The sequence below is a fragment of the Helianthus annuus genome, chromosome 9 (assembly GCF_002127325.2).
Source record: "Helianthus annuus cultivar XRQ/B chromosome 9, HanXRQr2.0-SUNRISE, whole genome shotgun sequence".
NCBI lineage: Eukaryota > Viridiplantae > Streptophyta > Magnoliopsida > Asterales > Asteraceae > Helianthus > Helianthus annuus.
Window position 1 is genome coordinate 176,353,230 of NC_035441.2, and position 72,089 is coordinate 176,425,318.

At 37.5% G+C, this 72,089-nt stretch overlaps 6 protein-coding genes, 1 long non-coding RNA gene and 1 other non-coding gene across 12 annotated transcripts; 5 read left to right on the forward strand and 3 right to left on the reverse strand.

Annotated features, from left to right (window-relative positions):
* Positions 1–10,830: 10,830 nt before the first annotated feature.
* LOC110879687 lies at positions 10,831–13,623 on the reverse strand. The gene is made up of 2 exons (XM_022128199.2): positions 13,408–13,623; positions 10,831–13,075 (listed from the first exon to the last, which is right to left on the reverse strand). Exon 2 carries the CDS (start codon positions 13,070–13,072, stop codon positions 11,363–11,365), a length of 1,710 nt encoding a protein of 569 aa, XP_021983891.1. The 5' UTR covers positions 13,073–13,075; positions 13,408–13,623; the 3' UTR covers positions 10,831–11,362.
* Positions 13,624–14,339: 716 nt separating this feature from the next.
* Positions 14,340–14,819, reverse strand: LOC110876800. The gene has a single exon (XM_022124962.1). The coding sequence runs from the start codon at positions 14,817–14,819 to the stop codon at positions 14,340–14,342; it is 480 nt and encodes a 159-aa protein (XP_021980654.1).
* A 4,423-nt stretch (positions 14,820–19,242) lies between these two features.
* On the forward strand, positions 19,243–19,348 carry LOC118482475. Its single transcript, XR_004868510.1, has one exon. It is a non-coding gene; the product is annotated as a small nucleolar RNA R71 (small nucleolar RNA).
* Positions 19,349–27,849: 8,501 nt separating this feature from the next.
* Positions 27,850–28,350, forward strand: LOC110876801 (protein NRT1/ PTR FAMILY 2.10). The gene has a single exon (XM_022124963.1). The coding sequence runs from the start codon at positions 27,850–27,852 to the stop codon at positions 28,348–28,350; it is 501 nt and encodes a 166-aa protein (XP_021980655.1).
* Positions 28,351–39,326: 10,976 nt separating this feature from the next.
* Positions 39,327–44,063, forward strand: LOC110879688 (protein NRT1/ PTR FAMILY 2.9). The gene is made up of 4 exons (XM_022128200.2): positions 39,327–39,643; positions 39,732–39,949; positions 40,026–40,585; positions 42,981–44,063. The coding sequence occupies exons 1-4, from the start codon at positions 39,553–39,555 to the stop codon at positions 43,882–43,884; spliced, it is 1,773 nt and encodes a 590-aa protein (XP_021983892.1). The 5' UTR covers positions 39,327–39,552; the 3' UTR covers positions 43,885–44,063.
* A 45-nt stretch (positions 44,064–44,108) lies between these two features.
* LOC110879689 (dnaJ homolog subfamily B member 1) lies at positions 44,109–47,620 on the reverse strand. Its single transcript, XM_022128201.2, has 2 exons — positions 46,978–47,620; positions 44,109–44,797 (listed from the first exon to the last, which is right to left on the reverse strand). Exons 1-2 carry the CDS (start codon positions 47,457–47,459, stop codon positions 44,356–44,358), a joined length of 924 nt encoding a protein of 307 aa, XP_021983893.1. The 5' UTR covers positions 47,460–47,620; the 3' UTR covers positions 44,109–44,355.
* Positions 47,621–49,074: 1,454 nt separating this feature from the next.
* Positions 49,075–52,891, forward strand: LOC110879691. Of its 4 annotated transcripts, none has more exons than XR_004867989.1 (5): positions 49,080–50,320; positions 50,440–50,518; positions 50,859–51,643; positions 51,723–51,914; positions 51,985–52,891. It is a non-coding gene; the product is annotated as an uncharacterized LOC110879691 (long non-coding RNA). The 4 variants fall into 4 exon arrangements; XR_004867991.1 differs by having other exon boundaries at positions 50,460–50,518; XR_002558886.2 differs by having other exon boundaries at positions 49,075–50,320; positions 50,440–51,643.
* A 798-nt stretch (positions 52,892–53,689) lies between these two features.
* On the forward strand, positions 53,690–55,178 carry LOC110874980. Of its 2 annotated transcripts, XM_022123277.2 has the most exons (3): positions 53,690–54,275; positions 54,422–54,507; positions 55,019–55,178. In XM_022123277.2, exons 1-3 carry the CDS (start codon positions 54,085–54,087, stop codon positions 55,099–55,101), a joined length of 360 nt encoding a protein of 119 aa, XP_021978969.1. In that variant the 5' UTR covers positions 53,690–54,084; the 3' UTR covers positions 55,102–55,178. The 2 variants fall into 2 exon arrangements, 1 of the variants encoding a protein (XP_021978969.1); XR_002556404.2 differs by lacking the exon at positions 55,019–55,178 and having other exon boundaries at positions 54,427–54,904.
* The last annotated feature ends 16,911 nt before the right edge of the window (positions 55,179–72,089 follow it).

The window sequence follows — 72,089 nt, forward strand, 5'->3', positions numbered from 1 at the left end:
GGTAATTTAAACCCGGTTGATATAAAGGAACGGGTAAAGTACCGTTAATGATAAAAGTTAACCCGTAAACAAAATTAACTAGGAATAATTAACCTAGTTGATTATTGTATCGTTAGTAATAAATATTGGATGATATCCATTTATAATTAAAATCTCAAAACATGAGGGACCAAAAAGGGAAAAACTGAAAGTTGAATTATTAAATGAAAACAAAACACAACACACACTAGGTGTGTGTGTGTGTGTGTGTTCTAGAACGATCAGGAGAAGCACAAGGGAGCCAAAACCCTGGTTCATCCAATATCATCAAACTGAAGGATGAATTGGGGCTCAAACCCATAAATGAACATGAATTAACGATCACCCAAGCTAGGGGATCATAAGTGTGACAACTCGAACTTTTGACTTTCATTTTGTATTTAATGCACGTTGACCTTGACCATTGACTTTGACTATTTAGTAGTTGACTTGTTTGAATTGCAACCATACATGTTATGTTATAATGAAACGTGATACGATTGTGCACTTATGTGATTTATTGTTGTTGTGTATATAACATGGATCAATATAAAACACTTAGACTTATGCACCAATCAAACCATCTCGACGAATCAAACTTGTGATTCGCCAAGGACCACTCAACGAAACAGAAGCACTGTTTCGTCAAACCATGCTTAACGAAACAGCCAGATTCGCCGAGCCCAGATTCGCCGAAGCCCAGTTAGGGCCCAACACGCTGTTTCGAGTATAATCACGTGAAACGGTTTCAGTTTCACATCTTTGGCAAACCTAAACCCTAGAACTCTCTCCCTGCTCTGTTGACGGCAATCTGGTGTTCCCGAAGCTTCGAACCAATTTAGTTGTTATCTTGTTCATCGCGGTAAGCGTTTAACTCTTGCGTGATTGTTAGTTCGTTTCATTGATTAACTATTTTGCTAGAAATCTATAGGGCTGATGCTAGATAATGATTATGTCATGATTGGTTGATATTTTTATAATACTAGAATCTATTGTATTTGTTACAAATCTGTGTATCGAAATTGGATTGGTGGTTATGGATAATCGGACTAGGGTATTGGCGATATTGTGATCTGATGATCTAGGGTTCATGCTAGAAGATGGTTGTTGTAACATGATTTGATTAACGAACTGATATGCATGGTAGGGGATGAATGATTACGGTAGTGTTTCGTAGTGATTAGACGATGATTCTATGATTACTGAATGATTGTTGTCTGATCGATGATGATGTGACGGCAGATTAGGGTTTTCTGTGATAACTCTGTAACTGCTGTGAATGATTGACGAATTAGAATGTTTGACGAAGGTGAATATTTGACGAAATAGGAGCTTGGCGAAACTGAGAGTTTGTTTCGCCAAAGAGGAGTTGACGAAATAGAACTCCTGATTCGCCAAGGGTTTCGACGAAATTGAATTTGTGTTTCGCCAAAGGTCTTCAACGAAACAGACACTTGTTTCGCCAAAGGATGATTGACGAAACAGAATTATGTTTCGTCAACCTGTGTTTCGCCAACAAATGTGTTTCGCCAACTTGTGAACTTTTCACAGTAACCTGAGTTAATTATGTTAAATGTTAACTGGACTATTTTAACTGCTGTTAAGTATTATACAATACTTGTATGATTATGATTACGTACAACGTGCTACTTGATGATCATTGTTGATGATTATACGTGAACTGTACGAATGCAAACTGATTGTGTACATGCATACTCTAGGACGTGATTGATTTACTTTGAGCACATACTTAGCATACCGAGCAAACCAAGGTGAGTTCACACAGCCAAGGCATGGGATTCCCGGGTTGGGAATTGGGTTGGATTATTTGAAAAGGGTGATTACTCGTACTTACGCTATTGCTAGACTATAGACCATCGTCCTCAGGATAGTCAGGACACTTACGTAAAACCTACGTAAACTAGTATCTACCATTGTCTCCCGGGTCGGGAGGACACTTACGTAAATCCTACGTAAACTAATACCTACTACTGTCTTCCGGGTCGGAAGGACACTTACGTAAATCCTACGTAAACCCCACGCGTACTATTGTCCTCGGGGAAGGGCACTCACGTAAATCCTACGTGACCTTGTACGTATTCCTGTTCTCGGTTTAAGAAGAACACATGGTTGCAAATAGTCTAGTAAGTACCATAATGGGAAACCCCCATTAGTAAAGATAAATGTGGGAATCCCCCACTAGTAATATTTACATACAAGGCATTGGGAAACCCCCACCATTAGTACATACATGCATGGGAAGCCCCCAACTAGATGAACATACTTATTACTATTACGAACTTATTTTCTGTGAACTCGCTCAACTAGTTGTTGACTCTCTGCTGCATGCCTTGCAGGACCTTAGGTACTTATGGAGCTTGCACTGGGGAAGCGGGTCGTTGTGGGCAATGGATCATGAACACTATGTTTAACGTTTTGGATATTTGAACTTATGAATTACTTTGGGTTACATACTTATGCTTCCGCTATTGATACTATGTTTGGTTTAGAACATCAATTGTATTGAATTGGGTTTTATGAACTATTTTACTTATAATATGCTACGTTCAATATGATTGATGGCTTGATCCTGGTCAGTCACGCTCCCAAGCGGTGGTACTCCGCGTGTGGGATTTTGGGGGTGTGACAATAAGGTATGTAGAATTTTGATGTTTGTTGAAGTTGTGAAATTTGATGAACATCACAAGTTGCGATTTATGTATGAATCGTAGAGGTTAAGGCTGGATTTGAGATGTATGCTTACTTAGGAACAAACCCTAAGTGAAAATTTTGAGTAAATTGCCATGATTTAGGTGTTTGGATGAATTACCACACCTAGTTATATGGGTTTTGATAATATGATGAAGTTAATGTTAAACTTGTGTTTAGAATCATCATATATGGTAGTAACATGAAGACACCTGAACAATTTAGGTGTTTGAACATATGATCATAATTGCCATGAAATGGGTTTTGTATGATATAATGAAATTGATGTTAAAATCATGTTATAGATGCTTGAAATTATCATGTGTATATGAATGGTTAAAATCTTTGTTCAAGTTTAATGTTTGGGTAATTTTCATACACATGATGCAATAGATTGTTTCATGGTGATGAAACAATCCCTATGTTCTTATATAATGAATGATAAACTAGCATACAATGAACGTAAATTATGTTAACTTGATGTTAACAATCATAGGAACTAGGTTGATGAACGTAGTTATAATGGTGGCCTAAGAATAGTGCCCACCTGGTAATTAATGAAATGCCTAAATGAGTTGTTGAACTTATTTGTGGGTTGTTTGTGTTAATAGTGTAACACCCCGTGTTTCGAAAGTCAAAGTACAAGTCAAAGTCAAAGTCAAAGGAAGAAAAGATTGCTATTTGCGATCTGTCACTCCTTGCTTAACTATTGATTGTACACTTTGACTTGTAATCGAATCTTTTATTTTATTGACTTTAGTTGTATTATGTGGAGTATGTATTAATAATCGAGGTTTAATCGCATGTTTAATCGCTAATCGACTTATCGCTATCGCATCGTAACTCGAATTACGCGTTCTGGATATTGTTTTACGTGTGTGTGCTATTAATGTGTTACTTATGCATGTTTATTTATGTTTTGTGGTGATTATCCGAAAAAGCAATCGCAACTCTATCGCGACGCAATTTAAATCGCAAACGCTAAACGCAAGTTATTTATGATGATTGTATGTTACATATAGGAAGTGTCGATTACGTTACTGTCTAATACTATCTCGTCACACTTGCTTAAACGCATCGCAACGCTCAACACGCAAAACGAAACGCTAAAATCCAACTCGCCGGAGCCACTCGTTCGAATGACCATTCGATCCAATGGTCATCCAAACGGATGACCATCCGATCGGATGGCCAACCGATCGAAGTGCCATCCGATCCGCACACCAGCTCCTCTTTCCTCTTTTGGCAACGTATAAACACCCCCTGTCACATCACAGCAGTGATGTGACAGCTCTCTCTCTCTCTCGTTCGACCAGTGTTCCAGACCTTCTTTCTCTCGATTCCTCGCGATTCTTGTAAGTTTTCAACTCAAATCTTGTACTTCTATGATCTACACGCACTTCTTCATCATTTTCACCTTCGAATCTTCACTTTTAACCGTGAAATCAGCGGATTTGAGGTGTTCTAGGATGATGTCATCATGGAGTTCGTATGAACTTCAAGTTTTGGCCTCATTCCACCAAGAACAACTCAGATCCTAAGGATTTCCACATGATTAAACACTATTTTCACATAGATCTAAATGTTTTCAAGGTTAAAAAGGATTGAAATATGGTTTGTAACTTTCTTTCAACTCTTTTACACTTAATGCACTCAAAACCGATAGAATCGGAGCGTATTAAGGCCTTCTACTCTTCTCTAGTGATGTGTCAGTTTGAGATCTGATTTCTATCAACGAGACAACCGATTTCAGGTTGAACATGAACAACCGTCACGAACAGTTAACTGATCGGATTTGGGTGATTCCTGTTCGATCGGATGACTTGGGCCTGATGGAGTCCCGTTTTTTAAACACGCTGTCATACCGTCTCGAGCAAACCGCAAAACTTTCAAAACTTAACAAATTTTCAAGTTTCAAAACGATCAGATTGTGGGACGGATTGCCTTCCGATCGGGTTGCACTTGGTCCTCAACACTTCAACTTTTTTTTTTAATTTTCAAAGATCATTGGTTACTAACGGATTGCCATCTGATCGGTAGACCATCCGATCGAATGACAATCCTGCTGTGAACTTGTTCTCTGAGAAGTATCTGATCGAACTACCGTTCGATCGAACGACCTGAAAGGTAGAGATACTTCTCTGATTTTAAAATACTACAACGAAAACTTCAAAGCCATCATACACAAACACATCCATCCCAACGAGTGTCAATCCGACCGAATGGCCATCCGAACGGATTGACATCCGAGCGAATGACCATCCGTTCGGATTATCATCCGATTGGATGACCCTTCGTCACTTGCTTCACTTGCATCGTTTTATGCGCCGCTCTTCGCTTATGCTATCGTTAACTGTTCAGGCTAATCTCTCAGCGCACCCTTCAATCCAAGAGAGTGTTTATTTACTAAACACAATCTATGAGTATACTCGATCCCTTTTTGCTTCATATTGATCAATTAATGGAACAGAACCCCTTTTTCACTTGTTAAGCCTCACTGGGACTCGCATGCACCCCACATTATTATTTTATGTGCACCCACAATAATATTGTGATTTCCATGTTCATCTCAGTTCCTCCTAACTCATGTCAAACGATTCTTCAAACTCAGGTATCAAACGAAGGTTATCAAAATTGATAAGATCACAGAAATCCAAGGACTATGACATACTATCAACGCATCATAATGCAAGCAAACAATTCATGCCATCATTCTATAGTGGCGAGTGTATGTTCGTATGTTACGTCATAAACAAATGTGTACTAGTCATGTGATGTATGCAACAAGTGAGAAAGACGAACCTTGCAATTTGGAGCTGATTGTCATAGTCGTATTCGCGTACTCCGAACTGTTCGGTTATAGTCTGGTTTTACAAAAACGTTTTAAAACCAAGTTCACTGTAACCAGTGGCTCTGATACCAAACTGTCACACCCCCAAAATACCACCTGCGGAATTCCCCGCGAGGCGTGTGACGTACCAGGATCTTAGCCACCAATCACATTGAACTCATAACAATAACTCAATTAAACTTTTATTTATTAGAATAAAGCGTTATAAACATTATTTATTAATCAACGGAAGCATAATACAATAGTTAATAATTTCGTAACTCAAGTGTATAAAAGCCATTAAACTTGTCTTATGATTCCTTGTAGCTTGACCCATGACCACTCCAGCATCCCAGACAGCAAGTTCCAACAACAAGTACCTAAAGGCCTGTAAGCATGCAGAAAACCGTGTATCAGACAACGCTGGTGAGTTCACTGATTTGTTAAACCGTTCGTTACCGATTACTGATTCATGTTATGTTATGCTGTGTTATGTTGATAATAACTCGATACCGCAGACGGCCCTTTTTGCCCTTCCCCAATGCTCTATCAAACATTGGTCATGATTTAAAGTTATTAGTTCACGCCCGTCCTATCCAGGACTCCAGGAGCGTCGTGAGGGTGCCAAACCTAATAGCGCTATCAACTAATAACCTCGTTGCCCTACAAGCAACAACCCGATAGAATGATGGGACTTAAGTGATAGAAGTGAGTGTATTATCCAACCATAATGTTTACTGAAAACCGTTGCATATCCCCTGCAAGGATAGCGTTGTGAAATCCGCCTCACATCCCCTACAAGGATGTCAGTATTTGAAAACCGCCTCATATCCCCTACGAGGATATGGGTTTACGAAAATCCGTTTACAAGTTTTGTCTGTTTGATTTGTCCCCACCGGACGCATGCTTGTTTTAAGAGAAGTGAACTCACCTTAGGTTTGCTCGGTAAGACTAGTTACTTGTTTACGTTTACAGTTGGTCAACCAAATCCTAACATAGTTACCAATGATAATCAGATTACATGCACATAATTCATGTATTCCACATTCACATTACACAAACAGCGGGCGCATAATCACACATCCTTATACAAGTTATAACAAGAGGTCACATATCACATATCACATTGATCCTTGACATCATGTAACAATCATTCAGGTCTCGTGCAAAGTTCACATTGCATGCTCGTGTTTCACAATAACTCATATCAACAGCTCAATTCACGTTCAAGTAATATGCAAGTTCATAAAGATGAAACAGTTCAATACAGGTGTGGCCCACTAGAGAGCGATCCAATATTAAGTGTCATATTCCAATTGTGCGATTAGTTTGTAATTCGCTGAAATCACGGGATTGGTTACGTTACCTATATTCAGTTATTTCAGGAATTATTCCCAATACATCTCTAACACTTAGCCATGACCAATTCACATTTAAAACGGATCAACAGTTTTAATTTCCTTGAATTCGTATGAACACCCATCATTACTAAGTCATGAACATCAATCAACATACAGTTATCATGCAGGTTAGGGTCGAGCCCCATGGTAACATTACATATTAGACTCCTAAACCCCTCGATTCATCAGCGTATGCCACCCCCTTATTGCCATTCGATTTGTTCATGCACTACTACCTAGTGAACACCCAAAACCCTCTTATTACATACCCTAGCAGCCCATCATGCACCCACCCATGACTTACCCACTATCTTTAAAATTATCATGCATATAGTTCATTGGAGATCATTCATCATACAGTTCGAAGTCATGCAATGTCACACCCCGATATTTCCACATATTACCGGTGGGCCCGGCAGGGAGTATCGTGACGTAGTTGATATCATCATTGTTAATACACACAATATAATAGCACAGCGGAAGGCTTGGTAAATAAACTATTACAAACCATAATGTCTGAGTGTTCGAGTGAAAGAATATACAGACTGGAATGTAATAAGATCCACAGGCGGATCATAAATGTACAAAGAAACAAAAATAACAGACTTCAGGTATCTATGGATTTGCAAGATCCTCTTATGACACCTAATAGCTCCAGCCTATTACGAGAGGTACCTGTCAATCAGTCTTTAAGAAAATACGTCAGTTTACACTGGTAAATACAATTAACTAACTCTTTTGAAAACGTTTATGAAAATTGATTTAGGTGCACATGGCACAAATCATTTATAACTTGGGACAATTATTTAAAGATAATCTTGTATACAGATTTACATGTTTGTCATACAATTGGGGCCGGTTGAAAGCCGGTCGTGATTAACTGACTCACCACTTATAGACCCACAAAGGAGTTATCCCCAACATGTGGGTTTATATATTATTTAGCATTTGCATCTGTCAGGTGTATGCCTACACCCCGTACATAGGTCGTGGCCATTTTCAAATGAAATGAGCCGAGGATATCCAGGACACGGTCGAATTAACCCCCAATGTTTATGTTATCAAACAAGACAGATTAAAACGAGTTATGTAAATTTATTAATCACATTCCGATTAAATGATTTCATACCCGACCAAGTGGTATTATTATAATACCATATCCCACGCCCGTATAAGGGAAAATAAGTGTATTTACTTGAGCTAATGTGAAAGGTAACTCAGCAGTAAAATCCTAAGCTATATGACGGTACCTTCTACTGGATGCTATTTAATCTGTATAGAAGGTTTAATAACCTATTAGGATGCTAACGGGTCTTTAGTTAAGTCAAGGACTTAGACCGGCTAGCTAGAAAGAAACCTTACGGTTCTAAACGCTAGATTAAGCGGAGACCGGAATAGAATGTGGTTTAGACCCGACAAGCTTGGATACTTGTATAATATGGGTAAACTAATCACATTTTGGATTTTGAGGATTTAATGATAAGGTTAAGCCCGTTTCGGCTATTTTACGTAAACTAGTCACATAAACCGATCCGAATGCATAAACGCGTAACGGGTAACCAAATGAATTATATACAACTCTTAATTGTTATTATGCTTAAAATATGTTAATACATCAGTAGGATGTTAACATATATGCCCAAAAAGTAATTTAAACCAAGTTAAGTCCCATAAGGGTATTTTGGTAATTTTAATGCTTATAAAAGAGATTTTATAACAAACTGAAGTTCTGGTCTTTTGAAATCAGTAAAAATATTTAATTTATCACATTACATCAGTAAGATATTATACATATGTGAAATTTACTACTCATGACCAAACTATGTCCCGAAAGGGCATTTTGGTCATTTCACATAGGCTTTAAAGGGCATTTTTTGGAAACCTGAGTTCATAACTTATACCTACTATAAAAATATTTAAATTTGTTTAAAAAGTAAGTAGGTAACTGACGTGATGTCGTGGGTCACGCAAATTTAATCCCTAAACAACTGTAGTTAGCGGTAGTAGGGTATCGAACTCAGGGAGTATGTGGAAAATGTGTTGATTGTATCGCTTTGTATTTAAACTAAAATTAAACTAAATTGCAGAAAATTAAAATTCAAGATTGTGGATTGTTGTTTTAGAAAACTAAATTAAGAACTAAATCAAATCAAAGTTGGTTTTAAACAATAAGGAGAGAACAATGATCACCCTAGGTTTCAGTTTCTTTAAACAGTTGTGTGCAGTTTCACTAGAAAGAGTTACATAGACATAACTCGTGTATGTTTGATTGAAGTGATAAAAGGGAACAAAGTACTCGGATTAGATAATGCGAGGTTGTTTCCCGATGACCTATTAACCAATAACCAACCCTAACCCTTCCCGTGATATCTCGGTTGCCAACGGCACCGAGAACGTACGATCAAGACTAGAAATTGTGATATAGATTAACGCACTACAAACAATCAAACATACACCATGACATTCAAGCAACGCAAGATATCATTCTAGAAATGCAGAAATTAACACACAAAAGTCTTAGAAACATTCACCTAGGATGATCACCGAAGAGTTTAGCCGGACATGGCTCGGTGAATCATCATCAACATCAATCTAGTGTTCATACGAATTAAAAACACAAACCGAATGTTTAGAAATGTTCACAAAGCAAGCAAGTACTCCAAATTCGCCTCCCAAGTCTCCAAGAACCGTCAATGATGAGATAATACCAAAAGACACACCAAAAACGAGTATATTGTGGCAGTTACACTTTTCACGTTCAGGCTCCACCGTAAATTACGGCTCCACCGTAATTTACGGTGGACATCAAATTGTTACGGTGAGGTGAGACTGAGTTACGGTGCAACATAAATGAGAAAATGGGCCACCGTAAATTACGGTAGTACCGTAATTTACGGTACCAAGCTGCCTTCACTTCTTTGTTTTGTCTTGTGTTCTTCTCTCGACCCGTTTTCACCAAAGCATCCATAAGCTGCCTTTTATCCATCTCTTATCTCCTAATTTGCACCTGAAACATAAGCATCGTAGTTATCTAATTCAAGATAATTACACGGCTAAATGGAGGATTATTTCATGTTTTAACACACTTAAGGGTTGTCCAAAGGACCACCCGTCACATCCCCACACTTAACCGTTGCTTGTCCCAAGCAACTCATCAACATAGTTCCGAAACAAGTGATCAAATCAAGCCAAACAAATCATGCAATTTCTTTACCAACCCCTTTTTAATGCCCAAGCAATACACCCCTCACAAATTCTCTCCTCTCGGCTACAAGTGGAAACTAGCAAAGATAAGCTAGACACACACTAGGCAAACGGGTGGTTGCGCAATCATAAGCTTGTACCTGAATCAACTATCCTCCTATAACGGGTCAAACATGAATGCAAATCAAAGGGGCTTAAAGGTTGTAACGTGGCTAGGTGTATGGGTAAGAAATGGAATATATATGAGTAGCGAAAATTCGACCCGGTCTTTTTATTACAAACATCAAAAACCAACTAACAAATACGCATTACTATATACAAGACAAAGAAACCTTCTCTTTTTTTTTTTTTTCTTTTTCGTTGCTTTTCCTTTTTTTTTTTTTTCTGCTTTTTTTTTTTTTCAAGGCATCATACAATAACACACTAACCAAACTACTTCAAACTCACAAAACTACTAATTCTATCACTAATACTACAAGACCGGGTCAAATTTGGGTGAATTTTCAAGTAAGTAGCTAGGGGAAGCAAACGATAAGCTTTTAAGGCACAAAATGGGCAACTAAATGACCAAACCCCCGCCCCTCTCACTACCATGCTCATATGTATAACTTATGAGGTCCAACCCCCCAAATCCCACACTCACTCACACCAACGACGAGGCTACCTAATGCCCTTATCCTTTCTACATTCATGTCTAACTAAGGATTCAAATCGCATTCAAGCACAAGTTCTAACGCACCCCCACCCGTAGCCACTCTCATCAAAGATTATTTATATACACGTGTGGCTACAACTCTTACCAAGAATGAAAAGGGTAATAAGGGTTGCCGGTGTATTGACTTGGGGATAAATTGGGGCGACAAGATTTCACATTGTTTTGCTCGGCTTAAAATTTTTTCAAAAATCTTCAAAAAATTCCCCCCATCCCCACACTTGGGATACATTGTCCCCAATGTATGGCTTGGGAGGTTTTGATCACTACTTCAATCAACATCCGCAAAAAGCTTTTATCTCAAACCCCAAATTTCTTTTTGTATTTTTTATTTTATATTTTTTTTATGTTTTTCATTTTAAACACAACACCACCAACCAACCAAACCCAATAATCAATCATATGATCAATCACCACCCATCCTCCCACCATAATCAACATAAACCAACAAATATATACAAACTATACAAGAGAGAGAATACCACCTGATCAATAATAACGCGGTCCTGGGGGCCCAAAGATGGACGACATCATATCGTTCCATTCTCCAAACCCGAACGAGCCGCTACTGCTTCCCTCTTGTTGTTGTTGTCCCTCTTGCTGTTGTGGATCGAGCCACTGGGAATGGTGGAGCTGTGGGGTCGCATACGAAACGCTGCCATCATATGGTGGCAAAGAGGCATAATCCACATGTTGTGGATCCTCAACCACCGGCCTCCCAGCATGCCAGTCCGCATGCATCCGCCTCATCTGATCATCGTGATATCGGTTATTCATTTCCACCTCCTGCGAATATGCGTGGGTCCGGTGCCATGATTCATTGCGGTCGAAGCTATGTTTAAGCGCCCGCTCAATACTAGCGCTATTCCGCGTGCCTTGATCAAATAACGACCTCTCCGGACCCGACCAAGTATCAAAGATGGCCGCCGGCGGGCGTTGGCTCTCGATCACCTCCTGCATTGAACCACTATAAGCCCACCCCGGTTCATATGGTTGCTGCGCATAGTCGTAAAATGTGCCACCATGACCACCATGAAAAGCCCCAAAACCAACATTTGCACCACCCGGTGGCTCGTCTGCGTAATCATCATCCCCACTTGGAATTAACTCTTCATCGCTTTCAGGTTCATCCGGTTCTCCCGGTAACAACTCCCTTGCACCTAATTTCAACGCCCTCCACCGTTGACCCTCCGATTTCAGCTTGTGATAACGTTCAGACGAAGTGTATGTCCAAACGTTTCCCAACCTATCCAAAGTAAAAGGCAAGTGCCTTTTTGTTAAACCGCGGTCTTCAGACGTGAGTGCCTTCTGCTGTTTCATTAAGCCTGTTATGATGCGACAGTACGGGACAATGTCTCTCCCGTATTTGTTCCGGCATATCCACAAATGGTGCATAATCAGGTAGCGTATTGGAAAGCGTGGGGAGCCATGCATCAATGAATACAAAACAGGTATCTCTGGAAACCTCACCTGCTCTTTATCCCCTCTCCTTGGGATGACATTAAGTAAACAGATCGTATGCAAGAGCTTGGCTTCTATCTTCAGATTTTTTCGGTATAACACGCCACCATACCTACCGGGCAAAAACAAATCCGCCAACATACTGTTCCATGTCACGTGCTTCTCGGGTTTGAGCAATAAATCATCAAGCGTGGGAATCATGTACTCCCTAGTTGGAAGGCTATCATATTTTCCCAACTTCTTCAACGTATCGAATGACATTTCAACTGGTACCCCATGTACCATCCCAACCAACTTCATTTGTGATGGCCTGTGGAAGTTGTGACATTTAAGCGTTGCCATCCACTCCTGAATCTCAGTCAAAAACAAATTGCTCTTATCCTTATCCCAACACTTGAGTGCTCCTTCCCAACCCAAAGCACGGAACTTGTCATACACCCCGAACTGGCCCAACTGAGGCTCATCAACCTCTCTTTCACAGATGAATGCGGCTGCTTTATTCTTTAACTTGTTCATGCAGTCGTTATACAGGGTTGGTTGCCAGATTTCGGGTTGATCATCCAACGACCCCGAATTCCACACCGGTTTATCACTTGGGTCTAACTGCATCTCTTCTTCTTCCTCGCTTTCGCTAACCCTACCCAGATATTGCCTCTTCTTCGATGGCTGCTCCTTTTCCTTGCCCTTGCCTCTTGATGAGGATGAACTTGACCCCGGCTTTTCCTTTGTCTTTGCCATTTCCTACACACATGAAGAAACAACAAAACAACACAAAAATTAACATTCTCTTCACAAATCATCCCCACACTTGCTTGTTGCCATGGTTGTAGATGTTAGTGAACCCAAAGTGTATCAAGGATTTTTCAAAAATTGGGCATGGTGTCTCTACAATGTAGAACATCCCAAAAGTTCACTACTTTAACCATAATTCCTACATCTACAACCATCAACCATGTTCAATAACAATTCCATACTCATATCCTAGCAACAAGCAAGTGGGCAAGAACATATAACCTAAATCACCTTGTTTTTCACAATGCATCTCCATAATATAGTAAAATAAGTGTTCATACCTTGTTTCAAAATGAGAGGATGCTTGTGAAACTAAAAATCCCAAAACCCCCAAATTATCTCAACCTAGGGTTTCAAACTTCGACCCCAAAACCGCGTTTTCTCTGGAATTCCTCCTCACAATCATGAAGCTTGGGAAAAATTAGTCGATTTAGACCAAAATCTCACTTGATTTGGACAAAGATCGAGGGTTTTATGAAGAAAAGAAGGTGGAAGAAGAAGAAGAAGGATGTGGGTTCTTGGAGAAGAAGAAGTTGGTGGAAAGTGAAGAATGAATGAGTGGTTAGGGGTTAATGCACGTGAAAGCCTGTTTGTTTTCGTTTTTTATTGTTTTTTTTTTATATATATACATACGGAACCGAACCGACAGAAACCATTTCATCGCGTACCGTAATTTACGGTCTCACCGTAAATTACGGTGAGACCTGGATGTCAAATGTGTACCGTAAACCAGGAGAGAGATACCGTAAAACCCAAAACATTTCAGTCTTCACCGTAAATTACGGTAATACCGTAATTTACGGTAATCTCTCAACTTCAATTCTCACCGTAATCCAGTAGGTTTGTACCATAAAACTCCACATTTCTTTAACAACCACCGTAAATTACGGCTCCACCGTAATTTACGGTGGACACTGGGCATCTACATTTTTCTAAAACGTGAGGTTTGTGTGACCAAAATTTTTTAGATTTTTTTAAATTTTTCGAGTTTTTTATGTTTTTTTTTTTTATTATTATTTCAAAAACTTAGAAAAATCACCCTACCCCCTCAAAAATCCCGTGTTGTCCTCAACACGATGTAAGAGCAATTCGCAACCCGAACTTCCCCACACTTGTTTCGAACACGGACTTCGAAGAGCTATGGCAATTGTACAAAAATGCAAAACAAAACAAAATGAAACTACTATGTACACTACCACCAAACCTGGGCCTCTTAAGGTTGTTCCTCCTCGACCGGGCGTAAGATGTAGCCCGCTTTGTCAAGCTCCAAATTATTGATGTCATTTCCTTCCAAGTACGGCTTTAAGCGGTGACCGTTCACCGTTTGTTGCTTCAACGTTTGCTCATCTTGGATGTCCACATCACCAAATCGCCCAACTCTTCGAATAACATACGGACCCATCCATTTACTTTTAAGCTTGCCCGCAAACATTTTCAATCGTGAGTTGTACAACCAAACCTTCTGACCCACTTCGAACGTTTTCTTGCGTAACTTCGCATCATGTACTTTCTTCAGCTTATCCTTATAAGCCGATGCGCATTCGTACGCCTCATCTCGAATTTCTTCTATCTCACTCAATTGTAATTTCCGCAACTTACCCGCCTCGTCGTAATCCGCATTAACTGTCTTGATCGCCCAATGCGCCCGATGCGCCAACTCCATAGGCAAATGACAACCCTTACCATACACCATCCGGTAAGGTGTTGTGCCAATCGGAGTCTTGTAGGCCGTACGGTACGCCCACAAAGCATCATCCAACTTGCTCGACCAATCCTTTCGGTCCGTTCTTACCGTTTTCATGAGGATCTCCTTGATTTGCCGATTGGACACTTCGACTTGTCCACTCGTTTGCGGATGGTAAGGTGTTGCGACTCGATGATTCACGCTATACCTCTTCAACAATTTTCCGAAGTTAAAGTTTTTGAAATGTGAACCACCATCGCTTATAATGACCCGCGGAATTCCGAAGCGCGAGAAGATGTTAGATTGAACAAATTTACAAACAACCGAATGGTCGTTTGTGCGCGTTGCAATAGCCTCAATCCACTTCGAGACATAATCCACCGCCACAAGAATATAAAGGAAGCCATTCGAATTTGGAAACGGACCCATAAAATCTATTCCCCATACATCAAATATCTCTACAACCAAGATTGGTTGTAGTGGCATCTCATCCCTCTTCGATATGCTACCCATCTTTTGGCAGTTTACACAATTCCGGGCGAACTCAATTGCATCCTTGAAAATAGTGGGCCAATAAAACCCACAAGATAGTACCCGATAACCCGTTTTATGTCCACTAAAATGACCCCCGCAAGCGGACGAATGGGCGTGCGTTAAAATTTCCAACACTTCCGTCTCGGGCACACACCTCCGAATAACTTGATCCGGTCCGATCTTGAAGAGATCCGGCTCATCCCAAATATATTGCCTCACTTGGACCATGAATTGTTGACGACGCTTTTTGGTCCAATGGGTCGGAATGGCACCCGTGGCTAAGTAGTTAACATAGTGAGCGTACCACGGGGCAACAAAAGTGGACACGGCTAACAGTTGCTCGTCGGGGAAACTTTCGTTGATTTCACTTACATCATCGGTCCCCTCTACCGGAATCCTAGACAAATGATCCGCGACTACATTCTCGCTTCCTTTCTTGTCTCGGATCTCTAGATCAAATTCTTGCAACAATAAAACCCACCGAATCAAACGCGGCTTCGCATCCTTTTTCTCCATTAAATACCGAACCGCACTATGATCGGAATAAACTACTACCTTGCTTCCCCAAATATACGAGCGAAACTTATCCAAAGCGTACACCACCGCTAGTAATTCCTTCTCGGTTGTGGTGTAGTTAAGTTGCGCTTCGGATAAAGTTTTGCTTGCATAGTAGATAACCACCGGCTTCTTGTCAACCCGTTGACCCAAAACTGCACCAATAGTGGTATCGCTGGCATCACACATTATCTCGAACGGTTTTGACCAATCAGGTGGTTGCAAGATAGGCGCCTTGACCAAATGTTCCTTCAAAACAGTAAACGCTTGCATACATTCATTAGTAAAGTCAAACGGGACATCTTTTAATAACAAATTGCATAAGGGTTTGGTGATAACACTAAAACCCTTAATGAAACGTCGATAAAAACCCGCGTGTCCCAAGAATGACCGTACACCCTTAACATTTTTAGGAGGTGGCAATGATGAAATTACCCGTATCTTTGCCTTATCCACCTCCATCCCCCTTTCCGAAATCACGTGTCCCAACACAATGCCCTCTTGCACCATGAAGTGACTTTTCTCCCAACTTAGCACCAAATTTTTCTCAACGCACCTTTTTAAAACCTTTTGCAATTCGTTGAGACAAGCATCAAAAGTGGTGCCAAAAATGGAAAAATCATCCATGAACACTTCGAGCGACTCTCCAACCATGTCCGAGAAAATACTCATCATACATCGTTGAAAAGTTGCCGGAGCATTACACAACCCAAACGGCATTCGCCTAAAGGCAAAAGTGCCGTATGGGCATGTGAAGGTGGTCTTGTGTTGGTCATCCGGGTGTATGGCAATTTGATTATAACCCGAATACCCATCTAAGAAGCAATAATATTTTTGACCCGACAATTTTTCAATAATTTGGTCAATAAAAGGTAGCGGGAAATGGTCCTTAGAAGTGGCGGCATTCAGTTTTCGGTAGTCAATACACACCCGCCATCCGGTAACCGGTCGGGTGGCAATTTGTTCACCACTTTCGTCCTTGACTACTTGAATGCCGGCCTTCTTAGGCACAACTTGGGTGGGACTCACCCAAGCACTATCCGAAATCGGATAGATGATTCCCGCATCCAACCATTTAATTACCTCCTTTTTTACTACCTCCCTTAGGTTCGGGTTCAACCGCCTTTGAGCTTCTCGTGTCGGTTTGGCATCTTCGGTTGTGATAATTTTGTGCATGACGATAGATGGACTAATTCCTTTAAGATCGGCAATCGTCCATCCAATAGCACCCTTGTTTGCTTTTAACACCTCCATCAAGGCTTGCTCTTGTGCCACTTCCAAATTAGAGGCAATAATGACCGGCAAAGTGTCATTATCCCCTAAAAATACATACTTCAAGTGGCCGGGCAAGTCCTTGAGCTCTAACTTTGGTGGTTCCTCCAACGATGGTTTTGTACCCGAATCGATTTCCACCGGTAGACCCTCGAATTGATGGGTCCATGGTGGTCTACCTTCTTTCATCGCCATAACATCTTGTGCCTCCTCTTCAACCCGTAGTGCATAAGCATGTACCTGTTCAGAAAAGTCACACAGGCAAATATCCAAACCATCCTCCTCATACTCATGCGGGTTGCATCCATCTACTATGTCTGCCATAAAACACTCATCAACACCGTTAGCATTAGAATTGTTAGTGAAAACATTCAAACGCATTTTTCGATTTCCGAATGCCATATCAACCGTACCAAATCTACAATCGATAATAGCATGTGCGGTGCTTAAAAATGGCCGACCCAAAATTATGTTTTGTTGTTGTTTAGGGTCCGCCGATGAATAATCCAAAACTAAGAAGTCCACCGGGTAGTAAAACTCATCAATTTTAACAATAACATTTTGAACCATACCCCGGGGCAACTTATGAGACAAATCGGCCAAAACAACCGTCGTCTCCACCCGTGCTAATGGACCAAAGTCATATTGGTCGTATAATCCCCCCGGTAAAATGCTAACTCCGGCTCCAAGATCTAGCAACGCCTTAGCCATTTGAAAATTACCAACTTGTACATTAATCAATGGCGTGCCTGGATCTTGGAGCTTAGGAGGAAGCTCCCCATTCAACACCGCACTCACTTGCCCGGTCAAATCTACCCGCTTAGGCACTTTTTTCTTGTTTTGCCTCTTTTGTGTGCATAATTCTTTTAAAAATTTTGCATAAGCGGGAACTTGTTTTATTGCATCAAGAAGTGGGAGATTTATTTTAACTTGTTTGAACATATCCCACATTTCCTCTTTTTGAGGACCCCTTGATACAATAAAATTCTTCTTTCCCGGGTCAAGTAGGGCCGATGGAAATGGAACTTGACTCGGTTCACCCTCTATTTTTTCATTCTTTTCATTTTTACTTTTTTCACTTTCACCCAACCCCGGTTTTTTACTAGTTGTTTCTTTTGGTTTAACCGGTGCAAGTTCATCATCACTTTCCATTCCCGTGATGTCCTCAACCACCCCCTCGACCAATTCGGGTGACAAATTGGCCTTAAACTCTTTCCCACTTCTTAACACACTAACATGGTTAATATTAACATTACCTCGTGACGAACCGTGTGAAGGGTTTACCTTTGTGTCGCTTGGAAGTTGACCCTTACCTTTCTTCAATTCCGCCACCTCGGTCGCTAATTGACCCATTTGGGTTGTTAGTGAATGGATGCTTTTATCGCGAACCTCATCTTTTTGCATCCGCACTTCATCAAGTTGATTCCGCTTTTGCATTTCCAATTGCATGCTTTTAAGCATCTCCATCACCTCATTTCCACCCGAAGATCCCCCTTGATCTTGACCCGTTTGGTATTGTTTTTGATACCCTTGGTTATTTCCGCCCCGGTACCCACCTTGGTTATTATAAGATGGCCGTGAACCAAAATTACCTTGGCTACCTTGAAAATTTGGGTTCGCTTGATTTGACGGGTTCCCATATCTAAAATTCGGGTGATTCCTCAACCCGGGGTGGTAGGTATTAGAATTCATGTTGTTGTAGTTCCTACCACCTCCTCCTTGGCCTTGACCTTGGACCGCATGAACTTCCTCATATTGCCCTTCCAATATTCCTTGGCAATTTTCAGCCGCGTGACCTATTTCATTACACAAAGCACACACATCATAAATTTGATTAGTAGTTTGAACATTACCTTCATCTATGGCATGCACTTGTGGTCGGTTAGTTGTCGGTCGGGCTCTCCTCGAAGCTTGGGCTTTCCTTTTTGATGTAGTTGCCATACTCTCCAAAAACTCCCAATCTTCATTCTCATAATTCGTTCCAAATGTCCCTCCGGTGATAGACATTAAATCCCGTGCATCTTCGGCACTTAACCCCTCATGAAAAGCGTTCATTAACTCCCATAACTCAATCCCATGATGAGGGCAGTTTTTAATCATCATGTTAAAACGCTCAAACGCCTCATGGAACATCTCACCGTGTTGTTGTTGAAAGCTTCTCAACCCCTTCCGCGCATCATTAGTCTTTTGGGCGGTGTAGAATTCATCCAAAAAGGTTTGTTGCATCTCCCCCCATGTATATATTGATGCTGAAGGTAATGTATAGAACCATTTCTTAGCTTTCTCTTCCAACGAAAATTGAAACAACACTAATTTGATGTCGTCAGCTGAAAACCCTTGACTCCCAAGAGTATTGCATATAGAGTCATAAGCCTCCAAATGGAAATAAGGTTCTTCATTTGCCAACCCCTTATATTTTGGTAAACTTTGTAGCGAGTTGGTTCTTACTTCGAATGTGCGCCCTTGGTCATTATGAGGAATGACTACCGGTGAAGGGTTTTGTGTAATTACCGGCCGAAAATGTGCTTCAATGCCCCTCACATTTTCTCTAAGATGTCTTCGTGGCACACCATACCTACCTCTCGGAATAATCGGCCCATTCGGTCTTGGTACTTGCCCTTGTGGTGCGATCGGTTGTTGAAACTGTTGTGGTCGCATCGGTGGGCGCTGAGGCGGTCTTTGAAATGGTTGTTGGTGTACATGTTGTGGCCGGACCTGTTGTAATGGAATCGGTTGTGGCATTGGTGGCCCTTGTGGTCTTGGCCGAATATGTTGTGGTATAAGTTGTTGATGTTGCATTCCACCAACACTCGCCATCCCTTGCGATTGACTCTGAACGTACCCAAAATCTCCTTGATCACCATAATCTCCATAACCGTACCCATCATCTTCATACCCCTCAAAGTCTTCGAATCCCTCATCATAACCACCCCCTTGAATTCCTGAAGTTTGCCCAAATGGAATGGTCGAATACTGAAAACCCGACTGTTGTTGTTGTGGTCTAAAAGATGAAGTAGTATGCACAACAGTTGAATTGGGTGCAATTGTGAAGGTAGAAGATGATTGACCCGTAGTTGGGGGAAAGAAGTGAGATAATGGTGGGATTGTGGTGGATGGATCGTAAGTGATGGTAGGCTCATTTTGAGTGGTGATTGGTTGAGTGGAATTGGTTGGTGTAAATCCAGCAGTGGTATTAGGTAATGTAGTGTTTGGTGATGGTTGGGTGGAAGTAGGTATAAAGGATGAGGTTGTTTGACTGGTTGTAAGTGGAATCTGAGAATCAGCCATGATGTTTCTCGGTGTAATGGGTGAAGTGGGTGAACCAATGATTTTGTTTTCTCTCACTAAAACTCGGTTTTGTCGTAACGTTCTTTCAATTTCCGGATCAAACGATAGCGGTGATGACCTGTGAGAGCCTCTAGTATGCATACACCTGAAGTACCTGCACACTAAACACAACCAGCGTAAACCTGAAAATAACAAACAAAACTATTAAACTAACACACGTTGCGCACTACTCCCCGGCAACGGCGCCAAAATTTGACGTGATGTCGTGGGTCACGCAAATTTAATCCCTAAACAACTGTAGTTAGCGGTAGTAGGGTATCGAACTCAGGGAGTATGTGGAAAATGTGTTGATTGTATCGCTTTGTATTTAAACTAAAATTAAACTAAATTGCAGAAAATTAAAATTCAAGATTGTGGATTGTTGTTTTAGAAAACTAAATTAAGAACTAAATCAAATCAAAGTTGGTTTTAAACAATAAGGAGAGAACAATGATCACCCTAGGTTTCAGTTTCTTTAAACAGTTGTGTGCAGTTTCACTAGAAAGAGTTACATAGACATAACTCGTGTATGTGTGATTGAAGTGATAAAAGGGAACAAAGTACTCGGATTAGATAATGCGAGGTTGTTTCCCGATGACCTATTAACCAATAACCAACCCTAACCCTTCCCGTGATATCTCGGTTGCCAACGGCACCGAGAACGTACGATCAAGACTAGAAATTGTGATATAGATTAACGCACTACAAACAATCAAACATACACCATGACATTCAAGCAACGCAAGATATCATTCTAGAAATGCAGAAATTAACACACAAAAGTCTTAGAAACATTCACCTAGGATGATCACCGAAGAGTTTAGCCGGACATGGCTCGGTGAATCATCATCAACATCAATCTAGTGTTCATACGAATTAAAAACACAAACCGAATGTTTAGAAATGTTCACAAAGCAAGCAAGTACTCCAAATTCGCCTCCCAAGTCTCCAAGAACCGTCAATGATGAGATAATACCAAAAGACACACCAAAAACGAGTATATTGTGGCAGTTACACTTTTCACGTTCAGGCTCCACCGTAAATTACGGCTCCACCGTAATTTACGGTGGACATCAAATTGTTACGGTGAGGTGAGACTGAGTTACGGTGCAACATAAATGAGAAAATGGGCCACCGTAAATTACGGTAGTACCGTAATTTACGGTACCAAGCTGCCTTCACTTCTTTGTTTTGTCTTGTGTTCTTCTCTCGACCCGTTTTCACCAAAGCATCCATAAGCTGCCTTTTATCCATCTCTTATCTCCTAATTTGCACCTGAAACATAAGCATCGTAGTTATCTAATTCAAGATAATTACACGGCTAAATGGAGGATTATTTCATGTTTTAACACACTTAAGGGTTGTCCAAAGGACCACCCGTCAGTAACAAGTCTTAGGTGTTAAATATGGTTTTAAACCATACTATGCACCTAATTAGTGTAAAACTCGCTAATTGACGATAATCAAGATGTTTATGAAATTCTGAGGTTTTAATCAATTTTAAATGCTCAAAATAATTTATTTAATGTATGAAATTAGTAGGAAAAAGTTTGGCATTCAAATCCTTTGTTAATCTCATTTTATGCCTAAAAAGGGTATTATCGTCATTAACCGAATTACACAAGAACTCTATGTTTTAAACAGATAATAATCTGACCAAAAATCTTAAAATTCCTTAAAAGTAATATCTTAACAGTTGGTAATGAGTTTTGGTTCAAAATCCAAGTTTAAAGGTGCATTATGCAAGATATCGCAAATTAATCAATAAAAAGCTTCTAATTACGATATCGCGCATAACTCCTATTTGGGACCAAGAACTGATGTCAAATTTTCAGGACAAGTTTAATTATCAGTAGAAAAGGTTTTTGTCCACTCACATTTCTAAAAGTCTCATTTGTGTGTCAAAAGGGTATTTATGGCATTTTTAAGCATATTAACGATCAAGAGCATATAATTCAAACCACTAAGAACCATGCAATATAACTCCAGAGGGTTATATTACTGAGTATGTGGTCCTAATGGAAGCTTAAAACATGGGAGAATTAAGCTTAAACGGGTCAGAACTAAAAGTCAAAGCAAGGTATTTCAGTTCTCCAAAGGATTGGAGTTGGAATAGGCATCGGCATTTTCACGATGTTTGTGGCAGCTGTAGTTGAAACGAAAAGAAGAAATGTAGCACATTTAAAGCCAACATTGGGGATTGAAAAAGGAAAAGATGTGATTTCACCAATGTCAGGCTATTGGTTGGTAATTCACCTGGTGGTTGCCGGTATCTCAGAAGGGTTTGCTGTAATCGGGATTGTTGAATTTCTTCTACGAGCAGTTTCCAGAAAAACATGAAGAGTTTTGCGGGTTCTTTCTTCTATAGTGGGTTTCACTTTCGTCCGACCTTATTTCTAGCTTAATTTATTTAGCTTAAATATTATATATGGCTAATGAAAGAGTTTTTTTGTCTCTGTAGAGTGAAAGAATTCCTAAATGGCTGATGAAAAGTTGTCAAACAAGAGAAAAAGAGTCTGCTCAACCTCTGAAGACCTAAAAGAGTTCCTAAAATGGTTAATGGGTTACATGATGTTCTTACTTTTTAGTTGACTTACATGAAAACAATAACTTTTTTTTAACTGATTATGTTGTGTGACTTTGATGCAAACAAGCTTGGATTGACTTGCAGAACCCTTTGCAAAAGCGGAGCTTTCTCCTATATTTTTAACTGATTATGTTGTGTGACTAACTAATTCATTGCTTTGTAAGTTAATGATGTTGTATGATATTTAGCAAGAACCCTTCACTTGATTGATTGAGCTATTACATACCTTCCTTTGAACATAAATTTAGTTATGCTATATACGAACTAAAATGTATGTTACTGTCAGGAAATAGTTGGGAGTTTTTTCGAAGAAAATAGAAAGAACAAAAGAGGGACTCCAAGGGAAGAAGGAACGACTTTGGCTGAGCATATAGATGTGAAAATTACATGGTGTGATGAGACTGAGAGACCTGAGTCTGGTTTTGTCGACGAGCCCTTTGACCTTAACAGTTTTTTGAATCTTACCAGAGTTTAGAACTTCGATATGGGTTCAGCAAGAGGCAGTGACTATGATGCAGATGAAGAACAGTCGGTTGGTAGCAGAAATGATGACTATGATACACACTGATCAAGATAATCTTAGTCCGTTTCAGAATGATGCGGCTCATGAGGCTTGGTACGTGCGTGACTACACATATTTTTACAATGAAATTACACACGAATTGGTTTTAAATTTATAAAAGTGATTATTACTTTTACATCAAAACACACACGAAAGGGCAAGTGTACCCCGTCATATATGTAGTAAAGTATCGGTAAGAACCAAGTATCGATCCACGGAAATGGGCGGAGAAATAATACTAGACCTTTGCCACTAAATTACCGGTAAAAACATAAATGGTATTGGTTTTAACTACACTAAAATAAGCATAACAAATACTTATAAAACATAGTAAATTATATATAAATAGCCTTGCTTAATACACAACCACAGCATGTCAACTAAGTCAGTTTTGGCACTAAAAGCATTCGGTCAATTTTCCATTTCGAGACAATTAGTATCCCTTTCGGGAATCCTAACATGACAATCATTCGGAAAGTTAAAACGATAAACACACTTTAACCACCTAAAATTGTTCTTTAGCGTGCAATTGATAAATGTCTATGAAAATCTCCTAAAAATAAGTTAGTCATCCGTTAGGAGTTTTCTAACCTCACTTAATCAAGGAAAGCAACACCGATAAACACAATGCAACCACCGAGACAAGCATAAACTAGATTAAATCACAACCGAGTTCATTTTACAAATCTTACGCATAAATTCACCAAGATAGTAATTTTGGCCGAAACTACTAACTAAGCTAACAAATCATGGCAAGAATTCGTAACAACACCATCTAACCCGTTAGAGTCCTTCCGTGAGGGCAAGCTCTCTTGATTAATAATAATTGCATTTTATTAAACCACTAACCCGTTAGAGTATCATGGTGCCTACATTTTAACTAAGTTAAACTAGTTAACCAAATTAAAAGTTTACTAATACATGATTAAATAAGCTTCATTTTTCAACTATCTTACCTAACCAAGCACCAATCATCCAACACAATTACTTATAATCAAGAAATCAATATCAATAACAAGGTTGCAAACTAATCATCAAAGATAATCATAGAAAACACTTCAAAATGTCATTACAAACATAGATTGACATACTAAAAGCTATAATCAAGCAAGGGATTGTTGTGTTTTTGCCCAAAGGCTTACATTAATACATAATAATCAGTCTAGATGCTTGAAACATAACAAAATTATGGAAAGATTTGAGAAACCAAACCATAAACAAGCATAAGAATGAGAATCTGGATAGTAAATGAGCAAAACCGGGCAATGTGGCTTGAATCCGAGTGAAAGCAGCAGCCTTCGGAGCCTCAAAATCGCCTGCAGAGCTCCCAAAATGTCCAGAGTTACGTCTAAAATGCTTCTGTTCTGTTTAAATGGTTTTTCTGATCGGCACGGTCGTTCTTGGTTTGGCACGACCGTGCACTTTAAGCATTATTGGTGGTGGGCCACCATACCGCATGACGTCACAGATCGTTGACTGGTCTTCGGACACGCACGGACGTTCCAGGTTTGGCACGGGCGTGCCAAACCGGCATTTGGCTTGCACGCTTTGTTCCTTGGCCGTTCAGTTCCGAGGTTATGTTGGTTCTCGGATACGCACGACCGTTCCACATCCGGAACGACCGTGCCTTTTCGGATTGGCCTTCAGAGCCTTGCACGCCTGGTTCACCGCCGACACTTTCTTGTTTGTCGGATATGCACGGTCGTGCGGATGCCCGCATGACCGTGCCAAACGCCCAGGTCAGTTTTGTTCACAGAATCTTCGCAGCCTTGTCGTTTTGTCCGGAAAGTCCTCGTTTTCGCTGTCATCTTGTCTGGTATGCTATTTTAGGCCTGTAAACAAAAATGTAGATAATTAAGTATCCGAATGACGGTTTTACGGCCGAAAACGCATTAAATGGGGGTAAAACGGGGGACTAAAATATGTGTAAATTAGCGAATATCAAGGCTGCTGATATATTCTCTAGAGATGATGAGGAAGTTCAGCTTGTGAATTCCACAACACAGAATGATGCGGAATTTCCGTTTGTAGATTCCATGATGCAAAATGAGGATTCTAAACTGATGACGTATCTTTTGACTTGAGAGACGATTCTCCATCTGCACGTGATACAGAAGTTCAATCCTTGAATTCGATGACACGCAATGAGGATTCTAAAACTTATATGAGTAGGGATTCTTTGAAGCACTTATTTCTTATATACGATTTAAATTTGTTTGTTTGTTTGGTTTACTTATTAAATTTTGATATATTTATAGGTCGGATGGGACGAGTCAACTACTGGTGAGAGGCAGTCACGTGTATCGTTATGGGAAGTCGAACCGTTGACAGCCTTTCCTATGTATTCATCGTTGTTTCTTCTTCGTTTGAAACGACCTTTGTATCCTGGACCTTCATCTTTTCAAGGTAACTGAGTCGGTTTGATCCGTAACCACGTCTTTGCATGGTTAAACCTATTTATAATTATTGAATAACACGGTTTTGGAGATTGTATGTATCTCGTTCCTATTTAGCAATGTTCTCAGGACCGGACCGAACGTCAAAACCGGTCTCCTTACCTGTCCATTGGTCGGGCCGGTCGGATCGGATGTAAGAACAGTTATGCCGTAAATATTATAAAAATAAATAGTTTAAATTTGAAAAAAAAGTTAATTAAAATCCAGCTCAACCCTTAAAAAATATGGTCAGAACCCCGGTCCGGTTTTTGAAACACTGCTTTTTAGTCTCTTATTATTTAAATGTAACTTTTGTTAATTTGTTCTATGCGTATAGACAACAGAGATGATGCATGGATGAGAGGTGAAATTGCCGAGCAAGCGCTCCATTATTCGAGTTTTCAATCGAGCGGTATGTTTCCATGGATGCAGCAGCAAAGGTTAGATCCGTCACGTCTCCAAAGTAATCTTAATCAGCAATATCAAGCAACATTGGCAGCCGGTATACGGAATGTCGGAAGTGCAGACGCTTTGAAACAACACTTATCAAGCAGCATTGGCAGCCGGTATGCAGAATGTCGGAAGTGCAGACGCTTTGAAGCAACACTTGTTGCAATTTCAGTAGCCCGTTCAATATCTTCAGCATTCGAGCACCCAAATAACTCACCAGTCAACTCCACAGCCCTAAATGATGTATTTACTAGCCGTAACCCAGTACATAATAGCCCCATCTTACAGCTATATAGTGTTATATTTTCCAGCCCTAATCCACTACATAACAATTCAACTAAGTTTCATCTTGGTTGCCCAAGTCATGTAATTCGTTAAGAGTCAACATCGGCCATTGAAACCTGGATTGCTCTTTCAGACTGCTTCAGTTGGACATGCCCAAGTTTTCCTTTATAATATATCATATTTTTAACTACTTAAAAATGGAGACTTTTAGTCACATTGCTAGCTGGTTAGAGGTTTTCTCAGTGAGTTTTTTTGTTTTGTAGAGTTAAGGTTTTCTCAATGTGCTTTTTGTTTTGTGTGGGATAAGTGATCGGCTAATGCTCTGATTGTTTAATAAACTTGTTGACTGAAAATTAGGATTTCTAGGGTTCTTAGTTTGAATTTGGGGATTTTGAATATTTGCTGAAGGTATATATTACTGATATCCTTGTGAGTTTACAATATCACCCTTTTATTAATTGGTTTGGTTTATATTAACCATTGAACAAACTGGTTAAACTGGTGGATGGGGTTGATTAATAAAATCAAGAAACACATTGTATCAGATGATGATTTCCCATATTAGACTTTGATGCACACAAGGTGTTTGTCACTCCCGTAAGCCATCTTAGGAGGGGAAATATATAAAAATCCTTAGAAAATAAAAGAAGAACTATACAATATATCACGAGAGGATTGATAAACTAACAAAAACCAGTATTGCAATGCAAATTGTCGCCCCCGCTGCATCAAGCGGGTTTCCTACTAGTGTTACAATATCGATATTATGCCAGCACTCGGTATAGCAACCGAATACGCATAAGATGATATCTTCACGAGTTTTACATCAATCAAAAACCATAAAAATGAATATTGTTATCGGTACCGATGTTGCCCGATCGGTATCGATGCGGTTTTTCATGGCAACGTTAGACAAAGACACCCGATATAGCCTAAGCCACAAAAAGAATACTCTGAAAGATAACAAACAAAAGGCAAGGTATTTCAGTTCTCCAAAGGATTGGAGTTGGAATAGGCATCGGCATTTTCACGATGTTTGTGGCAGCTGTAGTTGAAACGAAAAGAAGAAATGTAGCACATTTAAAGCCAACATTGGGGATTGAAAAAGGAAAAGATGTGATTTCACCAATGTCAGGCTATTGGTTGGTAATTCAAATGGTGGTTACCGGTATCTCAGAAGGGTTTGCTGTAATCGGGATTGTTGAATTTTTCTACGAGCAGTTTCCAAAAAACATGAAGAGTTTTGCGGGTTCTTTCTTCTATTGTGGGTTTGCTATGTCAAGTTATTTGAGCAGTATCTTGATATCAATTGTTCATAGAACGACTAATGAAGGTTTGGCAAGAAATTGGTTAGCTCAAGATTTAAACAAAGGGAAATTAGATTACTTTTATTACTTATGCATGGGGTTGGAGGTGTTGAACCTTATATACTATTTGATGGTGGCAAAATGGTATAAATACAAAGGAAGCGGAGATGAAACCATTGACGTCCCACTAGAAGACATGCCAACTACCTACAAACATGTCGTCTAAACACATATCCTATCTTCTACATGCATGTCACTAACAACTTGTGTGACAATCCGTAATCTCGAGGTAAAAACCCTTTGTTTACACACGTATAAATTAACTTTTATACTTATCTTATTTAGATAAACGAATGACTTTTGTGACAAGTTAGTTATGTTTTTTTTTGTTTAGCAAAACTATATATTATACGAACGAATATTCGAACTAAGATTCTTATTATTCGTTTGACCTGACTCAAACTCGCGAGGCCAAAATCCAAACAAATTGTATATAATTATGCACCTCTAGGGACTCGAACCATAACGTGACCCGACTAGCATCCACGTCGGCCCAACATGCTTCGGTCCACATATCAAACCCAAACCGTTACTCACTCCACTCTTATCCCTTGCGTTTTGCTTTGGCAGCCCAACCCGAACACCCCCTTTCGGCCCAGGTGAGGCGCGGCCCAGCACCCGACCGCCACTCGCCCTACTCCCCCTTGTGTTTTTCTTTTGGACAACCCACATCGGCCTACACCCCTCCACTTTGCACCAGCCCAAACCAAGCCCAACCTCCCCCTTGTGTGATTCGCATGCATGTATGTGTGTGTTCAGTATGTTGTGTTTCAAAAAAAATAAGAAACCCTAGCACTCCCTCAAAGACTTATGGCAGCAAGAAGACCCCCCCCCCCCACCGTCGCAACCCTCTCTCGCTCGAGCTCTATCACTCTCCCCCTCTCTCTCTCTCTCTCGCATTCCTCTCGTTATGGTTAGTGTATCTTTGTGGTTTTGGTTAAAGGTTTATTCTATACATAGCTTCGTTTTTAATTCTTGATTGATCCTTGATGTTTATGTGAATGCTTATAAGCTAGGATTACTAGAAAACGTGTTTCAATGGTGAGTCGGTCGTATGAGTGTTTGATGAATAACTAGGGTTTTGTTTTCGAATTCAAACTTGTGTTTAGTGATAGTGTCTAATGAACATGTACGATTTGTTTTGAGTTATCTCGGCTGTGATTATGTATAAATAATGATTTTGATATGTTACGATGATAATGTGTGGTCTAGTGTTCATGAGGATCAAGTATAATGCGTATTATCGAATATGTTGTATAGGCATATGTTGATATTATTGATGTTTGAGCATGATAAATCCGATATAAACAACACATGACCTGTTGTGATTAGTGTTTATATGTCGAAGGTTCACTAGATAATTGTTTGCGGGATCGGATAACGAAAACAGTAAGCTGTCTAACAGTTACAGCCGACTTTAATCAGCTGTAACTGGGTCATAACATAATGAAAACTGTATTTTCTTGAGTCCAAAATGTAGTATTTTGAAATATGCTTCAAATGGCTCCAGAATTACATTTTTGGACGTCGTTTGATATTTTAAACAAATTATTTCGTTTCAGTGGTCAAAGATGCATTTTTCTGCAGATTTTATGTGTTGTGTTTTATGTCATATCTCGGTGTATACTTGGAGTTTGGTCATGAAATTTATATAATAGATATTCTTAGGTGTCCGTACAAACCTCCAAGTGGAATCAGATCAATCGTGTAATCGATGATTTCTAAATAAATTTTTCCGTAAGCTGCAGTCAGTAAGTGATGAATCTGGCCACTGCATAGTAAAATATTTTTCTAAATTTTTCGGCAAAGAGTTAGACCTCAAAAATTTAACACAAGGACAAACTCACCGAGGGGTACGTCTCATAAAAATATCATAATTTTTGAAACATTGTAAATATGGTAAATGAGCTTCCTAAAAGAGCCAAATTTCAGTGATTTTGTTATGCATGATTTATAAAGCGTATAAGAGTCGAACTTGCTATTTTTGGCGTCCGCACTTGCTTAGCGATTGTATAAATAGCGTATGTCATGCCGTAGGCTATATTATGAACATGTGCATGAAAACCACACAGTAAAATATTTTGTGACAACTTGTTCGCGTGCTATTTGCTAGATACGTGTAGGACTTGCGTAAATTACATAAACACCCCCTAATATTCTTGGTAACCATAATAGGATGTGGTTGACCATCCTAGCTCGCATACCCATAATCTACCGAGCTAATCTAAAGTGAGTTCACACATTTACTAAAAGTATGCATTCCCGGGTTTGGGAACTACTCTATCCCTAGTTTGGGACCACCTTATATTCCTGGGTTGGAATACTGTTAAATAAATACCGTAGTTTACATTTCATGTCTTTCACGTACTAAACCAAACTCTATTTGTAAAGTCCCTACACATTATTCTGATTAGTTTCTCGGTTTGGCAAACGGGGTATTAGTTGGTAGCGCTATTAGGTACGACAAACCACACACCGTGCTAGGAGCGGGGCGTGAACTATTGACCTTGACTTTATATCTGATGATAGACATTGATATGGGGCACAATAACTTACTAAAGTCAAGTATTTGGTACTACACAGTTTAGTAGCTTAACAGTGGGTTAGCTACCCCTGACATGTTTTAATAAACTAATGTATTTAAAAGCTTACTTTACTTTACAACTTAAACTGTGAACTCACCAATCTTTGTTGATACGCTTGTGCATGCTTTGCAGGACGTTAGGTACCGCATGGGAGTTTGCAGGATTGGAGTGTCGTGGCTACAGTAAACTATTGGTTTTAAGTTTATTAAACAATGTGGTTTTTAAATAATGTATGGATTTTTACAATTTGCTTCCACTGTTGATTTGAACTGTGTTTTAGACATTTAAAACCTAATCACTAATCGTGTTGATTGTGATGAATTTTAATAATTTTAATAATTGTTCAACATGATTAGTGGCTTGATCCTGGTCAGTTGCACGCCTCGCGGTAAAACTCCACATGTGGATTTTAAGGGTGTGACAACTTGGCCTTCCTTGAATATATCATCGCCCCAATATGGGTTCAAGTTCTGCTTAAAAGGTATCAAGATAGATAAACTCACTGAATTTGAAACATCATAATTTCGAAGTACTAAAATAGTAAAATGTTTCATTACATGCGACACAACAGGCCTATGAATAAAAATAAATAGTTGTAATGGCATCGTATGAATCGATTTGATACCGGCCAAACAATATTGGTACCAGTTTCTTTTCTTTTTTTATGGTTTTTCTATCAATGTAAAAGATATGTTGAAATCCCCTTGGATATATCTATTTTGGTTGTTATGCCAATACTATAACAAACTTAATTAGTACCGTAATGAAGTGACCCAATTTATACGAAGTGGAATTTAACCTTGATAATCAGTAAATATATAAGATGTGCGTTCATTTGAAGCGTATGAACGACTTTGATGTTATCTTTGAGATGGACTGGTTACTTAACTTAGCACCATATAGCTTTTGACTGTTATTCTCCACACGTCATCCTGTTTTGGTCCATCTTAAAACCCAACATCGTAAGTATCTTAGGACTAATTCTGCACTTTGAGCTCGTAAGCTAATCTCGCACGGTTGTGCTAAGTCTTAGATTTGACTACGATATCTCAAGTGTTTTTAATACTAATAGTCACCATGTTGTCTGTGAATATACTTGTGGGTTTTCGAATGAACTATTGGGACTACCACTAGACCGTTGATTGTGGTCTTCAAAACAAAAATGTATCGTATAACTTTCTAAAAAAGAACACTTCAATTGGATCTAAAATTGATTTTATATGTTGCTTTTTTTTTTCAAAATTGTGAGAATCTATGCAAATTGCAAAAGTTGAAAATTTCAACATTACGGTCCTTCCCTAATTCGACCCAATCCTCTACTTGCAGCCTTGTTCATGATTCAAACCCATATTAACCGCTTTTAAGATGTTAGAAACTTAAATGATAATGATTATGAACCAAGAGATGTTTTTTTCATCCAAGACCTCATTAAGCCGTTAGCCACATGCATGACTACAAACTTGCTCAAAAGCTTGAAAATTATGCAACATCATTTAGGATTAAGAAAAGCAACTAGGAAGAAGGGATGAACTCCTTTCAATGCTTGAGGATTGCAAGAAGCTAATTCTTTTAACGCTATCTAGTTTCAGTTTTCTTACTTTGTTAGTTTTCTAGTTTGATTCATTAAGAACACATATTTTTTCACACACAAACTTCATGCACTATGAATATGTCCACCACCAGGGTTGCCCCTGAGAATTTGAGGGCCCATATGAGTTATATGCAACTAGAAAAAATGGACTCCTAAATATAAACTTATATAATAAGCCATTGATTAATGTGGAGCTAACTTAATTGATAGAGGTTCTTGCCTCTTAGTAAGAGGTCTTGGGAAGAAGTAGATTAGGAATTATTTTATGTAATTTAGCAGCATGTAAATGTTGTCATTCAAAAAAAAAATCAATAATCAAACAATAAAAGGGCCCTTAAATGGGCCAAAACTAAAATTTATTTATGTAGTAGGTTTCTTTTTAATTTTTAATTCTTTTTTATTTAACTACATTTTTATTTAGTATTTTAATTAAATAAATTTAACATTTAAAAGATTATAAAGTTAAATAAGTAAGAAAAAATAGTTAGAAGAAGAAGAAGAAGGGATCCGTTGCAGTTCACAATTTCATGGATTGCATCTGGGCCTTTTGCTAGTGGGCCTTTCTTTCAATCTTTGATACATCAAAATGGGCTCCCTAGTTCAAGATTTCAATGAATCCAATTGCCTTGCGTCTTTAAGTGCGTCATGGACGACTAAAACAAAACATAAATAATCGGGTGAAATGGAAATGTCAATTAACAATCATGTATGATAAATAATCTTGGTCACAATACTGGGCGTCTATCTTAGCCATGTCCACGTGTCCTTAGACTTTGGAGACTCCTTGCAAAATAAATAAATATTCAAAGATTACTGAGAATGATCAAGAAGAATCAATAACTTGATAAGTAGTTCATGAAATGTAATACAAATAAACAAAACTAAACTGATTACACAAAAGAATCTCGCTAAGTATCACGAATTTAACAAAACTCTCAAATTTCAATTCCATCGAATTATATATGTTCTTGCATTATGTTCTTCTAAATACCAAACTTTTAATGCATTAACGGACTTGTCTTCTTCATTTCCCATTTTCAAACCCCAACCAAGTGCGCATGCAGGGCTCTACGTACATCACGTCGGTTGAGTTCGTTAACGGTTTCATCTTCCATACAAACATCAACCCTCCCAGTTACTTGTGGAAAACACAACATAATTTCAAATTCCGTATGATGTTCTCTATGTGTGAGATGGTGAACATGTGTAAAGATTATCTTTCAACAAACAAATTTCTAAATCAAGTTGGTATTTTTATTAAAAAACCACTTTTTAATCAAAACCAATTTTATATAATTGTTTTTCTTTTTCTTTTTCTTTTTTTTTCAATTTTTTAACGGGTTCATGTGGAGCAATGACCTAGACTCTTAAGAGTAAAGATGGTATGCAAACATAGAGTAACAACATATTAACCCTTGAGTTTAAAATTGTAGCATACTTCGAAACTGGATTTCCTAGCGACATATTGCACAAGTATGAAAATAAAAAAACGTAGAACAACAATTTGCTTCAAATTATAAAATGAAAAACAAAGACTTCAACTTTTATGTTGGTGAAACTAAATTGATGAAGTACAAAGACGTAAGCACTCGTCAACAATCAACACAAGTTCAATGCTTGTATATAACAAGTACTTCCTAAAACTTGTAATCAACATGGGTAGATTAATAAAAACATTACTCCTTCGAATATGTTGATAGATGAATATAAAAGTGCTCCTTGATTAACAAAACAAATTTAAAAGTCTAAAACTAAATATGGTACCTTATATTCCATTTTATTGTGCTTGACGTAAACTTTCAAATGTAACTCTCTCATTACATATATGCCTGACTGAGCTACAAAAGTATCAACACAACAAACAACTTAAAAAAAATAAAAATAAACTAGAATTGAGACCCGCCGCAATGCGGCGGGGATTCTTTAGTTATGACTAAGTCGATCTAGGACTCGCACGTTATGTTAAACCTGTCAAACGGGAAAAATAGACGATGTAAAAACATTCACCCACACACGCATGTTGCGTCATGTTAACTCGCAAAATTTAGAACGAATCGTAAAAAAATTAAACAAAAGACGCACGTTGCGATGTGTTAAGGCACAAAATTTAGAACCAAGCATAAAGCGAAAAATTTGTGGAAAATGAAAACTGTAAAGGTCCAAAGTTGAAAGTAAAAAAAATTGTGAGGATAGATTGCAAAAGATAAAAAGTTTTGGGTTAAAAGTAAAAAAAAACAAATAGTTTCAGGTTAAAAGTAATTTATGAAATACTTTTGGTTGAAAAGTAAAAAAATCAATTTTTTTTGGAAACCCCCAAAGCCAAGGTTACGACAACCAGATGCATAACGATTTTTTTCTTTGGAAAACCCCCAAAGCACACGCCGCGTTGCGACGGGGCGTAAAACGGTGTCAAATAGTACTAATGTCACACAACCGTTATCGACCACCAAGACGACTCGACCTAGGGTTTGCGTGTTGCGACGAACCTGTCAAACATGGAAAAATAGAGGTAAAAACGTTGAACCACACATGTACATTGCGTCGTATTAACTTGCAAAATTTGAAACAAAACATAAAAAGTTGAACCACACTTGTACGTTGCGTCGTATTAACTCGAAAAATTAAGAACTATACGTAAAACAAAATTTGCCAAAGATGAAAAGTATAAGTGACAAAAGTTGTGAAGTTGAATTGCAAATAATGAAAAGTTTTTGGTTAAAGTTAAAAAAACAAATTATGTAGGGTTAAAATTGCAAAAGGTAAAAACTTTTAGGTTAAAAATAATGAAAAGTTTGGGTTAAAGTTAAAAAGACAAATTATGTAGGGTTAAAATTGTGAAAGTTAAAAACCTTTGGATTAAAACTAAAAAAGGAAGTTTTTTTTTTAAAAAACTCACAAAGCACATGTTATAAGTTGTTATGCACAAAAAGTTTGCTTATTTATATATGGAATAATGTTATATGATACCACTCTCTGGGTTTAATCATGGATGTGGTATCGTTTCTTTGAAACCAATTCAAACCATTAGAAAACTGAATATGGAAATATGAATTGTGTGTAGGAGAAAAAAAACATCACTGACAACTAACTTGAGAGGATAACTTTATTAAAGTAACCCAAAGAAAAAGATAATGTCTTTAAAGCATCTATTTCACTTGTAAATAAGCACAATTTGGTCGGGTACTTATGTCATTTGACGGGCTCTGTTTTGGCGTGTAAATATGTAATGTTCATTTACTGTTTTATCACACGGATTTGGCAGCCTCAAACAATAATAGTAACAGAAGTGAAAAGTGGGTTACAATTAGAATAAAAGTAACATTTTGTGTAAACATAAACATATCCAATTGTATTTTGTAAAAAAAACTTGAAACTTTTAGACTAAAAAAACGTTCGAGGTCAACCAACTTGAATCTGTTTGACTTGTATCAAGAATTCAAGATTACCAATTATAAGGCTAATGTACATAACCTTCTTCTTTCACCCATATGTATTCATGAAGCTATCAAAACAAAACCTTTTTTTTACCAGCCAATCTAACTTTCTAACTTTCATTAATACTACTGGAGAAGATGGTACAACAATTCACCCTAGTAAGCTGCCGATGGCAACTTAAAGAGAACCATCCATTTTACCAAAAAACTAATGGCCCCAATCTTACCCCTTTAATATACACCGAGCGTCATGCCATTGGACCATGATACTGAACTGCATTCACCCTACCTTGTACTTCTTTCCGCCAATAATGTAAACCGCACCGCATATATATACTGAACAACCGTCGATAGAATTATACCCACAACCACCTAATAATGAACACAACAGTTGCCTTTTCTTAAGTTCTTCCACATTTTCTAAAGCCCCAACTTAGAATTACCAATGATGAAAAGTAAAACACATGCCTAGTTTGTAATCTTCATATTGTGGTTTATACTCCAAAAACCAACACAATGAGTAACTGACCCGAGCCTGAAACAATTAAGGAACCTGGTCCATTTATAACACTCGCCTCACTTCACACACTATTAACTGTTGCTGCCTTATACGGGGAGAATTATAAAGGATTGACCAAGAACCTCTGTGCATCTCTGATTACTTTGTTTGGTGAAGTGCCTTTCACCGCATGGGATATCGAATACCCGTCTGTCATACCTTCTTTAGGACATCAGCAGTGCCTAATCCTCCTTATACATGCTTCACAGTTTATCAAATGAACTTTTTCCTTTATGGTCTTGCTTTAGATAAATATAAGCATCCATTCTTTGAGCGATACGGTGAGTGTACTTTTGTGATTGTTTCCAAAGACAATCTGAAGTTAAGCAAGCACATTGATCCACCACACGGCACATTCTACCTAAAGCAATTCAGAATCCATCACTGCCCTTTAGGCCTTGTGCCTAGCCCCCTTTGAAAGTAAACCCATGATCCATTTTGTGATTGAAACACCTCTGAAGGGCGAGATGAGGCCCTACATCCATCTAATATCGCTTATCACCTCAGAGGCACATATAACACCCCCCCTCCCTGACAAAGACTCACACCACGCGATACCAAACACGAGCTGGCGCAAAGATTACCTCATAACATCCCACTTAATCCTAATCTTAACAGAAGGGTTTCCATTAAACAGAGGTAAAGATCATCAAAAAGATTACATAATCTTCAGAAAAATACAACACGTAAAAGCAGATCACACCTTATTAAAATTGAATGTCGACACGAGACATTATTTTTTATTTTTTCTGCTGACCGTGATCTGTAATAGAGACAAAATAAAATTGTGTTTCCAACTACCAAATTAATTTGCTTTTAGATACAAACTCTACAAAATTAAATAAAATAAATAAATAAATACAAATTTAATATTGAGAGTGATACGAAAACGACATAGAAGAAATAGAAGCAGCATTGATTATAAATTGGAGGTAATACTTCATATGATCTGTCTCCACTTACAAAAGAACACATGGTAGAGAAAATCAAGTTGCTTTTTGCTTGTTACAAAACTAATAATTAATAACAAATTTTTTGGATATTTCGGATCGAGTTGTTTTTTATTTTTTTCTGAATGTGTACACTAATTTAATATCAACTAATATATTTGAAACTTATTTTTGTATCTGTTTTATCCTGAATTAACCCATGGCTTTATAGCCTAGTGGTATTTTAGGGGTGAGATAAGACTTTGGACCAATAGGTCCTGAGTTTGATTCTCACAAAAAGGAGGTTTTCCCATATTTATTGTGTTTCCTCCTGAATTGGTGTATAGGCATTATGCCTTGTGGAGATGGATATGATCGGGTGGTTCTACTGGTGGCACGATCATACTCCAGTGGTCCGTTAGTGATCCAAATTTGCCGTTCAAAAAAAAAATCAAAACAATTAAAATCGACGAATCTAACCCATAAGTTTAGTTCTTACCCATTCTTGGCAAAGGGTAAGTAGTTTATAGATTACTATTATTAAAATAATGAATTTTTAACTGGAAATAGTATAATGGACACGCCCCCGTCATGATCATGACGAAACACCTACAGTAATAAAGTAAAGGAAACTAAAAAGAAAAAAACTAAACTCTTAATATACGTTGGTAATTACCAACACGGGTCAATGTGAGATTGACAGATTATCCAACCACTTTAAAAACTTGTTGGTCTTTTTAAATTTGTCAATGGTTTGTTGGAAATCACTTAGGATATCACCATGGGTTGTTAAAAAAAATTGCGGTTCGGAGCTCGCTCGAAGTTTGCTCGAATTTAGCTCGGAAAAAGCTTGTTCGTTGTGGCTCGGTTTGAAAGTGAGCCGAGCCGGCTCGGCTCGGCTAGAAAGTGAGTCTAGCTCGGCTCGTAACGAGCCGAATTGGCTCGATTTGGCTCGCATACCGGCTCGGCTCGGCTTAGCTCGGAATAACTTACTTTTAATATATTTTATATATATATAGTATAATATATCACAAAAAAACTGATTATTATTTACATATAATTATGAGTGTAATTTGATATCTATAACATATTTGAAGGTTGATTACCATGCTAATGACCTTATATTGTATTTCGTTGAAACTAAGAACTTATTTTGTGTTATTGAACTTGATTTTCGTTTGTAATGTATTAAGTTGAGCTTATTTTAGATATGTTCTTTTGAATTATTGAATAATATCTTAAAATACTGAATTTTGAAAGCCATGTATTAGTTTTTCTTTTCAAAATCGAGCCAAACCAAGCCGAGCCGAGCCAGCTCGATTTAAAACCAAGCCGAGCCCGAACTTAGATTTCCAGCTCGGTTTCAAATCCAAGCTAAGTCGAGCCAGCTCGGTTTATAATCGAGCCGAGCCTGAGTTTTGCCCCGGCTCGACTCGGTTCAGCTCGCGAATAGCCCGACACCAATGAAACTTTAGGGTTAGATTTCTGATAAATTTAATTTTAGGCTTTTAAGTAGTTGCAACCTAAGTATAATTTACTAGGGTTGTGTATGAGTCGGTTTGATTCGGTTTTTATCATTAGTCATAACTGCTAGTTTCGGATATGGAATTTTGGTAACCATAACCATAACCAAACTTCGGTTACGATTAATCGGTTATTAAGTCGGTTATGGTTCGCTTTTGGTTAATTTCGGTTAAGTAACCAAGTAAGCTTTAAAATAAATATGGTTGTGCGTGATTTGGACATAGCTTGAGTCTTTTTTATAAGATAACCAAGACTAAACTTTTTGGTTAAACTACCGATGTGGCGTTCTTTTTTAACAAGGAAATTCTAACAAAAAAAAAAAACATTATGATCATAAATTCTTCATCAAAATAAAGGGTATATTCATTAAGATCATTTTGTTACTAACATACTTTTATCTTAGTAAAAACCCTCTATACAGTTATGTAATACATAAATCCATTATATAAACCTAACATTACAAGTTCGGTTCAGTTTCGATTATATCACTAACCTTCACTCACGAACATTGTTTTCACCATCAAATGGTGATTCTAAAACTAGTCCTGGTCCCGGTAATAAGCATAGACTTTTAAAGAACAGTAGTGTGTACACAAATCATACAAATTTCAGATTTAGATGTGCAGTTTAAAAAAGCATTATTAATTAAGTTAATAATAAAAGGTGTATATATATATAAGCAAATCTCACAACTAACAAACACCAAACCTACTTCCATCACGCTCATTCACAGAGTAGCTTCAACAATGGAGAACCAGAAAGACGAGCAGCGAGTACCAGACGACAACGAGCCTCAACTCAATTATCCAGGAGTCAAATCCATGCCTCTCATCATAGGTACATAAATTCAATTACAAATTCTTAGCAAATCAACACAAACGAAACTCGAAACTCACTGAACTAAAAATCATACAAATTCTGTCAGGAAACGAAACATTCGAGAAACTCGGAGCAATTGGAACTCTTTCGAATCTGTTAGTATACTTAACAACGGTTTTCAACATGAAGAGCATAACCGCCACAACTCTGCTTAACATCTTCAATGGCACCACAAATTTCTCCACTCTGATCGGTGCATACCTTTGCGACACATACTTCGGTCGTTACAAAACCTTAGGTTTTGCTTCGATCGCTTCATTCGCTGTAAGTTCCTCAAATTTATTGTATATTGAATTTTCTATTCGAATATGTTATGATGCTCTTTTCTTTTAATGGTTAGGGTTTACTACTGATCGATTTAACCGCGGTTTTTAAAGGCCTGCATCCACCTGAATGCGGAAAGAAAGAAGGCAGTCACTGCACCAGCGCCACACCGGCGCAATGGCTGTTTTTACTAACCGGTTTCGCGTTGTTGATAATCGGAGCGGCTGGTATACGGCCGTGTAATCTAGCATTCGGGGCGGATCAGTTTAATCCGAACACGGAGTCTGGTAAAAGAGGGATAAACAGTTTTTTTAACTGGTACTTTTTTACGCTCACGTTCGCGCAGATGGTGTCGGTTACGCTTGTGGTTTATGTTCAGTCTGATGTTAGCTGGCCGATCGGGTTAGGGATACCGGCGATTTTTATGTTTATATCGCTTGTGTTGTTTTTTGGTGGTACGAAAATGTATGTTAAGGTGAAGCCGCAGGGGAGTCCGTTTACGAGTATGGCGAGGGTGGTAGTCGTGGCGGTGAAGAAGCGACGGTTGAAACTACCGCAACAACCGTGGTTGTCGCTATTTAATTATCGCCCGCTGAAATCTATTAATTCAGCTTTACCACACTCGAATCAGTTCAGGTTAGTACTCGTTTAACTAAGTACATTTTCAACCGCGAAATTTCTATATAAATATTAAAAACGGTATAAGAAGCTAAAACTAATTATTCTCGTACAACTAATTATTTGCATGTTCTTGTGATTATTCCTGATTTAAGACATTAAATTCTTGTGTGCACTTCGATGAGATCCAAACTTTAAAATTCCCTTCAAATGATTCCAGCTTATAAAATATTAGCCCCCATTCATCATTTTCTAACATCTAAGAATTTGGGTGCACGTGTAGACTTCTTAATTAATTTAAGTGCACCTATGTTAGAAAAGGATCAATGGGGGTCAATCTTTTACAAGTTGAGTCGTTAAAGGAAATTTTTAAAGTTGAGATTATTATCGACGACCAACAGGTGAAACTTAGCATTATTAAAATCAATAACCTAAAAAAATGCTAAACTTATTATATGATAATTCTCTGACAATCTGACATACAAACATATGCAATAAAAATAATTAATTAATTGCATATGGACAATTGTAAGAGTGAAAGTATATGAATTAAGTCATCGATATATAAATTATTATGGTTCCTTATCATATAATAAAATACAAAATACATTTTTTTAACTATTTGATATATTAAATAACTTTTTAACAAACATGTTATAAACGACAAATAACTTTTTTATCTTTTTTTTTTTTTCGTTCAAAAAAAGGTCACATGTTCACGAAACACCGGTATTTGACCTGAAGTGTTAGGTTTTAAGAAAATTGAATGGTATTGGACCAGCTTAGAATGTTGAAAAGGATGGGCACATTCACTCAATAACGCGAGTTCACATTTCAAAGGTGACGTAACATCAATGATTGTTGGTATTTTCACACTTGTAATTTATTAGATATTTTTTCCGAACAGCAATAAAAAGATTTTTATTAGAACAGTGCCAGAAGGAAAGGAAAGGTACAGCCAACGGTATTTTGCATAAAGGATTTAAGATTTAAAAAAAAAAACACTAATTATCTTTCAAATTAATAGACATGAGGAATTGAGGATTTCGTCATGTAGTCATGCTATTAATCCAAATACACTGTAAACAGGGGACCTAGGTAGAGGTTTAGGTGGACGGGTGCACCCCTTAAAAAAGTAAATTAGTGTATTTTATATGATCAAATCTTAATCACACACCTTAAAAATTTGGTTAAACCTCTCCCCTTTGAAAATATTTTATAAGTCTGACACTAACTGTAAAGACTAAAAAAATGTTCATTTTAAAAAATACCTAAAACTCACCAAATAAGAAAACCCAAAATCAACTAAAAACATTCATTCTTAAAAACACCTAAAACCAATGTTCATTTTAAAAAATACCTAAAACTCACCAAATAAGAAAACCCAAAATCAACTAAAAACATTCATTCTTAAAAACACCTAAAACCCAATAAATTTTACCATAAATTAAGTTGCATCCAATAAAAAATATTGATAACAGCTAAGTTGGTGATAGGTTAATAATGAAATACAGATGATGTATCAAAAATCATAAATAAAGAAAATAATATACTTTAAATAAAAAAAGTTGATAATTGAAAGATATGCTTCAGTAATTTAATGGGCTCTGATATACAATAATAGAACCTTTTGAATACTGCCTTTTTCCACACGACTTTGGATACTCCCTTTTTCCACACGACAGGTCAAAAGTCAATTTTTAATCAACCACCTTTAGCTAGTTGATGACCTAAGTTGCATTATTAATATCTTGAACTGAATGTAACCTAATATCTTGAATTGAATGTAACCTAAGTTGCATTATTAATATCTTGAATATAACCTAAGTTGCATTATTAATATCTTAAATGAATGTAACCTAAGTTGCATTATTAATTTCTTGAATGTATTACACTGGAAACAAACTACTTATCTAGAAGAAATTTATAACTAAACTTCATGAATAATAATTTGACGTTATATTTAAAATAACGAAAGATTGTTCATGAATTAATAATCATAATCAACCACTTTGACTAGGTGATAACCTAAGTTACATTAATAATATTTTGAATGTGTCCCTCTAAAAAAACAAAGTCACTTTTCTAGTAGAAATTTAGATTATACTGTATAAATAATAATTTGATATTAAATTTTAATATAGTTTTAGGATAATGGCACACCCCTGATTGATCTTTTGTCACAATGACAAATACAACTCATATATCTTTTTTACATTAACTATACAACTTGTATACATATATACGAGTCATATATAGGACACATCACCCAACAAAGCATATATGACCTGTATAGATGTATACGAATTGTATATTGGGTGTTAAAAGATCCAACTAGGCGTACGTATAGTATCACCCTTAGTATTTCAATATAGATTGGTTAATCAATAATCATACATTAATTTTGTGGCAGCTTTCTTAATAAAGCGGCAATCATTACACCTGAAGACAAAATCAACCCAGATGGATCAGCATCCGACCCGTGGAAACTATGTAGCATCCAACAAGTAGAAGAACTGAAATGTGTACTAAAAGTTGTACCCGTATGGGCCGCAGCCATCACATACTCAATAGCAATGGCCCAACAAACCCAATACGTTGTTTTCCAAGCCCTTCAATCCAACAGAAAACTCTTCAACTTCCAAATCCCAGCTGCTTCCTACACTGTATTCACCATGATCACTTTAGTCATCTTCGTACCCATATACGACCGCATCATCGTCCCCCAGCTCCGCCGCATGACTGGCAAGGAAGGCGGTATATCACTCCTCCAAAGAATCGGGTTCGGGATATCGTTAACGGTTTTAGCTTCACTCGTTTCGGCTTTGGTAGAGGGAAAAAGAAGAAACCTAGCACTTACAAAACCAACATTAGGTTATGAACCTCACCGAGGGGAGATTTCGTCAATGTCAGCATTATGGTTGGTTCCACAACTATCGTTAGCTGGGTTTGCTGAGTCGTTTACTTCCATCGGTTTGGTTGAGTTTTACTACAAACAGTTTCCTGAAAACATGAGAAGCGTTGCCGGTGCGTTTTTCTTCTGTGGGATGGCGGCATCGAGTTATTTAAACGGTTTCTTGGTGATGATTATTCACCGCACGACAGAAGGTGCGGCCACTGGAAACTGGTTGCCAGAGGATCTTAACAAGGGTAGATTGGACTACTTTTATTTCTTGATAACTACTATTGGAATCTTGAATTTAGGCTACTTTCTGGTTATTTCAAGGTGGTACAGATACAAAGATACCAGTGCTGTCCATAATGGTGGTGCTGCCATATTGGAGATGGAGAAGAAATCTGATAAATCTCTAGTTTGAAAACTAATAACTATATTTATATATAGAAAATGACACTAATAGAATCTAGATTATCAAGCTATAGGATCAAGTCAAAGTGTACTAAGATTATATCGATGTGTATGTATGTATGTATGATGATCTTTGTTTGGCCTCTAAACCAATCTATGCAGTACCCAGATGAAGTTATTAAACTTTCAGCTGTGATTTTGAAAAGAATATATAAAACGGGTAACACATAAAGATGAAAATTTAATCCTGTTCAATTTCATATATTGGCCTCCGGATATTAAATAAGTATCAAGAAACACCAAGGGATGATACGAGTGAAACCAATGGCTCAAACCGTTTCTTCTTTGAGCACGTTTTCACTAACCGATGTTACAAACTGAATCATATACACGATTTTGACACGGGTCTTTCCAAAAAAATGACTTTGACCTTTGAACTTTTTTATACTTCCAGTAAATAAAAAGAAAAAGATATTAATATTTAGCTTCCGCCCAGAACCCTCTTCAAATCGGATTTTTGTTCAGCAGTAAGCCTTGACGGATACCTGACATCAAATTTGATCCTCAAGTTTCCTTTCTTTCTAGGGTCTTTGGATATCGGCATTCCTTCGTTAGCAACGGTTAGCTCGTACCCTGGGTTGACCATTTCTGTGACCGGGACCACCAAATGTCTTCCATCAAGAGTTGTGAGTTCGACCGTCTTTCCAGTGAGAGCTTCCAATAGTGATATTTCTTGATTTACCAGTAAATCATTACCTTCCCTTGTGAAAATATCGTGTGGTTTTTCATCGATTATAAATACAAGGTCAGCTGCTATGACACCAGGTTCTTGGTTACCCTTCTCTGGGAAGGTAATTTTTGTGCCTTTTTTCCAACCGGGTTTTATCTCGATGGTTAAGATCTCCTCCACAGTCCGAATCTTGCTGCATCGCAATTAATAGATACAAGCCTCAAAATTGTGTTATTTAATGATTGATTTTACTACAACTGTAAAGAAAAGTACCTCAATTGACAAAATAGTCTTTCGTTTTATATTTTTCTTGTGGCGTTATGACTCGCAAGTAAAATTTTGTTTTCACACACTTCTTGTGCAGAACAGTCATTACATGAATAATTAACATGACCCATAGACAGCATATGTATTTGTAATTATTTCTGTTTATTAACTCAGTCTATTTTTAAGAGTGTCACCTTGTGAATGTAAAACCTTTTTTAATACTTTAAATTCTTGAAATAAACTAGACAATCAACATCAACGAATTTATACGATTAATACAATTTTCTTCTAAACTTTCATCATCGATCGGTTTAAATTTTTTTTATAATAAATAGAAACCTTTTTAAAAACTCTTTAAATTGATCAAATTCTATTTTGAAGTGAAGAATTTGCTTGATCTGCTATATAAAATAAGTAATCAATTTTAAAACACATTTTAGGGGGTTTTACAATTTCATTCTAAACATTTTCGTGAAATCTTTCTTTTATTGCTATAAGTATAAAAATTTTTGAGGCCTTCTAGATTTAGGAACCTAAGGCCCTAGCTTCCATTTAGTATACGTTAAAGCTACTTCAAGATTAATTTTTAAAACTTCACAAGGATACTGCTGTTTAGAGGCTTAGAGAGGAATAGAAAGCAAGAATGAAGATAAGTAAATTTGGTTGGACTTTTGAGCAATATTTTGTTTGAATGTTACCATTAATGTTGAAATATTATTACACATGTTGATTTAAGCTTACATGAACTGGACTATATGAATATATGCATGAATTGATGTATGTGATCTATGAAAAAAGTCAAAGATTAGGTAGCTCCTAGAAGAAATTAGAGTAGCCCTATGTATGCAAAAAGTAAATGAAATAAATATAGAACAATATCAATTAAAAGAAAAGGTCAGATTCAGTTTACATTAACTCTCACCGGTATGATCATCAAGTTTGACAGAATAAGTTTCAAATTTGTAATAACGCGTAGAGATTCCCTGAAACACGTGTTATTTCAAGTGTGTAGTATTACATTTTAAAACTCTTGAATTGTCATAAAATGTTTGCAATAAAGATCAATTATGTGTAGAAACTTGAAACAGGGGATTAAGATATCCTGTAGAAAAATTGCACATCACAAGTTACAGTCTGGGATGTTACAAAAGCAACCTAAATATCCAGCCAAATGAATTCGAAGATTACGAACTGATACAGAACGGAGAAGATGAAATTTATAATCAATTAAGCTCTGATCTCATATACTTCTTAAAAATACTTAAAAGTACAAATAGAAAAGACTGGAATGAGAAAATTTAGTGAAACAATGTATTCCTAATCATGAGGGCCATGACTGCTTTAAGTAACACATATCCGAAAAATAAATAATTGGGTAAAAGAAAAACTAAATTCCAAGATTGCTCACTATTAATAACTAATGTAATCAGAAGCGTATATCCATAGCGAGTTCTGGTTAGGAAACATTTTTCATTCAGCGCATCTACATGGTCGTTTGTTTGCCTTTTTGACAATTCAATTATTTCAGTCTTTCATTCTTCATCAAATAGGGTATTGAATAAATGGCCAGTCTAGGAGTAGAAAGTATTTATTCAAGCTACATACATGCTCAACGGACACTTACATTGAATAAGCAATTCCAAATCCCAAGCTAGCTAATTAGATGCAGTTGATCCTAAATAATGACGCTAATAAGTTAATCAATAAAACATGAGGTTGAATTAATGGTATGAGATGTTACACCGTGTCTCGCATCCATCATGCTTGTAGTGTCTACCAGTTGTTCTGTTCCTATATACTATCAAAAACCATCCTCCCTCGGGCTACAGCCAGACATTGTAACATTCTCTTAAACACTTGATATTAGGATGTGCATATATAGCGTAAAGCGGTCGGGTAAAGTCGTAAAGATTTGGCGTAAGGTCATAGGAAAGGCTCCTAGTCCTTCCTATATTAGCTCAATTGTTGTTACTCAAAAAATGTGTAATCTTCTACAAGCACTATACCAATCATAGCAAGTTTATTATAAACCTCAAAACAACACACAACTCACAAACATCACCACTAACCACCATAAACAATAACCGAAAAGGTGGAAAAACATACCCGAAAGAATCAAGAACCGTCCTGGAGATCTTCATCTTCTTCTTAGCACCCTTATAAAGATCAAGCAAGCTACAACCCAACACATTCTCCACAGCCGGAGCCTTCTTCACCGACGAACTCTCCCCATTCCTAAATCCAGCATCAGATCCTCCAAACAACTCAGCATATATGTCCTCAGCATCCCTAGGGTTAAACCGGAAATTAGGGTTAGGGTTCTGGTGATTGTTATTGTTGAAGCGGCGGCCGGACTTGAGAGCCTCTTCGCCGTAGAGATCGTAGATCTGACGCTTCTGAGGGTCGCTGAGGACGTCGTAAGCTTCGGAGATCTGTTTGAATTTGGACTCTGCGTCGGATTTGTTGGTGTTAGGGTTTTTATCGGGGTGCCAGATCATGGCGAGACGACGGTAGGCTTTCTTGAGGTCGTCGTCGGTGGCATTGCGGTTGACTTTGAGGATGTTGTAGTAGTCGATTCCCATATGCATGGATTGGACAAATGTGGGGGTGGTTGTTTGAGAGTGGCCGGAGAAGAAGACGTGGTGGTGGTGGTGTGGCAATGGACATGTTGTCAACCACGTAGGTCCACCCACACCTGGAATTTATTTCTATTCCTCTTTCGATTGCTATATCCACGTGTTGCGGGTGCGGAGTTGTAAACTATGCTAACTAGTAAGTAAACAACGACTAAATAACAAAATAATTGTAATTTTATACTGTCGGGTGACATAAAACATAGGCAACCGTAAACTAGCATAAAACACATACAAACTCGTATTTATAGGGAAACTAGGTTAGTTCCCCGTGTGTTACACGGGTTGAACAATCTAAACTATATGATAAATATTTTTTGTAAATGCAAACCAAACATGGAGACGTTTATATACCAAATTTACATAAATGAGTTAATATAAAGATGATTTATGTTAGTATTATAAATTTCATCAAAGAAACATGTAATCTTTGAAAATGATGCAAAAATAAATATATTATATTATATAATACTTATTATTGTATTTACGTATTACATTATATTAATGAGAAATAAAAAGTTACAATTATAATTTTCACATTACCGAAAATAATTTGAATCCAAAAAATATTTACATAATTATTAGATTTTTAGCTTGATTCTAGCGACGTATTGCAACATTTTGTTTTATATATATATATATATATATATATATATATATATATATATTTAAAGTTAGATAGTAATAAATTATGAAAATAATATGTTGAGTAAAGTATATGGATGATCCCTGTGATTTATCAAAATTTTGAATTTAATCTCTAATTTTTCAAAAATAAACGAACACTATAGCTGGTTAGTAATAACAATCAAGTTATATATTTAGTTATAATAATATGACAAACAAATTAAGACCTAAGTACGAACAATCAAGTTATATATTTTATTTAATAATAATAATATGACAAAACAAACATTGAACCTAACTATGTATAAATTTCTTAAAATAAACTAATAGACAATAATTAAAATCCCCATAATAAATAAATAACATATTTGAGTATGTTTCCTTTTCGTCAAACGAATTTTAAAATTTATGGTTAGATAATTTATTAAAAAAAATATGTTTCGTTATTATGAATTTTTTTCTACAAAAGATTAAATTAAAATTAAACTAAATAATAATTATCTATAAGAGATTAAACTAAATAATATTTAATTGGAGGGTTATTTATAATTAATTAGAAGAGATTAATTAAACTAAATAGTAATTATCCATAAGATATGGCCTAATATGATGACAAGTGTCCCAAAATTGGTTTCTTTTATTATATAGTATAGATATTTAACTTAAAAGACCAAAAGAAAAAAAAAACTAAACTTTCAGCTCAAAAATAAGTATAGAAACATTAAATATTGTTAATGTAAACTATAGTATAAAAAAAAAGAAAGACAAAAATAAAAGCCATCTATTGACCTCTTACGTGGTGAAAATTAAAGGGTAGTTGAGACGTCTTGGAAAATTAAATCGACACTTTCAATACACGTCGTATAGGCCTATACGATGCGTATTATGTGAAATTCAAATCCCAAGGTCAGTAAAAGGCTGACACTATCCCCATCATGCGGAGTAATACGCATCGTATAGGCCTATACGATACGTATTAGTACTAGGTTGTCCTTCAAAGCTGACAGCTAGGGTTCACATGCTACCCCAATACGAATCGTATAGGCCTATACGATCCGTATTATAGTACAAGGTTGCTTTCTGTCACTTAAAGGTGACATAAAGTGATTGACGTCAGCCCTATACGGGTCGTATAGGCCTCTACGACTCGTATTGAATTGTGAAATTGCATTTTGTTCCCATATTTAAGCGATGAAGGAAGACGAGGGTGAATCGTTATATCATCTTCGTTTTTTCTTTACATTCGCTTACAACATGTCTTGGTTCAACCTTAATCACATTTTCGGCAACTCGTCCGACACAAACACAAGCTCGTTTACTCCAGAAAGCAAAGTGGTATAGCATTTTTTAACTTGTTTTGTTTTTTTTTATGAAATACTTATGTACCACCTCGTTAAATTATGTCGAATAATATAGTGACACGTGTCCACTCTCAAATAAGCCTAATAATTTGGACGAGAGGGACTAATTTTGTCAAATTATGAAAATTTAAATGTGGAGGGACCTGATATGTCAACATGCCATTTTATGGCCTCTGAGTGACCCCATACGGACCGTAAGCCTATGTGCTTACGGACCGCAAGCATATATTTATTTTTACACCTGGACATCATATACGGACCGCAAGACCTTTGTCCTTACGGTCCGTAAAATTTGAAAACCAGGGGCGCGCAGTGGGCCTTGGACCCATACGGTCCGTAAGCACTGCGGCTGGCTATTTTGTTTGGGAGCCAAGGCATTATGCCCTTTGTGCCATCTATCTCGCGAATTTGAGCTCTTGTGCAGCTCATGCCACATCCATAGACACCTGCTATGATCTCCTAACACCCCTGGACACTTGTATTAATCCTATGCATTCTCTACAAGTATAAAAGGGCAAGTTTTGCAACCTTTGCAACTTGCTCATTTTTTTATCACTTCCTCTATCTCTTATTCCGGAGCTCATGGTCAAAAAGGACCTCCTAACTAGCTGTATGTACTTGGTTCAAGTACTCTCTCTCCAAGCTAGCTGTATGTACTTGGTTCAAGTTTTAATTTTAGTTTTGTGGGTTTATGTCCCTTTATAAACTCTTTGTTGTGTTTATCTCTACCGGCAACTCAACTTCTCTATGACCGCCACTGTCGGCACTCTCCCTCTCTCTCTGCTCCACCACCATCACCGCCAATGACCACGGGTGCAACCAGATCTGGTATATGTTCAAGTTAACCATTGTATTTATTCAAGTTGTTAATCTGATTAATCTGTACTTTATTTTGTTCTTTCAACCCATCCGTGTTTGATTTTGAAGTTTTGTGTTTTGTTTTAAAGGTTTTCGAATATTTGTTCAGGCGTGCAACCTTTTTCTACTGAAGGTTTCAATCTGCTCAAGGCCCCAGATCCGTAAAATGTATGATCTCAATGGTCAGGTTTATAAAATTTGTGTTTTATTTTGTTTAATTTTAAAGATGGATCTACAAAAGTTTTGGGTCCAAACTGTTCTTTGTTGTTTTATGTTCGAGTCATTTAAGCTCCAGATCTGCAAAACATGTTGGTTGTTTTTTTTCTTCATCATTTGGTATGTGTATGATTTTGAGTCAATTGATTTTAAAGGTAAAGGTTCCGATCTGCAAAAGACTCCTAAATTCGTGTTTGTTTTTGAAGTTTTACTCCAAATGGTTGTTTGGAAACTTTGTTTATGCATAGCCATCAAATAATTTGTTTTTACTCTTTTTGGTTATTTTGGACAGATGATGTCATTCTTCTTCAATCATCGCTACCAATGTTTTCATGACCGGACCGGAGGTCGACCCAGTCTCCTTACCGGGTCAAAGGTCGGACCGGTTCGACCGGTCCAACAGGATTCAAGATCAAAAAAAACTTTTAAGTGAATTTAAGATATAAAGATGTATAATGGATTTAAAGTGAAAAATAAAATAAACAAAAATAAAAGGATGGCATTTTTGTAATCTGAAAGTCTGCAAAAAGCATGTATTTACTGCAAAACTACCATGCAAAACCATTGACTTGAACAACACATGGTTTTTAACCATCCATACCTGATTAAAACAACTAGAGTTTAAAACCAGAAGCTCATGGAAAAGAAGATATTGCTAGAAACTACGGAACAGAAGATGTCGCCGGAAACTAAAAGCTTATCGGAACGTTGAAAAGAAGACCGGCCCGCTGAAAATGTAAAAAAACGAAGAGCCGGCCCGACCCTTTGTGAAGAACCGCCGGCCCGACCGCCCAGATCCCGGCCTGACCCCCGGGTCAATGTTGAAACGGCCTAACTAGCTGAACCGGCCCACTGTACCTTTCAGATCCCGGTAACAAACACTGGAAATTTATTTTGGAAACAGAAACGCGACAAAGGAGATGAAGAGCTTCTACTTATCACCCATAGATAGCATTCCATACTCGAGTTCTGGGAACATACTTGAGGTGGTTGTAGGTGACATGAGTTACGAGAACAGCCTCGCACTCATGTTTGGTGACGCCCAAAGACTTACCGTCACAACAAACGAGTCATACAGTTAAGTCCAATCAGGTTTATCATATAGAAAATATTTTGAAAATGTTAACTTCCTCATGGTCTTGTTGGTTTGTTACAGAAGAGCTCATAAGGAAATATGAATTTGGAAAATACCATTTGTCATCTCTCATCACACATGGAGCTAAAGTAATCTTCGAGGTGGACATTGAAGAACTGGAGAAAGATACAAGAGTGAATGGAGTAAAATATGCCACAGTCGAAATCAACCAGCCCCACGCTGGGACTTTCGGAAGGGAAAACACCCACAAAAGTATAATATAAGTATTACCTTTATAACAACTTTTATACTATAACATACTAACAGATTTTAAAACATACAGGAAAAACCGAGACCATGTTCGATCATTCTTCAAAATGGCTGGTAACCTGATGTGCGTATCAATCACAAGGATAAGGGCTCTTATGCGCTTTGGGAGGTGCAAAAACTAGCTTTGGAATAGGGGCTCTATCTAGATAAAAAGACAAGTTTTCCAACATGGGATTTCCCTTTCTATGTTAATTGAAAATGAGCTGGAAAGTATCCCGAGCTTGGTCACAGAGAGGCCCCCCTCCCTGTGACGAGGCTAACGGTGTGTTTGTTTCCTTGTGATCTTGCAGGTTCTTGCTAGGTCGTCTAAAGCTTAACTCTAGCCAGGTCGGACTGACTGGTTCTTGAGTCTTCAATGATCTTTTAGGACCACATTATATATTCCAAAAGGTGTGTTCGGTTACTTTAACTTGGTTTTCACATGTCACGGCCTGCACGAATCACTTCTTCCAGAAAAGTAGCAGATTTAATGCAATTATCGGGCTACAAAAAACCACAAAACTCATTCAAAGATCAAATATATTCCAAAAAGTGTGTTCGGTTTCTTTGGGTTTTAAACTATTTGTCTATTTGCATACCCTGATCTGATGATCTGGTACTTGACAGCATAGTTGTCAAAAATGCCCTCATTCTCAGGGTCAATTAGGTCCCCCGTGCGCTGATTTAGTCCAACAACATTCCCATTGTCATGCTCTCCCTATATAATCAGTTAAAGTGAGATCATATTATCATAATACACTTAACATATCATACAATACCCAAAAAGGAGTCAAAAGGTATCGAAGACTCAACAGTCAAAGAAATTATGACGTCTTGCGTGTCACGTCCAGAATTTTCAGCCAATGACTTTGGCACAAAGAGGAGGGCATCCGCAAAGGCTTGAACACCAACTTGAGCACGCTAGTCACAAAAATAAACCACCAAGATACTTAAATAAATAATTATATATATATATATATATATATAGGGGAGAGTTCAATGGAGAACACTAAAAAAGTGGGAAACCGACTTAACATGTTAAAAATCAACTTTTTTCTAAAAAAATTTCGGCGCTTTTCCGTATAAATACAAGTAGAAACATTTTTAATAAAAAAAATTAAAAAATAAAAAATATTTAAAAAAATATATCTCATAAAATTAACTTAACATGTTAAAAATCATTTTTTTAATTTTTTTCAGCGCTTTCCCTTATAAAAATGGGTAATCATTTTTGTAAAAAAAAAAATTAAGCATTTTTTTAGCTGCTCTTTTTTATGTTTTTAGTTTTTGATTTTTTTTATTAAAAATGTTTCTACGAGTATTTATAAAGAAAAGGGCCGAAAAAAATTGAAAAAAGAATGATTTTTAACATGTTAAGTTAAATTGTTAAGAGTGTTCCCCAATGAACCTCACACTATATATATATATATATATATATATATATATATATATATATATATATATATATAGAGTAAGGTTAACATACAAAAAGCCTTATCATACATCACGTAGGAGACAATGGTAACCGTTGGATCAGAGGTATAATCACGCATGGGACCACATAATCACGCATGGGACCACATAATCACACATGGGACCACATAATCACGCATGGGACTATAATCACGCACGTTCTATGATAATAACGCACGTTATATTTTTTGTCATGTATGTTAATGTAGGTTAAGCCTTGAAGTACATTATACTTTCTCTCTCTCTCTATATATATATATATATATAGGCTAATTATAAGGAGAAAACCCACTCCAGTTGACTAAACCCAGGAAATTGTTATATGTGGCTAGGATTGATCCACGTTGCTTGTTAGTTTGAGAGGAGACAAGGGCATTTTTGACATTTTCCTTTTAACCTTTTGACTGATGAATGTGTAAGTGTGTAAGAGACTTGATGGCACATACTTCTTTTCTTCTTTTCATTAGTTTCATTTAATAACTTTGTACTTGATGTATCTCTCTCCTCTCTCACATAATCTTCATCAACTGGAGATATTCAAAAGTCACCAAACACTCACTCTCTCTCATAATCTTCATCATACCCTCTCAATATTCAGAATATCGCCACACAAAAAAGACTATCGCTGCAGATTTTCCAAAATCACCGGACAAAATCAAACATGGCTGAGTTGAACAACCAAAAACCTCGGACTGTTGCCGGTGGTACGGCGACACTCAATGATCATCCGGGTTCACCCTTAAATGTTGTCCCACATAATCTTTTACCTGATTTTGCATTTAATGAAGATGAAGATGCATTGGGTGAGAGTAGAGTTGTTGAAGATCCTGAACCTATTTCTTCAGTCTCCAGGTGAGTGATATTTTTTTTTTCAGTTTTATTAAATGTACAGCTTTAAATGCATACGAGTAGTTGTGTAAATTAAGATTTTCTTGTTTAGATTTTGATTGGATTCTTCTTGATTTTTTTTTTTTTTGGTTTTTTGGTATTTTTTTAAGTGTAGCCTCAGATCTACATCAAATTGGCACAAATGATGATGAGGATGGTGTTCAGAATTGTTCTTTTACAGAGCTGCTATCCATAGGTCATTGTTTATGTGAAAGCATGAATTTTTTTCTATAGGGTTATTGTAACACCCCTAGTTTTAATGTTTGTAGTTTGTTATTATTATTATTATTATGTTTTTGTTGGTATAGGAGGAAAAAAAAACAGAGGATGTGTTGGTTAGTTTGGTTGAAAATGTGGTAAACTTGTATTAACTATACCATTTTTATTTTTTATTTTTATGAAACAAGCTTTTATATTTTGTAGAAGGTAAAAACATGTGTGGTTACACTTGTATTAAGTTTTTATATTTTTTGTAAAGGAAAAACATTCGAGATTACATTTTTGGATCACATAAAAAAATGCACCAGCATCTACACTTTTTGGTGACACCAAAAAAATGTACCACCATGTTTTGTTTTTTGTGACAATACAGTAAAATGCATCAGTTTGTTAGGTTTCATGTTACAAGTAATTTTTTTTTAACTTATATGTGTTAAAAATTATTAACAATACAATGTTTTCTAAAAGACTCGTGACCTTTTTTGTAGGTATTCATGCGGACGAGGAATTTTATGTTCACCACACACCCAATGGCACTAGAATGTGGTGTCCTAATGTTCCTATTGTTTAAAGCCTGTTGTTGGTTGTGTATATGAAACGTAGAAGGACGTTACACATAATGTAATACTTATTGCTCATTTTTTTGTTTATTGTGTGTTTACATTTTTTGAAATTATACAGAAAATGTATGTTTACACGTGGTGTAACTTCATATATATGTATAATATATGTAACATCTTTTTTTGTAGTGTACGTACCTACATGTAACATCTTTTTCTAGGAAGACGACTTTTGTAACAATGTGATGTAATATAACACTTTGTGTCAGAGGAGAAAGAAAAGAAAACGCGTTACACTCTTATGTGGTAAAAAAACAAGCATTTTTTCTTGTATACTGGGTGTTTACATTTTTTGAAATTATATAGAAAATGTAACGTTATTTTTTGTACTTTTTTTTTGTAAAATGTTACATATAATGTAATACTTATTGCTCATTTTATAGAATGTAACCTTAATAAGATGGTACATATAAAGTAACATTTTTCCTCATTGGTTACATTTTTTTGTTATTTTTTTTGTAAAATGTTACATATAATGTAATATTTATTGCTCATTTGTAGAATGTAACCTTAATAAGATGGTACATATAAAGTAACCTAATTCAACATGTATATCCAGTTTTTCACATAATGCTTTTACATTTATTTGTTATATACAACACCGGTGGCCCAAACACCGATAAATTAAAAAAAAAGTATCGTAAAACAACTTTATGAATAAAATACTTAAGTTACAAAATTTTGCCCCCACAAGTGTTAAGGTGCAACAACATTATTATATAACCTAACAACGCATACAACACACTTGTTCCCTAAAAAACAAAATACTTAAGTTACAAAAATACCTTTTTCTTTTCTTTCAAATCCTTTGCTGGTGTGTCCGATTCACTGCCTTCCAACACTGTTACAAAATAAATTGTCAAACATAAATGTAACAAACCATCTAACAATTTTGAGATTTCTTGTCATTGATATTGAATGCAAGAGAATCCGAGACTGTTTCCAAGAACTTGTTCACATTATTCAAAACTAACTATTTTGAGATTATTCAAAAGAAAGTAAAAACTCTAACTTAACTGATTAAAGGAAAAAATTCCAACCAACTGAATAAAACCGTATAAAACCAACAGATCGAACAGCAATAATTAATACCCAAATCACCATCTATAATCATATTCCTCAAAAAAAAAAAAAAAGAAAAAGAAAAACCTCAATTCGCTTAAATATATGGTCCACATGTATAAAACAAAAGAGTCTTTATATGTACATACATAACAAATTCATTCCTTCATAACATGGAAGTACATGTGCCGCACTGGTTTTAGGTCGTTTTGTGAATATTCAATGTCCACATCAAGAATACAATCACACTCCCAACAGCAAACTGAACCGTAGTGACAGTTATTGGATTTGGGAAGACTTTCAAAACCTGCATACATATTCATGTCAGAATTTTCATCGATAATATTGCACTCACGTAACTCAAACTCAAGCAATTGATGAGAACAAGATCAAACACAGAGCTGCTTGTTGGGGGCTTTGAGGATTACATTCTTTTTGTTAGTGTGCATATGATAAGTTCATAGAAGAATAACATATAGAAACAAAACTATAGCCCAACCTTTTAAGAAACAAAAAAAAAAAAACATGAGCACAGCAAATGACCCACACATAACAATTGGACCTCCGGCGAAAAGGTCAAAAAGAAGTAGATAACATAAACAAAAGTGAAAATACGATAATGTAATCAAACCATGATGACGAAAAGGTCGAATTTCCGGTGAAGTATGGGCCCATCTCCAGCGACAAAAAGATCGTTGGCCTTTTTCCATTTCGCTAAGAAACAGTCACCGGTTCGACACCGAATCTCCGGTTGGACCTCCGACCACCGATCTGACCGGAGCGACGCACCTGAACCGACGCCGATGCACCTGAACCCTACAATTTCCGGCGATCCTTGATTGTTGTCCGGCGATTTTTGAATATCTGCAGCGATCGTCTCTTTTGTGGGGGATTGTCTGAATATTTTGAGAGGCTAAAATGAAGATTATGAGAGAGAGTGAGTGTTAGGTGACTTTTGAAGATCTCTGGTTGATGAAGATTTATGAGAGAGAGTGTTTATTTTTGTGATTTTTGAAATATTGAAGACTAATGTAGAGTTGTAGGTTAGATGTAATGATGAACGATGTAAGGCTTGGTTACACCTTGCAGATTTTTGTCTCTTAGTAAGAAATTATGTTAAATATTTCCCATATTGCCCTTTAGGTACATTAAATATATTAAAAAATAGAGATGAAGGAATTCAAAATCAATGAATGGCCCAAAACGAATCTCAGCCATCCATCATGCTTAATCAATGGTGATTAATGGGTTTTCAGGGTTTAGTCAACTCAACTGAGTTTTCGATTTATCCTTGCCCTATATATATATATATATATATATATATATATATATATATATATATATATATATATATATATATATATATATATATATATAGGGGGAGGTTCATTTGAGAACAAAATTAAATTGAGAAGAAAAAGAACAAAGGGTACAATTGTAAAATATTAAATAGTTTTATCTCATCTCATTTATTATTCTTTTTGACTAATTAATTAGTCTTAAAGATTATCATCCTCCACATTAAAATTTTTGCCTAGACACATTAAAATTTATCCTACACGTTTTTGAAATTTATCCTACACATATTGAAATTATACCCTACACAACTCGTAATTCATCCTACACACTTCATAATTTATCCTACACCTTAAATTAATTTTTTTCTTCTTTGAAAAGATATATATTTTTTAAAAAAATAAGTTACAAATTTAATTTAGTTAGCTATTAAAAAGGAAGACTAACAATTAATGATCTATCTAATTTTACCAATATACCCTTACACCCATATTAAATACAAAAATTAAATGAAGTAAAATAAAGTATTCTTATTAGTTGAAGTTTGTCCTTTTTTATTCTTACAAAAAATTTCTTCTCATTTGAACCCTCCACTATATATATATATATACTAGTCTAAGTTCCCGTGTAATACACGGGTGGCTAAACAACAAAAAAAGTATACTTTAATACGTAAATACTTTATTACATCCTGATGATATTGAGCTATAAGAGAGTAACTGAGTGCTTCTCTTTGACATCCTAAAGTTATGTATATTGATCGTAAACATAATTTTTCCATAGATATAAAATAAATAATGATCCAACCTCGAATTAGTGTTGAAGGCCTTCCACATTACATAAGCAATGATTCCCCTAAGAGTAGAAACAAAAAGGCCACAACATTGTATCTAGTTGAAATATCCGATGATCGGAGTTGTGTTTGCATGTCAACCCAACCCGACTCATCCCATACCATAAAAAAAATCAAGGAAGCCTATTTACAAAGAAAACCTCAAATTAAATTATTTTGAAAGAAATAAAGGTTCAAGTACTATAAATTAAATTATTTAGAAGTGTTGACTTAATTTTTAAATGAAAAAAAAAAGTTTGAGTATTCTATTTGCAAATGATGCAATGAAAGTGTCTTTTGATCGGTCAACTCTGTCTTTCCTTCCATCTTTCGCCCAACTGCTACTGTCACATAGGTTGCTCCCCACAGTTTGCCTTTGAAGAACTCTTCAACATACCCACAAATTCTTCCAATCCCCAATTGAGTCACAAGTCCACTCCACCAATGACCGAACCAGATGACATTGTAAGTGCATATCGTTAAACCTTTAATTTTATTATTATAGCTTTAGCACTTTCATCTCACCATTTTTCTAAAAAAAATAATCTGTGTACAGTCTAAATTGAACATACATAGAAAGAGGGTGATATCTTTAGGAATACAAAGATAAGCATGTAGGGAGTTAGAAATATTGTAGCCATTTCCTATGTCTTTTTGAAGTAGAGGTTTCCTGATCACAATCATGAACGTGTAAATGAGAGGATGCGTTAGGATTCAATTTAAGACGCAAAAATTGACGGATGTGTGAATTTGTCTCGGTGACTATCCACATTCAGATGCGTGTGAATGTGCAGTTACATGTGAACAAACTATTTTTGGAGCTAGACCAGATTGTTGCATACGTCTTTCAAAAGTGGACATTTCGTAATAAGGCGAAGTGTCTATGCAAGTAAAAGGATGTGTGCATGGCTAAACACTATTAGTACAGGTGCACTTCATAAAAGCAAAATGATTAAGGGGGCACTTGATATTATATTCATTTGAAAAAAAGAAATACATTTCACGACAATACATACATTTTGAGTTAAATAAAAAAAAACCCATCACGACAATACATACGTCTGATCAAAGCAGGCCAAGCCTGATAGGGTTCGTTGAAATTGGGTTAGTTAAAACTTCGAATCAATAGATTTAGGGTATACCAGTGGATGAAATCGTTGCCAAACCTGTTAGGGTTCTTTCAACAAAGGAACCTTCGATTGAAATTATATAATGGTCGACGGAATAACCTCAGTGAGAGTGATGAACATATGACGAATTTTGAGAAGCCAGTTTTTTTGAAGCATGGCCTCGAGTTGTCTCCATGAACTGCTGCTACACATCTTTTTCTTGATTCGATCCTCCATTATCAAATCTTGTTTACCATAAGCAAACTTTGTCATACGACTTCCTACTATGTCAAATAGTAGACATATGTGTATATGCTTTTTAAGTTTTATAAGACGACACCAGCATGGTTATAGTTGCTCAAAGAGAAATCAAGATTTGACTTTTCAAGTGCGTAACTTTGACTTGTTATTAACTTTTTACCAAACAATCAAAAGAATATAAATGAAACAACAAAAAAAGATAACTAATTACCTCAATCTCATTACCTGAATTGATAGAATCAATTCTTCATATTAAGTTAATAGGTTGTTAGATAATAGTCATATGTGTCTATGCTTTTAAGTTTTATAAGACGACACCATCATGGTTATAGTTGCTCAAAAAGAAATCAAGATTTGACTTTTCAAGTGCATAACTTTGAATTGTTATTCACTTTTTACCAAACAATCAAAAGAATATAAATGAAACAACAAAAAAAGATAACTAATTACCTCAATCTCATTACCTGAATTGATAGAATCAATTCTTCATATTAAGTTAATAGGTTGTTAGATTTAAAAACTGCATATATAAATCTCATCTGTTCATAATCATTTACCAATATGTAGATAAAATCTTTTAAAATATGGACATAATCTTTGAAATGAAAGAAACGATTAAGGCAAAAACATGAATACTGAAAAAATCACAAGTCATTAAAGAGTTCTTTATCCCCCACTGGTCTTGAATTCAAGCAAGACACGTCCCCAAGTTACATTTTAATACCCAAGTGTCTTCTTGCTAGAGTAACTTGTGACGAAAGAGAACTTACATGCAGTGGCTGCATACTAACAGGTTAACACGTCATAGCAAACTCAATGACATAAAAGCTCAGTTGCCCCACTAGTAGACTAAAAAATATCACCTATGTTTGAATTACAATTGATCATCATATCTTTTACTCTTGGTTTTTTTCTTTGTACAGTAATTAAGAACCCAGTTCTTGTTTTGATCATTTAGCTATCTAGTTTTTTTTTTTTTTTAAAAAACATATATATCCACATGTCTATGTACAAAAACTGACAAATATGCCTAAACACATAAGCAAAATGTTGGGTGACGGGTCAAACATGTTAGGCTGATCTAAAACATATAAACGAAAGAACAAATGTAGCTAGTAAAATCCCACTCATCGCAAAGCTAGTAGCAGAGTCTGGGAAGGGTGGGATGAGGGGGAACTTACCTCTATACCAGGGGATAGAGAGGCTGCTCCCACGGACCCCAGCTTCAAAAACCTTTTTTACGTGAACAATGTCTAATGTAAAACAACATTCTATAAACAATTAGTGTGATTTGATAATCTAACTTTTGGAATGAAAAAGGATTTAGCAAGTTTTATGTTTTAAAAAAAATCTTTGGAAGACTTTTGACTGATTGACATATTCATTTTCTTATCTATATATTTTACCCAAATCAACCCAGGTAGTAGTAATTAAATGAACTACCTAAAGACCAAGATAAGCAATAGTACTTCCCTTAATAGATATGTTTCACATCAAGATCGATGAACCATGACCCAACACTCAAACCATCATCAGCATACGCACGAAGTATTGACCTAGAAAGCAGAGGATTAGACAACTAAAGTCAGCTAATTGTAATCACTTATCATAGAAAGATCACAATAAATGACACAAAAACAGGCATATTAAAAAAAATTATAACTTGTTTATTGAGATAAACTGATCCAAGGCTCGAGATATAGCAAATATTTCCCCGGAAGCATGTCGAAATTATATGTGGGTAGAAACAGATGCAACTTAATCAGTAAAGTATACACACACACAAGTGAACATTGCAGTCTAATATGCAAAGCATCACCGCCAGTCCACCACACTACTGCAGTGATAATACATTGTTGAGAACTTACGACTTTTTATCCCAAATTTCCACCACTCGATTAATACCATTTATCATTCCTGCAAAATATCAGAGGAGAACAACTAATGAAATTAAACTTTTGGATAAAAGTATCAATACAAACAATAATAGAAAAAAAATTCTTTAACTAACACACGGTTTGGAGAAAACACCACCAGATTTCGTACACCCAATATAGGCCGGAGGTGTGTTCACATGAAGCATATGTACAGAGCTGGCGAGCGAAGATAAAACAAAGCAACAACGACAACAAAGCGCTCAAAACGCTAAGAAGCCAGCTTCAAAGAAATGGGTCAATTAAAGTAATGCTCAACGAAGAAAGGTAATTTAGAACTAAAGAAATAAAGATCATACTTGATACCAAAGACCATCAAGTGCTTTTTCCCTTATAATCCTTTAAGTTGGCCATGAACTCGAACATACACTCCTTCCCTAAATACAAACAACGTTAAGATTCTAACCAAACAACATCGACCCAACTTAAACATCGATTCACAAATTAATAAAAAAAAACTGTAACATACATAATAAGCCATACATAATCGGTTCCATCTCCATTATGTCAGCAGGCTCATTAACCCTAAAACATCAAACCAAAACAAAATCACGTCATAAAACCACATAAATAAGCCTCTGCTACAATCGTATCTTGCATGTGACTCTCAACTGAATCAGAAGGGCACAAAACAACACTAACACCAAGTCTTATTTTAATTAATGTAAATCGAACGTGGACCCTTTTTTTGCAGATAAACTATAACTTCAAAGAATCAAAATCTTTGACATACTGGATCAAAAGAATGAATTTTAAATAACTTCTGTGAAAAAAATGGACTAATTCACTACACATGCCGGTAAAATCAAACCTGCCATCAAAGGTCAGATAAGCAAACTATAATGGAAAACTGAAAGTTCAATGATCATGATTCAGCACGTGACCATAAGAAACCGAAACCCGAATTATCACGAAGTGGTAGTGGCGGCTCAATATCTGCTATATTGATCTGATCCATTGATTTGGAGAGGTCAACAAAAGAGAATGGTATGCTACACACCAAATGTTTCATTAAATAAAAAAATATTAGCTAAGAGAAACACATATAAGATTTTAACCTTGAATCATCATCTAGCAAGGATGAGCTTCTAACAGCATTGTTTGAATCTTCCGTCATCAGCACCCTCATTTTGGAAATTACCTGTCAACAGAATACAAACCGCACCGTTTACATCTATTAAGTATCCTTACAGGCTCAGCTCCATGTCTTTAATTCACAGGTGGCAAGTGCTTTAGTTCTAACAGGAACAATGGGTCAGACAGATTCAAAGTTGCCCAAAGTTTAATGTTAATGCGAAAAAAGAGTAAAATCTTATTGCGCCATGTTAGAAAGTGAACAAAAGGTGTTTCATGGTCAGCCAACCTGATCCGGTTTGACTCATTAACCAACCCGCCCGTTTTGACGCCTTTAATATCTTGATACAGAAATGAGATTTAAAAATGGGTGTACTTTTTTTTAACAAAAATATTTAAATGATAAATACATCTGGATGAAGACTATGTGTGCCATATTTGTCATCCCAATACATACTACTGATTCTGTAGATCTGTTGTATGCTAAGAACCTGCAGGCGAAACGGTATTACCATCAGTTTAATATTGAATTAATGATTCTCTAATAATATATGGGAACTGAAACTTACTGGGCACACATCATAAATTATTTAATTCAGTGTCTTCTTTAACAGAGAATAAAATAAATTAGGTTAATGTCATTCATAGACCAAGAATCAACAATAAGAAAGTATTTATACATTTTTCATCACTATAAGAAAGTTACCTGAAGGAACATCTTTATAACTAATCCAGAACCGTAATCCTGCATCAAGCCGTCTGCAACACCACAGCCTTTTAAGGCGGAACCCTAAAACCGCAACCGAAGTTACACACTACAATCTAACAACAAATTAGAGTAACCTGCATTTCTTAGTTACTCGAACAACGCTACTTCACTCCAGCAAACCGAATAAATCTGAACACTCATGAACTTGTATATCCATCTTCAACTTAATCCGCTTGGGAGATGACTCGACTCTACTCATAAGTAGCAAAAATACAGACCAATGAGATTCTAATTCTACTTCCTAACAAATATTAATGATAAGTATATCATCTTAACAAATCTAACCTTGATAAATAGATTGATGCATATGATCGATAGATAGATGGATCCAAAACCCTATCGATTCGTACCTGAGAAAATTGAAACAAAAAAATGTCAGAAAGGTAACATTCAAGATTAATGAAATAGGAAGTAACAGACGATTATAACAGAAATCAAACAATACAGATGAATGAACCCTAACTAACATTAGACTATTAAAGAAATCAGACGAATGAAATAACAAAAAAGAATGAAACAACATCAAATAATTGAAGAAAACCCTAACGAATCAAAGCATAGAATAATCGATTATAATATCATTGATTAAAACCCTAACTATAATCATCATCAATCAATAATCCAAAAAAAAACATAAATAATCTTGAAAGAATACTAATAAATATTACTATTGACCATCAAATAACATTCAAGATTTAAGAAATCATAAGTCATCAAACGATTATAACAGAAATCAATTTTCCTTCCATTGATTGAGAGAATTGAATAGGTTACCAAAATTGAAGAAGCGTATGTAGGAAGAAGGAGAATGGCGCCCAAATTCCCAATTATCTGGCCAAAGAGAGCTGCCACATCATGGTCAAATAGTCAACCTTTATTTTGCTTTAGTATAATAGATAGATATAGGGTGGGGTTCCGCTACAAAGTCAATTTTTCCTACAAAGTGTACAAAGTCTTAAAACACCATAATTTCAGCTATTAAACACACTCAAAACCTACAAATAACATAGTGAAGATCACTAAAACACAATATCCAAATTCTAACATTCCTTAAAAACTTCAAACACACCATCATACAACTATGAATATAAAACACAATATGATAATCAACATAAAACACACAAATGTTAGTCATTCGATAATCAAAGCCTTATCATTCAAAACACAACCAAAACCCACAAATATGGTGTTTTAGTAACCTCCATTATGTTATTTGTGGGTTTTGAGTGTGTTTTATGGTTGACATTATGGTGTTTTATGACTTTGTACACTTTGTAGGAAAACTGGACTTTGTAGCCAACTCCTACCCTATATATATATATATATATATATATATATATATATATATATATATATATATATATATATATATATAGAGAGAGAGAGAGAGAGAGAAAAAGTATAATGTACTTCACGCCTTAACATACATTAACGTACTTCACGAAATATATAACATGCGTAATTATTTTTTTGACCAAAATAACATGCTTGATTTTGGATCCCATGCGTGATTATGTGGTCCCATCCGTGATTATGTGGTCCCATGCGTGATTATACCCATGATTCAACGGTTACCATTGTCTCCTACGTGAAGTATGATAAGCCGTGAAGTATGTTAACCTTTCTATATATATATATATATATATATATATATATATATATATATATATATATATATATATAGGCCGGTTAACGTACAAGAGGCCTTAACGTACATTGTGTACGCGAGGCATGTGATTTTGGTATTATTAAACACCATGCGATTTGGGTTTTACTGAACAACAATCGATTTCAACTATCAACCATGCGATTTTGGTATCATTATCAACATGCGACTTAGTTATTATTGAACATGCGATTTCCCCTATATACAGGACATGCGATTTTGTTTTTTTAAAAACGTAACCTTTGATTTACCATCGCTTGTATGATATACTTTCTATATATATATATATATATATATATATATATATATATAGAGAGAGAGAGAGAGAGAGAGAAAGTGTATCGTACAATTGGCCTTAACGTACATTACGTACGCGAGTATAAATCGCACGTTATAAAAAAAGCGTGTTCATGAATCTGGGAAATCGCATGGGGGGGAGGTGAAGATCTGACGGCTGGGGTTATCGCGTACGCAATCGACGATAAGCCATTTTGTACGTAAACTGGACCCTATATGTATATATATGTGCGTGTGTGTGTGTATATATAGGGTATTTTAGTCATTAATTAACTAATTTTGGTGTTAGTACCCAAAGGTGTTACAAAATTGAAACCATAGAACCTAAACCTGTTAAAAAATAAAGTTAGTACCCAAAGGAGAAATTAGGTATAAACCACAGGACCCATTTGTGTAATTAACTCTTTATAAAACAATATATGCACCTCCCTTCGTTATATGTATATGTAATTTTAAAGCTTCATTCGGCTCTATGTTAAAGACCTTTTCTTCAATCCCCACTTCGTCACATATATAAACAACCAAACTTGACAAAACGTGACAAATATCCACTAACCCTCTGAATACGAACACCACAATAAATACCGGAGAACCACCAGGGACATTGGAAATAGCGAAGTAACAGTCCCCCACAACTATGGGTTCTTCCTTGTAGTTCTCTTCCTCGTCATTGCCGTATGCTACGGGTTGTACATCTATAAGAGTGGCATGTGCTCTCGCCCAAAACCGCAAGCCAATACCACTATCGCTTTCGGTCACACAACCATTCACCATCATGCCAACGATGACCACCACCTCATAACATTCCCTCAAGGACTTACGGATAACGTCCTCGTGACTTTTCCAACATTTGTTTATTCTGGTTTTGATGCCTCATAAAAAAGATGCCTCGACTGATGACACAAACAACTCTGGTTGCTCTATCTGCTTAGCACCCCATTATACATATGAACAACCAATATCAGAATTGAATATGACTATATCAACCGAAATTAAAATACAATAATACAATATCCTAAAAGTGACATCAAAATAAATCACAAACCTTTGCAACCGTACGAAACCAATCTTCTATCTCTATTTATCTATACGTTAATCCATTAACAAAGTTTAAACATTAAATGCTTCAAAATGTTAACTCCGTTTCAATTTGTATATCAAGTTTCAAAAAGAAAAGGCAAATTGGATTTAAATAATTCCAACTTTCTCAATTTTTCCGATAATAATCTCAACTCAGTTTCCATGACTGTCGTTTCTTCATTCTTGAATTGCGATTCTATTATTATCGCCATTTTTCATTGTAAATTTGCATACCGTACAATTGATTCAAGCATATGCCTTTTCCATGATTGTCGTTTCTTTCCTTCTTGAATCACTCTTACCATGCTTTCGATATTTTTCTTTTGGCAAATTGGATTTAAATAATCCCAACTTTCTCAATTTGGCCGATAATAATCCCAACCCAGTTATTTGCCGATAATAATCCGAACTAGTCCACTTTTGGCCGATAATAGTCTGCCGTTAAAAATAGCTTAACAGAGCTAAGTTTTTTTCTGAATTACAAGCCGATGTTTTAGGGATTTTAGTCAGAACGAGGATACGAGTCGATTTATGTAAAACTTTCTTCGAAATAGTGCTCCAAACGGCTTGATTTTTGTTAATTGAAAGTTTAAACACCCAAATTGAAGCATCGTTTTCATCGTTTGGGGCAGTATTTTGAAGTAAATTTTACATCAATTAACTCATATATCGTTCAAATCCATAGCCCTAAAACATAGGTTTATAATTTGGAAAAAAAACTTAACTCCGTTTCGAGCAATAATACTCAAAATGTTATAAAATGAGTGGTTAGGGACTCAGGGCGTTAAACTTTTTAATTTTGGACTCAAGTGGTTAAAACCACTAAAACACAGGGACTCAAAAAGTAATTTACTCAAAAATTAAATCATAGGTGTTTATAATCATAATAGAAAAAAGATGCTTTATGCTTCATTTGGAACGGATTGGTAGGTTAAATGCAGGGGCGGATCAAATATGAAAAGACTGGAATTCCGAAAACTCACTCGGTTTGGAATTTTTAGTAAGAATCTATATAGAATTTTTAGTGAAAATCTATATAGGAACCCACTGGAAAAAAATTCTGGATCCGTCGCCGGTCAAATGTTGTGTGATTTTGCTAATCACACATCACTTGACTTTTAGTTGACTTTTTAAATAATTATCTGAACTGAGACAAGGATTTACATTCTTGAAGGGGTATGGTCCCAGATCTCGCGTCAGCATGGGCCGCGAGTGACCATTACCCTTATCAAAACCCCCACTAACTAACAACCTACTTGTGCCCATGCGGGAACGCGTCGACACAAGGGTTGAATCCAATCTATCTAGTAACAAAGAAGGACTTACATGGAACATGAGAACGGTAGAGTGATGCGACATAGCATCACATCTGGTGTATGAAAACGGAAGTATTCACAGCGATGCGGCATCGCACCGCATCCAGCGAACACTTCTATCAATACAGGAAAGCCTTACCTTAGGCATAGAAGAAGATGAACGTAGCGGTACGGCTGACACCGCACCATACGGACATTTTCGTCACGACAAGGGATGCAGGCAAGACGACGATGCGGCTAGCACCGCATCTCGCGTATTCCTTGATCACAAGTAGGAGACGCGGTAACTTCAGATGTTACCGCACGTAGCGATGCGGCTTGCACCGCATCCTATGTACTCAAGCAAGTGGTACTGACACCACAGTGCAAGTGGCACCAATGGCAGTTACCTGTCAGAGCTACATAAGCAATGGACTGACGTGGCGTAACCTCCATAACCGACGAGCCTGACACACCTGAAAGGGTGCAGCACGTCGTCAGTCCATCCATCATCATCCTCCTTCACTCCTCGGCTATAAATACCAACCCCAAACCAGGTTTGAGGTATCTTCTCACAACTCTCTCACTACTACTACTATCTTACTTTGCTTCCCAAGCAAACTACTGATTCTCACGCCGGAGAGTGGTAACAAGGAGCACCCCCCACCCCATCCTCCTTGTTACGAGTCACGGCTTGTTTCCTTGTGCAGGAGATCAACCACCGGTGATCCAGCCAGCGATCCTCGAGAGGAAGGGATTAACCCTTCTTGACGAGACCAGTGCGTTAACCCTGCCCGGTTAAACATTGTTTCATCATTGGCGCCCACCGCTACTCTTAGCATTTTCTAAACCATCCCTTTTTCCTCTCTCACGATCATGACTGATCACCAAAACAACACTGCGGATAACCAAAATCCTCCAATCCCAAACCCGGTAGGGGTCAATGCCTCGACCTCCCAACCCGGACACATTGGCACGTCCACACAAAGGAGCCCCTCCTTTATGTTCGGACATGACTTATCACAGTTCCCATCTGTGATCCTACCAGGCATGACCGTTCATGCCTGGTACGAGCAGCAGGCAGCCACGCTGACTGCAGCATACAACCGCGCTTGTACTGAAGCGAATATACGAGCTGGGCTTCCCCCAGCACCGCACACCCCTGTTGAGCGTATTTTACAATACGACGGCAGGATACATTCACGCCCGGCTTCAAGAAGCCGACGTGAAGAACGGGGATCGTCTTACTGTTCGGTCCACACCCTCAACGAGGATGATTCCTCATACGGGTCCCACACCAGAGGACCGGTACATACCCGCCTTGGCCCCCATGGCGAGGACAGGAGGCGATCAACCTCCAGACGCGGCCCAGGCATTCAGAGCCGATTGGGCCCACAACCATACACCGAAGGGTACGGTCATACCGACCCTGACGACCACAGCTACCGCGGTGATTCGCATGACACCAGTAGCAGACCAGGAGGACGCAACTATGTTCCTCCCAGTCATCCCTGCAACACATACCTTAGGGCGGCAAAACGCCCTGCGAACGAACCATACAGGCCAAAGGCAGCGGCCGAAAATTCCAAGTTCGGCCCGCGGATTGCCAACGCCCATGTCACCACGACAAAGTTCCCATTCAACGTTGGGAAATACAGTGGTTCGACCGACCCGGACGACCACATGAACGTCTTCATGGGCGCGGGCATCAACGGCCAGTGGGACGAACCCACTTGGTGTAATTTTTCCCCCAGACCCTTACGGGCCTGGCCAGGGCATGGTTCGATTCTTTGCCAGTGAGATCACTGGATTCATTCGAGGACTTGCGTACCAAGTTCCTCGCACATTTTTGCCAGCAGCGACGCCACGAACGAGATTCGTGTGACGTCATGAACATCTGGCGAAGGAACGACGAATCGCTCGAAGCATTCGTCGTCCGATATAATAAAGAGTGCCTGGAGATAGGTGACGTGGCAGACCAGATGGCACGAAACCACTTCATCCGGGCCGTCAAAGACAGAGAGATGATCATGACCATCTCTGGCAAGGAGGGCTTGCCCAAAAAATGGGAAGATGTCATGACTGCGGTCAAGAAATACGCCCAGACACAGCGGTCACTCGAACCGCATGTGACAAAGGCAAAACCCCAAGCCGAAACATCCCAACAAGGGTCCAAGCGTAACAATAAACGCAACCGGGACGTTGGAAATCGCGATATTTCCAAACCATACTTCCCGCAAACCAACACGTTCGACCCAAAGAACTACAACCCCGCCCGAGACAGTCGGGCGTCAAAGAAAGAATCTCGGGACCGCAACTGGACCGAGATCACCATGTCGCCAAGTGAGGTCCTCCTTGCGGACCCACAGTTCTTGCGACCGGCCCAACCAATGAAGTCCAAGAAAAATCAGGACCTCACACTCTACTGTGAGTACCACAAGGACTCGGGCCACACCACCAACAGCTGCATCAGTCTCCGACTGGAGATTGAGCGCGCCTTAAAGGAGGGGAAACTGCAACATCTTTTGCCAGGTGGGCAAAAACCCACCAAGCGCATTACCCCTCATGGCGAAGGTACCTCCTCCGGGAAGAGAACCATGCACGTGGCTTCCACCCACATGATCCACGGAGGCAAGGGCAGGCCGCGAAAAGCGGCAAGAAGGCCGGAATGTGACTGGAAGGACGAGCAAGTCGTCTTTCCAAAGGTCCGAGGCGGACCGCGCGATAGGCGCGCCGTCGTCATTTCAGGCCAACTGGCACATTACTGCACCGAGCGTCTATTCATCGACCCGGGCAGTACATCTGATATAATCTACGAACAATGCTTCAACCAGTTCGACCAGGAGGACAAAGATCGGTTGCAAGCAGTAGATTACCCGTTAACCGGGTTCGCAGGGGAAACTGTCTTTCCCCTAGGCCAGATTACTTTCCCTGTGCGTCTTTCCAGCGGAAACCGCACAAGGACAGAAGAGGTAAACTTCATGGTTTTACCTCACACCTCCAGATATGACGTACTCCTCGGGAGAGAATCCCAAGGAGATTTCAATATGATTACGTCGGTCCCCCACTCTGCGGTTGGTTTCCCAACCGAATCGGGGGTCGCGATAATCTATGCCCGCAGGGACGTCATGATGTCGGACGAAGTACGTCCGACCAAGGTCGCAAGGCCCACCCCCAACGACCAGCCAGAAAAATGGGTTCTCAACGCGAGATACCCAGAACAAAAGGTCACATTGGGTCACGCCTTGTCCCCGACCACCAAAGCGCAACTGAAGCAGCTCCTCTTCAGGAACCAAGACATCTTCGCGTGGACACCCGCAGACATGACCGGGGTCCCACGTGATATTGCGCAACATCACTTGAATACCATGCCAGGTATCAAGCCAGTGATCCAAGGCCAACGCCACCTTGGGACAGCTAAAAATCAGGCGATGCAAGAGCAGATCGAAGAACTGCTCTCCGCAGGCATCCTGCGGGAAGTTAAATACCAGACTTGGTTGTCCAACCCAGTCATGGTAGAAAAACCGTCCGGGGGCTGGCGCATGTGCGTCGATTACAAAGACCTTAACAAAGCCTGCCCCAAGGATTGTTACGCGCTTCCAGAAATCGACGAAAAGGTCGATAATCTCGCACCATTCAGGTGGAAGTGTTTCCTCGATTGCTACAAAGGATACCATCAAGTACAAATGGCAATCGAGGATGAAGACAAAACGGCATTCCGGACTCCCACCGGAAATTACTGCTATACAAAAATGCCTTTTGGGTTGCGCAACGCGGGCTCAACCTACCAAAAGTTGATGAACGACACTTTCCGCGGCCAAATAAGCAAAAGTGTCGAAATCTACATGGACGACCTGGTCGTCATGAGCATGGAAGAAGATACCATGCTCACAGATATTGAAAGAACATTCCAAACTCTGCGAAGCGTTAACATAAAGCTCAATCCAGGGAAATGCTCGTTTGGAATGGAAGAAGGCAAATTCCTTGGGTTCATCGTGACTAAAGATGGATTCAAGGTAAACCCGGAGAAAGTCCAGGCGATCGGGCGCATGCCATCGCCTTCATCGATGAAGGATATGCAACGGCTAGCCAGCAGGCTAGCGGCACTCAACAGATTCTTAGCCAACCACGCAGCTAAGTCTTATCCGTTCATCAAGACCCTGCGGAGCTGTTCAAAGAAAGAACAATTCCAGTGGACCGCAGAGGCTGAACAGGCCTTCCGGGAAATGAAGGAGTGTTTGATACAACTCCCAACTTTAACCGC

Excerpts from the sequence above, each read along its gene's own strand:
- LOC110876800 (XM_022124962.1), bottom strand. The coding sequence starts at position 14,819 with ATGGTGTATGGTAAGGGTTGTCATTTGCCTATGGAGTTGGCGCATCGG.
- LOC110879689 (XM_022128201.2), bottom strand. The coding sequence starts at position 47,459 with ATGCATATGGGAATCGACTACTACAACATCCTCAAAGTCAACCGCAAT. Across the intron at positions 44,798-46,977 it reads ACGGTTCTTGATTCTTTCGG|CAAGATTCGGACTGTGGAGG; the intron begins GTATGTTTTTCC and ends ATTGCGATGCAG.
- LOC110879687 (XM_022128199.2), bottom strand. The coding sequence starts at position 13,072 with ATGGCAAAGACAAAGGAAAAGCCGGGGTCAAGTTCATCCTCATCAAGA.
- LOC110874980 (XM_022123277.2), top strand. The coding sequence starts at position 54,085 with ATGGCTGAGTTGAACAACCAAAAACCTCGGACTGTTGCCGGTGGTACG. Across the intron at positions 54,276-54,421 it reads CCTATTTCTTCAGTCTCCAG|TGTAGCCTCAGATCTACATC; the intron begins GTGAGTGATATT and ends TATTTTTTTAAG. Across the intron at positions 54,508-55,018 it reads TACAGAGCTGCTATCCATAG|GTATTCATGCGGACGAGGAA; the intron begins GTCATTGTTTAT and ends CCTTTTTTGTAG.
- LOC110876801 (XM_022124963.1), top strand. The coding sequence starts at position 27,850 with ATGTTTGTGGCAGCTGTAGTTGAAACGAAAAGAAGAAATGTAGCACAT.
- LOC110879688 (XM_022128200.2), top strand. The coding sequence starts at position 39,553 with ATGGAGAACCAGAAAGACGAGCAGCGAGTACCAGACGACAACGAGCCT. Across the intron at positions 39,644-39,731 it reads ATCCATGCCTCTCATCATAG|GAAACGAAACATTCGAGAAA; the intron begins GTACATAAATTC and ends AAATTCTGTCAG. Across the intron at positions 39,950-40,025 it reads CTTCGATCGCTTCATTCGCT|GGTTTACTACTGATCGATTT; the intron begins GTAAGTTCCTCA and ends TTTAATGGTTAG.